Below are 54,780 nucleotides of genomic sequence, written 5' to 3'. Positions count from 1 at the left end.
GTACCCCAATACACAACACCCCAACTCCAGAGAGGGGTTTGCTTTCCTTTTTCTAGGTAACAGCAACCACTGGGCAAAAATATCTATTATCTGTCTTTTATCTATCTAATATCTATTTATCTATTATCCATGTATCATCTTTTATCTATCTATTATCTATTTATTATCTATCATCTCTCTGTCTATTATCTATCAATATATTATCAATCTATTATCTATTTATCACCTATCTTTTATCTATCTACTAGCTGAAGAGCCCGGCGCTGCCCGGGCATAGTAACTAACTGTGGATAGTTATAACAAATTATAATTATCCTCCATCCCATAGTCCCGTGCCCATATACCCATCATACATATTCTCCATCCCATAGTCCCTTGCCCATATACCCATCATACATATTCTCCATCCCATAGTCCCGTGCCCATATATCCATCATACATATCCTCCATCCCATAGTCCCGTGCCCATATACCCATCATACATATTCTCCATCCCATAGTCCCTTGCCCATATACCCATCATACACATCCTCCATCCCATAGTCCAATGCCCATATACCCATCATACATATCCTCCATCCCATAGTCCCGTGCCCATATACCCATCACACATCCTCCATTCCATAGTCCCGTGCCCATATACCCATCATACATATCCTCCATCCCATAGTCCCGTGCCTATATACCCATCACACATCCTCCATCCCATAGTCCCGTGCCCATATACCCATCACACATCCTCCATCCCATAGTCCAGTGCCCATATACCCATCATACATATTCGCCATCCCATAGTCCCGTGCCCATATACCCATCACACATCCTCCATCCCATAGTCCCATGCCCATATACCCATCATACAAATCCTCCATCCCATAGTTGAGTGCCCATATACCCATCACACATGCTCCATCCCATAGTCCCGTGCCCATATACCCATCATACATATCGTCCATCCCATAGTCCCGTGCCCATATACCCAACATACCTATCCTCCATCCCATAGTCGAGTGCCCATATACCCATCACACATCCTCCATCCCATAGTCCCATGCCTATATACCCATCATACATATCCTCCATCCCATAGTCCCGTGCCCATATACCCATCACACATATCCTCCATCCCATAGTCCCGTGCCCATATACCCATCACACATATCCTCCATCCCATAGTCCCGTGCCCATATACCCATCATACATATCCTCCATCCCATAGTCCCGTGCCCATATACCCATCATACATATCCTCCATCCCATAGTCGAGTGCCCATATACCCATCACACATCCTCCATCCCATAGTCCCATGCCCATATACCCATCATACATATCCTCCATCCCATAGTCCCGTGCCCATATACCCATCATACATATCCTCCATCCCATAGTCCCGTGCCCATATACCCATCATACATATCCTCCATCCCATAGTCCCGTGCCCATATACCCATCACACATATCCTCCATCCCATAGTCCCGTGCCCATATACCCATCACACATATCCTCCATCCCATAGTCCCGTGCCCATATACCCATCACACATATCCTCCATCCCATAGTCCCGTGCCCATATACCCATCATACATATCCTCCATCCCATAGTCCCGTGCCCATATACCCATCACACATATCCTCCATCCCATAGTCCCGTGCCCATATACCCATCACACATATCCTCCATCCCATAGTCCCGTGCCCATATACCCGTCATACATATCCTCCATCCCATAGTCCCGTGCCCATATACCCATCATACATATCCTCCATCCCATAGTCCCGTGCCCATATACCCATCATACATATCCTCCATCCCATAGTCCAGTGCCCATATACCCATCACACATCCTCTATCCCATAGTCCCTTGCCCATATACCCATCACACATCCTCTATCCCATAGTCCCGTGCCCATATACCCATCACACAGCCTCTATCCCATAGTCCCGTGCCCATATACCCATCATACATCCTCTATCCCATAGTCCCGTGCCCATATACCCATCATACATCCTCTATCCCACAGTCCCGTGCCCATATACCCATCATACATATCCTCCATCCCATAGTCCCGTGCCCATATACCCATCATACATATCCTCCATCCCATAGTCCCGTGCCCATATACCCATCATACATATCCTCCATCCCATAGTCCAGTGCCCATATACCCATCACACATCCTCTATCCCATAGTCCCGTGCCCATATACCCATCACACATCCTCTATCCCATAGTCCCGTGCCCATATACCCATCATACATCCTCTATCCCATAGTCCCGTGCCCATATACCCATCATACATCCTCCATCCCATAGTCCCGTGCCCATATACCCATCATACATATCCTCCATCCCATAGTCCCGTGCCCATATATCCATCACACATCCTCCATCCCATAGTCCCGTGCCCATATATCCATCACACATCCTCCATCCCATAGTCAACCATTGTGACATCATTATGAGGGGCGGGGTTTGATACACACACACTTTTTCCCCATTATGTAGAAAGGGGCAAAATTGTTTGGTGAATTGGAACGCGCGGGGTTAAAATTTCGCCTCACAACATAGCCTGTGACGCTCTCGGGGTCCAGACGTGTGACTGTGCCAAATTTTGTTGCTGTAGCTGCGACGGTGCGGATGCCTATCCCGGACACACACACACACACACACACACACACACACACACACACACACACACACACACACACACACACACACACTTGAGCTTTATATAATAGATTATCTTTTATCTGTCTGTCATCTATCATATATCTTATGTATCTATTAATCTATCATCAATCTATCTTTCTAGCCATCATTATCTATCTCAGTATCTTTTATATGTTATGTTAATCTTACAGTGGCGTAATAAGTCAATAAAGGAGAAGCCATAGTATTTGTGCTGGAAAGTCTTGAGATACATGAGGTGGGTGCTGGGCTCCTGTCGGTGCTTCTGGTAGTAGGCGGTGAGAAGAGGCAGGTAGTGCTAATGCTTTCATCTTCAGAGGAGGAAAGTACTTTGTTATGTACAATTCCAGCTTATCCGCATTTTAAAGCAGCTCAGAGGCGACCATCACGGAAAGTGCAAAAGGTGCGAGCTGCAATATGGAGTTTGGTGGAAAAACTTTCCCCCTGACAAAGCGTTACCTCTAAGAAAGGTAGAGTTGCAATCAAAATTATTGTCGGCCGAACACTCCTGGGAAGGTTCATCACTGTTCCATGTTATCACCATTTGTGGCTAATGGCTCTTACTGTGGTTCACTGGAGTTCCAAAGCTTTAGAGATAACTTTATAACCTGGTCCCGACTGATAGATCTCAATTACTTTGTTTCTCATTTATTCTAGAATTTCTTTACATTGCTGCATGATGTCTAGCATTTTAGGAACTTTGGTCTACTTCACTTTTTCAGGCAGGTCCTATTTAAGTGATTTCTTGATTGAGCACAGGTGTGGCTGTAATCAGGTCTTAGTGTGGATAGGGAAATTGAACTCGGCTTTCCAAAGATGTGAAAAACCACAGTTAATTTATGTTTTAAGTGGGGAACAATCAATTTTTCATGCAGGGCCCTGTAGGTTTGGATTTCTTTTTCCCTTAATAATAAAAAACCTTCATTTATAAACTGCATTTTGTGATTACTTGTGTTATCTTTGTCTAATATTTACATTTCTTTGGTGATCTGAAATATTTAAGTGCGACAAACATGGGATAGAATAGGAAATCAGGATGGGGCAAATCTTTTTCACACAACTGTATATAAAAGTGAGAATTTTTTTGGGGGGCTAAATTACGTGAGGTTAATCTAGCAGCAAGGACGGACATTATTATGTGGTCATTTGATACTGTATCTCTTTAAATGCCAATAAAGGTCCGGGAACGTCCCACAAGATGGAGGGATGGATGGAAGGATTGATGGATGGTGTTACGATAAAATATTTTATACCTTGATTATTATTTAGACAATTCAATATAACTATATATCTTTGATAATTCTGCATTTTAATATTAGCTTTATTAGTGTTATTTCTAAAAGCAATAACACAGGGCGTTGTATTTGACATACAGGTGTCTAAAGCCCCCGTTACACAACGATCCGACATGATGGGATCACTGGGACATCGTTAGGCTGATCGCTGGTGAGCTGTCACATAGACATCCCCAGCGATCAGGACCAGCGACGCTGGTTTCTAATGTAAACGTCGGGTATCCAGGAGCCGCGGCTCTTGGATACCCGCTGTTTACCTTGGAAACCGGCGTACACGCTGGTTTCCAAGGTAAACATTGGGTATCTAAGAGCCACACGGCTCCTGGATACATAGAATCGTAGAGTTGGAAGGGACCTCCTGGGCCATCTGGTCCAACCCCCTGATCAAAGCAGGATTCGCTAAATCATCCCAGACAGATGTCTGTCCAGCCTCTGTTGGAAGACTTCTATTGAAGGAGAACTCACCACCTCTCGTGGCAGCCTGTTCCACTCATTGATCACTCTGTCAAAAAGTTTTTTCTAATATCTAATCTGTGTCTCCTCCCATTCAGTTTCATCCCATTGCTTCTAGTCTTTCCTTGTGCAAATGAGAATAAAGTTGATCCTTCTACAATGTGACAGCCCTTTAGATATTTGTAGACAGCTATTAAGTCTCCTCTCAGTCTTCTCTTTTGCAAACTAAACATTCCCAAATCCTGCAACCTTTCCTCATAAGACAGGGTTTGCAGACCGGTCACCATTCTGGTTGATCTTTTCTGAACTTGCTCCAGTTTGTTGATGTCTTTTTTAAAATGTGGCCCCCAAAATTGGACACAATATTCCAGATGAGGTCTGACCAAAGAGGAGTAGAGGGAAATAATGACTTCACGTGATCTAGACTGTATACTTCTGTTAATACATCCTAGAATTGCATTTGTCTTTTTTGCTGCTGCATTACACTGTTGACTCATATTCTGTCTGTGATCTATTAGTATCTTTTTCACATGTGCTGTCACTTAGCCCTATTCCTCCCATTCTGTATATGCTTTTTTCATTTTTATTGCCCAGATGTAGTATTTTGCATTCTTCCCTGTTAAAAACCCGACGTTTACATTAGAAACCAGCGTCGCTGATCGCTGGTCTCTCGCTGCCACACGCAGCGATGCGTCCTGGCCAGCGGGAGACCAGCGATTGAAAAACGGCTCTGGCCGATGCTGCACGATCAGCGATAACCGGCAGGGGGGGCCGGTTGCTGATCCCCGTCACACACAGCGATCTCGCTGTTTCACAAAAATCAGCGATCGCGCTAGCGAGATCACTGTGTGACGGGGCCTTTAGTGTTAAGCTTTTTGTTTTTGAAAGTCTAGTCAATTGCATAGAGCTGGTCAAGGACTTCTGTGGAATTTGTAATAAACTTCACCAGGAGTCATAATTTATGACTTTGTTATTTACAATAAAAATACTGTCTTTCCCCAATTGAAATAGCTTCTCTCTTAGGGTCACATAGCGACGCACCAGCGATCCTGACAACGATACAACCTGGTAAGGATCTCTGGTGAGTTGTCACACAGCAGCTATTCTGAACGATTCCAGCCTGTGTCCCAGAGTTCTGCGTGGCCCAGGACATTCGAGCACGACCAGCGATATCCAGCAGGGGGGGGGGTTCTGGGTTGTCGCTGCTATGTGAGGCGGGGCCTTTAGGCACTGTAAAGCCATTCCTATTTTTCTTATCTCTGTGGTTAAAATAAAAACTTGTGATTGGGCATCTAAGATCAAACGAGCCCGTATACTAACTGGCACCGGTTGTGTGCTCGTCTCCGATCGATCGACTTCCTGATTTGATCGAAACTGGCAAACGTGTGAAACCTTTTGAGTTTTTCCTAAAACTTTCCATACAGGTTTCCACATCAATGGATAGTGGGATGGATCGTGAGATGGATGGATGGATATATTGATGGATAATGAGATGGATAGAGAGATGGACGGATGGAGAGTGAGATGGCTGGCTGGATAGAGAGATGGATGGCTAGATAGATAGTGAGATGGCTGAATAAATGGACGGATAGAGAGATGGATGGAGAGATGGCTGGGTGGATAGAGAGATGGATGGCTGGATATATTGATGGATAATGAGATGGATAGAGATGGATGGAGAGTGAGATGGCTGGGTGGATAGAGATTGATGGAGACATGGATGAATAGTGAGATGGATGGTGAGATGGCTGGCTGGATAGAGATATGGATGGATGAATAGATGGTGAGATGGATGGATAGAGAGATGGATGGATAGATGGATGGCTGGTGAGATGGCTGCATAAAGATGGATGGAGAAATAGATGGATGGATAGATGGATGGCTGCATAGAGATGGATGGATAGAGATGGCTGGCTGGATTTAGATATGGATGGAGACATGGATGAATAGTGAGATGGATGGTGAGATGGCTGGGTGGATAGAGATGGATGGATAGAGATGGCTGGCTGGATAGAGATATGGATGGACGGATAGATGGTGAGATGGATGGATAGAGAGATGGATGGCTGATGAGATGGCTGCATAAAGATGGATGGAGAAATAGATGGATGGATAGATGGATGGCTGCATAGAGATGGATGGATAGAGATGGCTGGCTGGATTTAGATATGGATGGAGACATGGATGAATAGTGAGATGGATGGTGAGATGGCTGAGTGGATAGAGAGATGGATGGATAGATGGATGGCTGGTGAGATGGCTGCATAGAGATGGATGGAGAAATAGATGAATAGATGGATGGATATGAAAGCAGCATATGCAGCACACCCACTTATTACGCTCAAATAGGAATCCACTCCAAGATATCTAGTATAAGAGATTTGGCTCTCCAGATAATGATGCAAAAATAATTTTTTTCATGTAACAACTCTGTTGCAAAAAAATTGACGTTTGGTCCACAAACAGCCTTCTACAGAGCAGAGTTGTTAATACAAGAAATAAATTATCTGGAGACATTTCTTATACTATGGATGGAGCGATGATCGGATGGATGGCGATTGAGAGGAGATAGATATATAGATATTAGACAGAGGGCGGTTGCTCTACATGACTTTTGGCCGCTGTGTTTGTGCCTCTTGCGGCCCCAGACCTCACTCCCAATTGTCTCACAATACCCACCGCCCCAGGAGTCCATTCATATGAGGTGACATTGTGTTATCAGCGCCAGGGTGTGAATAATGCAGCTGTGATAATGCCGCCGCTCAGTTCCTGTGTCTTCTCGTGTTGTCTTTACAGAACAGGAAAAGAGGAGACTTTTTTGAATTGGAATAATCATGGTGTTTGTTCTGGAGAAAGGAACATCCTGAGAGTGAAGTGTGACTGATTACCATAGAGCTCCTACTCCTCTGCACGACCTTACACCCGATATTCTGCCTGAAGCAACCCCTAGAGGAAGCTCCTGGTATTACACATATGTAATAATACCGTTCTATCATACCTGCGATGCTCTGCACATCCTGACACCGTTCTATCACAGCTGCGACGCTCTCTCCAGTTATTGGAAGACTATAACTCCCAGCAGGCAGTAACTGCGGCTGTTAGGGTGTAGCTGTGAAAGAAACCAGCGACAGCACTGCGTACGACAGGAATCACAAAGAAACAACTTGGGTTGTAGAGAAGTGGAGGCCTCGGGGACGTTACATTCATTTATTTTTTTAGAAGGCTTCCAATTGAGAAACTATAAACCAGGAAAGGTCTTCAGGCAACGACCATCATGGTTTATAAATAACGAGTGCAGCTCTGGAGTATAATACAGGATGTAACTCAGGATTAGTAATGTATGTACACAGTGACTGCACCAGCAGAATAGTGAGTGCAGCTCTGGAGTATAATACAGGATGTAACTCAGGATCAGTAATGTAATGTATGTACACAGTGACTGCACCAGCAGAATAGTGAGTGCAGCTCTGGAGTATAATACAGGATGTAACTCAGGATCAGTAATGTAATGTATGTACACAGTGACTGCACCAGCAGAATAGTGAGTGCAGCTCTGGGGTATAATACAGGATGTAACTCAGGATCAGTGCTGTAATGTATGTACACAGTGACTGCACCAGCAGAATAGTGAGTGCAGCTCTGGAGTATAATACAGGATGTAATTCAGGATCAGTAATGTATGTACACAGTGACTGCACCAGCAGAATAGTGAGTGCAGCTTAGGAGTATAATACAGGAGGTAACTCTGGATCAGTAATGTATGTACACAGTGACTGCACCAGCAGAATAGTGAGTGCAGCTCTGGAGTATAATACAGGATGTAACTCAGGATCAGTAATGTGATGTATGTACACAGTGACTGCACCAGCAGAATAGTGAGTGCAGCTCTTGAGTATAATACAGGATGTAACTCAGGATCAGTAATGTATGTACACAGTGACTGCACCAGCAGAATAGTGAGTGCAGCTCTGGAGTATAATACAGGATGTAACTAAGGATCAGTAATGTAATGTATGTACACAGTGACTGCACCAGCAGAATAGTGAGTGCAGCTCTGGAGTATAATACAGGATGTAACTCAGGATCAGTAATGTAATGTATGTACACAGTGACTGCACCAGCAGAATAGTGAGTGCAGCTCTGGGGTATAATACAGGATGTAACTCAGGATCAGTGCTGTAATGTATGTACACAGTGACTGCACCAGCAGAATAGTGAGTGCAGCTCTGGAGTATAATACAGGATGTAATTCAGGATCAGTAATGTATGTACACAGTGACTGCACCAGCAGAATAGTGAGTGCAGCTCTGGAGTATAATACAGGATGTAATTCAGGATCAGTGCTGTAATGTATGTACACAGTGACTGCACCAGCAGAATAGTGAGTGCAGCTTAGGAGTATAATACAGGAGGTAACTCTGGATCAGTAATGTATGTACACAGTGACTGCACCAGCAGAATAGTGAGTGCAGCTCTGGAGTATAATACAGGATGTAACTCAGGATCAGTAATGTGATGTATGTACACAGTGACTGCACCAGCAGAATAGTGAGTGCAGCTCTGGAGTATAATACAGGATGTAACTCAGGATCAGTAATGTAATGTATGTACACAGTGACTGCACCAGCAGAATAGTGAGTGCAGCTCTGGAGTATAATACAGGATGTAACTCAGGATCAGTAATGTAATGTATGTACACAGTGACTGCACCAGCAGAATAGTGAGTGCTGCTCTGGAGTATAATACAGGATGTAACTCAGGATCAGTAATGTAATGTATGTACACAGTGACTGCACCAGCAGAATAGTGAGTGCTGCTCTGGAGTATAATACAGGATGTAACTCAGGATCAGTAATGTAATGTATGTATACTGATTGCACCAGCAGAATAGTGAGTGCAGCTCTGGGGTATAATACAGGAGGTAACTCAGGATCAGTAATGTAATGTATGTACACTAGGGTGATGACAATTTTAAAAATTTTGCAAAACGAAAATGAAACCCCTTACATTGGAGGAACAATTGCATTCAAATGACATTACTATCATCAAATTTGTAAAATATTCAAAAAAGTTTCCCCTCTTTTTCAAAAGATTTTTCGTCTTTTAATTTTAATCTTTAAAGAAAATATCTTTCTAAGTTGTAACAAAAAGTGGTATTTTATTCACATCTAGAACATTCTGGAATATTTTAAAATGTTTTGGAACTTAGTATTATCTTTTCATTTTCAGCGCAAAGCTTCAAGTTTTACGATCAAGAAGTGCAGGACAGGTCATTCAGAAAATGTTTTCTAGAAATTCCAGCAACAGTGTAAAAGCAAACAGGTCTATCTGGACGAGGAATCTGCCCTCCTATTGTCAACATAAAAGATAATAATGCAAAATTGCATGTCCTTTTTTGGCGGAAAAATACCATTTTTGCCTTATTTCATTTGAATGAAAGGGGGAACTTTTTTTAAAAAACAAAAAAAAAAGCAATACTTATTCTTAAATAACCCATAAAAGTTCCTCCATTGCACATGGTTTCATAAAAAATTTCTTTTTGTCATTACACTAATGTACACAGTGACTGCACCTGCAGAATAGTGAGTGCAGCTCTGGGGTATAATACAGGATGTAACTCAGGATCAGTAATGTATGCACACAGTGACTGCTCCAGCAGAATAGTGAGTGCAGCTCTGGGGTATAATATAGGATGTAACTCAGGATCAGTAATGTATGTACACAGTGATTGCTCCAGCAGAATAGTGAGTGCAGCTCTGGGGTATAATATAGGATGTAACTCACGATCAGTAATGTATGTACACAGTGACTGCACCAGCAGAATAGTGAGTGCAGCTCTGGGGTATAATATAGGATGTAACTCAGGATCAGTAATGTATGTACACACTGATTGCTCCAGCAGAATAGTGAGTGCAGCTCTGGGGTATAATATAGGATGTAACTCACGATCAGTAATGTATGTACACAGTGACTGCACCAGCAGAATAGTGAGTGCAGCTCTGGGGTATAATACAGGATGTAACTCAGGATCAGTGTTGTAATGTTTGTACACAGTGACTGCACCAGCTGAATAGCCACTGCTGCTTTGGAGTATAATACAGGATGTAACTCAGGATCAGTAATGTAATGTATGTATACTGATTGCACCAGCAGAATAGTGAGTGCAGCTCTGGGGTATAATACAGGAGGTAACTCAGGATCAGTAATGTAATGTATGTACACAGTGACTGCACCAGCAGAATAGTGAGTGCTGCTCTGGAGTATAATACAGGATGTAACTCAGGATCAGTAATGTAATGTATGTACACTAGGGTGATGACAATTTTAAAAATTTTGCAAAACGAAAATGAAACCCCTTACATTGGAGGAACAATTGCATTCAAATGACATTAGTATCATCAAATTTGTAAAATATTCAAAAAAGTTTCCCCTCTTTTTCAAAAGATTTTTCGTCTTTTAATTTTAATCTTTAAAGAAAATATCTTTCTAAGTTGTAACAAAAAGTGGTATTTTATTCACATCTAGAACATTCTGGAATATTTTAAAATGTTTTGGAACTTAGTATTATCTTTTCATTTTCAGTGCAAAGCTTCAAGTTTTACGATCAAGAAGTGCAGGACAGGTCATTCAGAAAATGTCTTCTAGAAATTCCAGCAACAGTGTAAAAGCAAACAGGTCTATCTGGACGAGGAATCTGCCCTCCTATTGTCAACATAAAAGATAATAATGCAAAATTGCATGTCCTTTTTTGTCGGAAAAATACCATTTTTGCCTTATTTCATTTGAATGAAAGGGGGAACTTTTTTAAAAAAACAAAAAAAAAAGCAATACTTATTCTTAAATAACCCATAAAAGTTCCTCCATTGCACATGGTTTCATAAAAAATTTTTTTTTTGTCATTACACTAATGTACACAGTGACTGCACCAGCAGAATAGTGAGTGCAGCTCTAGGGTATAATACAGGATGTAACTCAGGATCAGTAATGTATGCACACAGTGACTGCTCCAGCAGAATAGTGAGTGCAGCTCTAGGGTATAATACAGGATGTAACTCAGGATCAGTAATGTATGCACACAGTGACTGCTCCAGCAGAATAGTGAGTGCAGCTCTAGGGTATAATATAGGATGTAACCCAGGAGCAGTAATGTATGTACACAGTGATTGCACCAGCAGAATAGTGAGTGCAGCTCTGGAGTATAATACAGGATGTAACCCAGGAGCAGTAATGTATGTACACAGTGACTGCACAAGCAGAATAGCGAGTGCAGCTCTGGGGTATAATACAGGATGTAACTCAGGATCAGTAATGTATGTACACAGTGACTGCACCAGCAGACTAGTGAGTGCAGCTCTGGAGTATAATACAGGATGTAACTCAGGATCAGTAATGTAATGTATGTACACAGTGACTGCACCAGCAGAATAGTGAGTGCAGCTCTGGAGTATAATACAGCGTACAATGGCCAGTGTGTCTTGTGTCTCTCCAACCATACAACGCTTTGTTTTATTAAAATAATCTTTCATTATACGACCACACATTCACATTACATATCCATCCTCAGGAAATAAAGCATACACGGTACACCAGAAATCTTAGAATATTATTTTTTTTCTTTTTAAACTATACAAGCGCCGGAGAGTGCAGACCCTGCGGCGCCTCTGCTCTGTACAATACCATAAAATACTTCATTATTTGTGGGCTCTAAAATATTGGGGAACACTTTACCTACATCTAGTTCTTTAAACAAATGTGAAATGTTTTGTTGTTCTCCCCGATACACGAGTCTCTACAATATAAACATCTTGGGGGGGGGGGGGGGCTGCAACGTTCCGGATCTCTGATTTATGCCAAGTCACACCTGGCAATGTGGGGCGCCTCCGACAGACCCCATCTGGGTGGGTGATGGCTGCCGCCACACGGTTGGGGTCAGAGATATTAGACAGTCTGTAACATGGAGAAGACCTTCATGTAACTTTGGAGGAACTCTGCACAAGTTATTCAGCATTTCTTAAAGGGGTCCACAACTTTTTTTTCTAGGTTATGCCTAGTGAGGACGTGTTAGACCAAAAAACTTAAGTTGAAAGGGGCGTGCGTCATCACCCTTAAGGGTCACTGGGTGCATCGCTGTAGGAGCCTCAAGCATAACAAGTTATAACAGCCAAAACTCCGATGATTTAGGGGAAATGGAAACCTCGAGGAGGAATACACACATCCCCTCAGCCATTGTCGTGAGTTCGTTGTACGATTAAAGGGACTTGCGGTTAAGAAATGACCAAATATCTCTGGCAAAGCACCTCTGCCCTGAAGAATCACGCTGGTTTCCCATTAATAAAGCTGAACGTGGAGCCCATCTTGGATGATCATATCGGAGTCAGAGCTCCAAACTTTCTGCTCCCTTCAGCCACGGTCGGTGATATTCAGCCTGCAGCCACCACCAGGGGGAGCTCACCACACGTCATCAGTAAAGTATAGAGCTCCCCCTGGTGGTGGCCACCAGATGGTCATTCTTTAATGCAATGTCTGTGTGAAGGGAAGCGGGTGTGGAGCTTTGACCCCGGCTCAGATCAGGACTGAGTAAAGATCCAACTTAGAGGGAAACACTTCAATAAAAACATATACAAATGTTAATAAAAGATAAAATTTTGCCATTTCAAGATCCCTACTTGCTGTCAGTGAATGGGAACATTCGTGCAGCAGATGTATTGAAGCTTCTAGACTTGGACCATTGCGGTTTGTAGTCAGCCATAAAGTATTAGGTCTGTACAGATTGGTTTTGTTTTTCTGTATTGAAACCTCCAGAGCAGCAAGCAGAGATCTTGAAAATCGAACTTTTAACTGAAGCCGGATTAAAGACTCTCTGTCGACGCTCTCGTAGTTGTACCGGCCATGAAATGTTGTTTCTGGAGCAGCTTTTGTTATGGCTGTATGTCCCTCTGTTATTCCTCCTGGAAAGGAATGAATGGACAAAGCTCCGCCTTTATAGACATGTGAAATGGTAACGCACAGTTGTCAAATTACTCCGACATTTCCAGGAGGAACAACGGAGGGACAAATTTTTATAAAATGAGCAAAGCAAGTATTTATTAAAACTGATATCGAGAGCCAATAGGTCGCCTTTACTTACATAAAAAAAAAAACAAAAAAACTCCTGTAGGTGAATTAAATACAGGAGTCCAAAAATAATTTCATGAAAAAAACCCAAAACAAAATTCTTCTTGCATGTCCCCAAACATTTTGGGGGGGGGGGTATCCTTCACAGACAGGCCGTTGGAAATCCCTCTTGAAAATCCACCGGCTTTTCTGCAATGTCCAGGACGGAGGAGGGTCGTCGGCGGGGATCACTGGGCGTCTTCAACTCCGCAAACTGGTATTTTTCTTTTTTATTGTGGCTTGGCAACGCCAACGTCGTGCGGTCAGCGATAGGATGAAGGAAATAAAGTAGGTGAGGTCCGTAATGCTGGTTCAACTTTTTTTTTGTGATTTTCTCTTTTTTTTTTCTTTTAATACAAACAAGAGTCTATTATCTGCAAATTATAGACAAGTCCGGCTGGAAGGAAAAAAACAAACGATAAAACCGGTGGGCGGATTATCAGTCCCTGTTTGTGTTATTGGCGGAGAAGGCGTGCAGGTTTCCCATCTGACTCAGTCCGCTCTGAATGTGCGCCACGTGGATCTCGACGTTGTTCTGACAACAGCTGCAAGGAGAGACAAACACATGGGGTATAAGCCTCGGGAATGACTCCGTTCACTGACAGCAAGCATGGATCTTACATAGGGCGAGCCTGACAATAGTGACGCACAACCCTGTCTTCTTGAAATCGCATCCGATAGGAGACTCTTACGGCTCAATTTCCCACGGTCGTAGCGGAGTTCTTACCGCCACATTCGGTCCCTTCCCAGTGCCCACCCCCATCACAGCAGCGTCCCACAGTGTCCCCCAATATCAGCAGAACCCACACCCTTTTGTGTTTCTGTAGGCCCTAAGGTGGCAAGATTTTAATATTGTCCATCTGCCATTATTTTGGGGGGGGTCCCTGTTTCCATTGAGGGGACATAGGTTGGTGACGGGATGGTTAATAAAATCAATATCAGAGGGAGGTGTGATAAATCCTAAAACAGTCCTTCATGCACAGACCGGGTTTGACGGGGCAGGTGTCGCACTGGTAGATGGTGTCCTTCCTTATCCCCCGCTTGGAGCACACTCTGCACCTTTTTTGGGACCTTCCCTTCTTTCCAGTCTGGGGAACTTCGCTAGGAAAATGTTGCCCCGGTACGACACGGGTTGTCTCGCTGGTAGAAGATGTGCTTGTGCCCTGCGATTCCTTGTTCCCAAATATTGGGGAGGTGTGATAAATCCTAAAACAATCCCTCATGCACAGCCCGGGTTTTACGGGGCAGGTGTTGCACTGGTAGCTGGTGTCCTTCCTGATCCCGTTTTTGGAGCAGACTCTGCACCTTTTCTGGCTCCTTCCCACTTTTCCAGTTTGGGGAACTTTACTGGGAAAATGTTGCCCTGGCACGATACGGGTGGCCTCCGTTCCAGAAGACATGCTTGGGGTCTCCTCTTCGGGGTCCCCGAGTAGTAGGTGCCTTATCACTGCCTCTTGAAATTCCAGAAAGGTTCCCTGGTGGCCGGCGGATCGGGAAAGCACATAAGCATTATACAGCGCTATCTGTACGATGTGCACCGCCAGCTTCTTGTACCACAACTTCATCTGCCACGTGGCGCTGTATGGCTCCAGCACTTCATCTGACAGATCGACCCCTCCCATGTACTTACTACATTCCTGGACACAGACTGGCACGTGGGTCTCGGCACCATGTACTGAGACTGCAGTGGTGCTGTTCCCGTGTATTGTGGTGAACACATGGACCTCTCTCTTGTCCTTATACCTGACGCACACTACGTTGTCGCTGCACATTGCCTGGCTTTCTCCACTTCCAAGTCTTTGCCCTCGAAGTCCATCAGGGAGGCCACTCTGATTTGCCCTTACAATGCCACACGCCGCAGTACCTCTGGAAGCCAGATACTTCAATAGGGGCACACTGGTGTAAAAATGATCCAGGTAGAGGTGGTAGCCGTGGTCCAAATGTGGTTGCACTAAATCCCACACTATTTTACCGCCGATTCCCAAAAAGGGTGGGCATCCTGGGGCTCCAACTCTGGAGCCTTTCCTTTCGTAAATCCTAAAGTTGCAGACATACCCTGACGTACTCTCGCACAGCTTGTGCATCTTGACGCCATACCTTGCCCTCTCTCGTGGTAGAGTCTGGCAGGAGTGAAGCCCCCGTTTAAAATTTACCAGGGACTCACCGACCGATATGCGCTTCTCAGGGGTGTACGCCTCGGTAAACTTGGCACTGAAGTGCTCAATGAGAGGCCGAACTTTAAACAAGTAGTCATAACTGGGGTCTTCTCTAGGTGGGCACTTCGTGTTGTCGTTATAATGTAGGAACCGGAGTATTGCTTCAAAACGTGCCCTAGACATGGCGGCGTGGAATATGAAGGTGTGGTACAAGAAGTCCGCGCTCCAATTGTCCCTGATGGACAGCTTCTTCCATAGCCCCATTTTCAATAAAAGGCCCCAGAATCTCATCATCTCGGCTGCAGTTACAGGGGTCCACCTGTGCAGCTGGGCATAAACAGATGTGGGGTTGTGAGTGATAAACTGCTGGGCGTACAAGTTTGTCTGGGTCACCATTAACTCAATGAAACTGTCAGTGAAATAGATCTTGAAAAAGTCAATCTTTCTGAGCCGGGCCGTGCCAAACTTGATCCCCGAGCTGCCTGTAAACTCTGGGATCAGAGGCTCGTAACTGTCAGGAGGGGTGGTCCACGTGGGGTCTCTAGACTCAGGGTCTGCCTGTGTGGTTGTCCTGGGGCGCCTTCTGGAGGGTTCCTCCTCGCCGGATGAGGAGGATGACAGGATGAACGGTGCATCATCCTCGTTCGCTGACTCAGTGTCGGAGGCAAGAAACGCATACGCCTCGTCTGCAGAAAATGACCTGTGGGACATTTTCATTATATGTATGTTGTGCTTCAACACGTTGAAAATTTGTACAAAAAAAAAGTACGAAAAATTTGAAAAAGTTAGTTTGGTACACACACAAAAAAAAGAAGCACAATTACACTTTGTGTGAACTTCTCTAAGGCTAAAGAACCAAGTAAAAGTGGCACTGAAGGACGATCACAAGTAAAAAAAAAAAACAAAAAAAAACGTGACACAAAGGAACAGAAGGCGGGGTAACAAGGGATATTAATACAGGCACAAAAAAAATTTTTCACCAGACATTTACTCCAACACAAGACTCAGCGTGGGTGATGAAAGAGAAAACGGGCGTCTGACATCAGTTTGAGCTGTGAGTAGTGACTGACTAATTGGAATGATCGTCAAGCAAATAGTCTGTGTAATGGACCGTGGATAAACTGATCTCTAGACCAGCGGCCATGACAGCGCCAATACAAAATGCAGGGGGCAGACTATTTCACTGGTTTATGTTAACCATCTCCCTGCTGTGACATAATAGTACATCGCAGGACGAGAAGGGGTTAAGAAAGTGGTAAAAGCCCAAACGAGTGTTTCTCCCATCACTTCCTTGCCATCAGGGCACAGTGCGGCAGAAAACCCCAAATCTGAGTGGGTGGGGAACGAGCAACAGGTTTGCAGGTGCCGGAAAATAGAGTGGGCATCATTTCATGCAATGTAGGACCATACAGGTGAGGACCACCTTCTCAGCGTTAGAAAGTGTCCCACTGGTTGGAGAACACTAATGAAAAAAAGCAATTAGTGGTATCATGGAAAGTTTTTTTTTGTGCCAAAAATAAACAATGGACAAAAAAAGTGGGATGTGGAGGGGGGGGGGGGGCGGGGAATGTGGCTTCCACGTCATCCCACCACTTACCTGATATTAGAAGGGTTTATTGAATTCTTGATGTCATTAATCGAATCTGTTAAAGACTTGAACTCAAAAGAGTTCAGGTCTCCTCCTTCTGCGAGGCACTGCAAGAGAAACGAGGACACACGGGTCACAGGGTGCGCTAGAGACCAAGTGCGGCCATCAAGATGCGAGGAGGCTTCCTCGCGGGCCTCGTACTTTTATCTGCAGGAGGATGGCCGTGAGCCTGGATATCAGCTCCGTCAGGCTCTCGCTCTGCACACACGGCTGCCCGCTTGACGTATTTGCTTGACGGACCATCTCCTGAGCCTCCTCCTCGCAGCGCCGTCTCATGTCGGTCGGCTGGTTCGCTGGCTGAAGTCCCTGATCTTGAGCAACCTGTGCAAAAAGAATAAAAAAATATGTATATATATATCTGCAGAGAGAACATCACAGCTTGTCACCACAATAAAAGACAGAAGCTCAGATGTTTTAGATCACAGACGGAGTAATTGATAACCATTTATGATGCAGCATGGACCTTGTGGGAGCAGAGGTAAAGACAGCTACATAAACGCCAAACATTTAAAGTTTTTTTTTTAAATGATGAAAAAAAAAAAAAAATCAGAACCTAATATTAAGAAAAAAAAATTAGTCTTGACGTCTAGTCTAGTTTTTTTTTTTTTTCCCATAGATGGACTTTATATGTGGCGAGTGGATGATTTTATTGGCACCATTTTAGGCCACACATGATGTTTGGACTGCTTTCTGTAGCATTTTTTAGGGCTTCTTGGGTTCGGTGAGGGCTTATTTTTTGCGTGCAGAGCTGACATTTTTATCGATACCATTTTGGTGCAGATACGATCTTTTGATTGCCTGTTATTGCATTTTATTGCAATGTTGCATCGACAAAAAAAACGTAATTCTGGTGTTTCTATCTTTTTCCCTGCTACACCGTTTACCAATTGGATTCTTTTTATATTGATGGATCGGGCGATTCTGATTGCGGTGATACCAAATATCTGTTTTTTTTTATTGTTTTATTTTGAATGGGGCGAAAGGGGTGTGATTTGAACTTTTAAATTTTTTTATTTTTGTAATATTTTTTTAAATATTTTTTTTTACACTTTTTACTTGCTTCAATAGTCTCCATGGGAGACTTGAAGCTGCAGCTGTCCGATCGCCTCTGCTATATAGAGCAGGGGCTGCAGCGCTGCTCCATGTAGCAGATATGCTCACTTGCTATGAGTGCCGACCACCAGGCATCGCTTATAGCGATCCAGCAATGACAACCACAGGGGTCTTCTGCTGACCCCGGATTGTCATGCCAACCCATGGTCATGTGACTCGGGCACTGATGAGAGGAGGTAATGATGCGCTTCCTGTGCGTGCATGTTAAATGCCAATGTCAAGAGTTTGACAGCGGCATTTAACATGTGAATCGCGATTCCACCCACCGCTGTTACAGGCACATGTCAGCTGATCAAATCAGCTGTCATATCCCGGAAAAGGTGCCGGTTCATCGCCGGAGCCCGCAATAAACAGGGGGAGGCGTCCAATGACGGACTAAGTCCTTCATTGGAAGTTAAGGGGTTAAGTGGTTCAAAAGCGGCAATTGACGATTGCTCCAAATCTATTACAGGCGGGTCCTGGCTGTGTAACACAACCTTCACTTGTCCTGCAGCTCCAGAGCCGGCTATCTACGCGACTGATTTATTTTTCTGCCTGAAAATTGCAGGATAAGGCCAGAGGACCACAGTGTAAATAACGTACTTTTTGATACCAAAACAACTTGACCAGAATGGGGAAAAACGGCAGTAAAAATGTGAATGAGACTTAGAAAATTCATTTGCTTAGCGGTTACTGAAATTTTTTTTTCTTCATAGGAAAACAAAAACTTTGCTCCTTGTAAATAAGCTCTGTGGCTACGATCAGATGAATGCAGCAAATCACAAGATAAAAGCATCTCGGGGTGTTAAAAAAAAAATAAAAGGGCCACAGCAAAGGTCAGAATCTGGTCACTGCTTCTTCAGATGCTAAATTCATTAACTTTTTTTTTTAAATACATTGTCTGAACTGTGAAGAGACCGCTTTACAAATCAAACACTAACTAAATTGCAACTGAATTTACAAACACAACAGTGCAACAAGTCAGGAGATAGAAAATCACAAAAGAAATAAGAATAGTAAATAACGCACCTAAAGCAAAGTGTGAAAATTTCCCCCTACTTTTTAACTGGACCTGAACTGTGTATCAATAAATGATTACTAGCTTGGCCTGTGCGAAATTTTCACACACTGGTCGTCGGGGGCGCAGGCAATTTCAGAAAAAACAGGATTTTTTGGATTGCTTACCGTAAAATCTGTTTCTCGGAGCCTTCATTGGGGGACACAGAGACCATGGGTGTATGCTTTGCTGCCACTAGGAGGCTGACACTATGCACAAAAAAATGTTAGCTCCTCCTCCGCAGTATACACCCCACCGACCGGCACCAATTTCCTCAGTTAGTGAGAAAGCAGTAGGAGAAGTAACAAAACAGAATGAAAACAGAACAGACAACTCAACTGTAACCAACCGACAAACATAAGAACAGGAGCTGTAAAACATGGGAGGGTGCTGTGTCCCCCAATGAAGGCTCCGAGAAACAGATTTTACGGTAAGCAATCCAAAAAATCCTGTTTTCTCGTTCGCCTTATTGGGGGACACAGAGACCATGGGACGTCCCAAAGCAGTCCCTGGGGTGGGAAACAAACTTCCATCAGGCCAGCGGACTCACCACCGCGGCCTGCAGAATCCGTCTACCTAGGCTGGCGTCCGCCGAAGCGTAGGTGTGGACTCTGTAGAATTTCACAAACGTGTGAACCGATGACCATGTTGCAGCTTTGCAAAGCTGCAGCGCGGAAGCTCTGTGGCGCACCGCCCAGGAGGCACCCACTGCCCGAGTAGAGTGGGCCCTGATCCCCGGAGGGGCTCCGCGACGCTTAACTCGGTAGGCTTCCAAAATTGCCGATCTGATCCAGCGAGCAATAGTGGCCTTTGACGCCGAGTGACCTTTCCGCGCCCCATCAGGGATAATGAAAAGAGACTCTGTCTTTCGCAAGGAAGTCGTCCTAGACAGATAAGACTCTTATCGCCCTAACCAGGTCCAGCTTGTTCAAGGACCGCTCTCGGGGATGAGTTGGATACGGACAAAAGGATGGTAGCATGATATCCTCGTTGAGGTGAAACGAGGACAGGAAAGAGGGCGGAGGCCGCAGAACTACCTTATCCTGGTGGAGCACCAGAAAAGGGGAGCAGCACGAAAGAGCTGCCAATTCCGACACGCGCCGGACGGAGGTGATGGCCACCAGAAAGGCTACCTTCCAAGAAAGGAGAGAAAGGGAAATATCCCTGAGGGGTTCAAAGGGAGGACCTTGCAGAACCTCAAGAACCAGATTAAGATCCCATGGATCCATGGGCGCCCGGTACGGCGGAACCGTGTGAGCCACGCCCTGAAGAAAGGTCTTAACCTGAGGACGGGAAGCCAATGTTTTCTGAAATAGAATGGACAGCGCCGAAACTTGACCCTTCAGGGAACTGAGGGCAAGGCCCGCATCCAATCCTGCCTGAAGAAACGCTAGGACTGAAGGGAGCGAAAAGGACATGGGCGCGATGTCATTGGTCTCACACCAAGTGAAATAGGCCTTCCAAGTACGGTAGTAGATCTTGGAAGATGATGGCTTTCTGGCTCGGATCATGGTCTGAACTACCTGGTCGGAAAATCCTGCCCGTTTCAGAACCTCGGTGTCAACAGCCACGCCGTTAAATTGAGCGGCCGAGAATTGGGGTGGCAAATCGGTCCCTGAGACAGCAGATCTGTCCTGTCTGGAAGCTTCCAGGGGGCGTCCGCGAGAAGGCTGACAATGTCCGCGAACCAAGACCTTCTGGGCCAATTCGGGGCGATGAGAATGACTGGAATTCCTTCTGCCTTGATCTTTTTCAACAGGTTGGGAAGAAGAGGCAGAGGAGGGAACAGGTAGGGAAGGTCGAACTGGGACCAAGGAACGGCCAGGGTGTCGGCGCCCACTGCCAGAGGGTCCCGAGACCTGGACACGAATTGTGGGACTTTCCTGTTGAGGCGAGACGCCATGAGGTCTACATCCGGGGTTCCCCACCGAAGGCAGAGCAGATGAAACACCTCCGGATGGAGGGACCACTCTCCCGCCGCGAGACCCTTGCGGCTGAGAAAATCGTTGGCCCAGTTGTCTACGCCGGGAATGTGCACCGCGGAAATTGTCAGAACGGAAATCTCCGCCCAACGAAGAATCTTGGACCCCTCCGCCAGGGCTGAGACACTCCGTGTTCCCCCTTGGCGGTAGACATATGCCACCGCTGTGGCGATGTCTGTCTGAATCCGTACCGGCAGTCCCTTGAGGAGCCTTTCCCAGTGAACGAGAGCAAGATGGATAACTCGAATCTCCAGAATGTTGATCGGTACTGATTCCCGATCCGACCATCGACCCTGAACAGTGTGGTTGCGGAACACTGCACCCCAACCGAGGAGACTGGCATCTGTGGTTACTATCTGCCAGCGAATGGGAAGGAAGAATCGACCCGATAGAATGAGAGGTGACGACAACCACCAGTTGAGGAACCACTTGATCCGGTAAGAAGGAGGAACAGGGCGATCCAGGGACCGAGGCGACCTGTTCCACTTCGACAGAATGGCCTGCTGGAGAGGTCTGGCGTGAAATTGGGCAAAGGGAACTGCCTCTATCGCCGCCACCATCTTTCCCAGGACCCTCCTGGCTGTACGGAGGGACGGGAATCGTGAGATCTGCAGCGATCGTACTTCCTGCTGCAGAGAGAGAATCTTCTCTTGTGGGAGAAAGACCCTTGACCGACGAGTGTCGAACAGAAGGCCTAGAAAGACCAGGCGTTGGGTAGGAACCAGACAGGACTTTTTCCTGTTGACGATCCACCCGAAATCGGAAAGAGTGTCCAGGACGATTGACAAACTTTGGTGAGCCTGTTGAAATGAGGGAGCCATGATCAGAATATCGTCTAGGTACGGGAAAAGAACGAGACCTCTGACTCTCAACAAAGCCATCAACGCAGCCACGATCTTCGTGAAGAGTCTGGGAGCGGTGGCAAGACCGAAGGGCAGTGCGACGAGCTGGTAGTGGTGCTGTCTGAGGAGAGAGGCGATAGCCGTAGAGAACCCCGGGATCAAGGCTGGATCCTTTGGAGGCCGGGATTCGAAGAAACGATCCCGTGGGAGAGAGACGAACTGTATCTTGTATCCTGAGGATACGACCTCCCTGACCCAAGCGTCCTCTATGGAGGCCAGCCAAACGTCCCTGAAGGAAGGAAGTCGGCCTCCCAATTGGAAAGGCCCCTCGCGTGTCCGACGATAGTCATGCTGAAGTATCTGCCCTGGGAAGAGTGGGATCGCCAGGAAGGAGTGGGTCTGAAGGAAACTTTCTTTCTCTCCTGGCGAGCCTGCGGTCTCTGTTGGCTGGAGGAGTTGTCCGCCGTATTGAAACGGTGGAAAATCCGAAAGGGTCGAAACTGACGCCTTAGTGGAGGTCTGCGAGGATTGGACTGAGGGAGAAGTGAACTCGTGCCTCCGGTGGCGTCCTTAATAATCTGGTCCAATTGGGACCCAAAGAGGCGCACCCCCTGAAAAGGCAGGTTAGTGAGGGACTTTTTAGAAGACGAGTCCGCTTGCCAGGCCTTTAGCCAAACTGTACGTCGAATTGCAACTACGTTGCTTGACGCCTGAACTGCACAGGATGCGGCATCCAGGGAAGCGGAAAGAAGATAGTCCCCAGCATGGGAGATTTGATTGGCGAGATCGGCCAAACGCTCCGGTTGCGCCTTATCTAAGACGCCTTGACGAAGGTCGTCTGCCCATGTGGCTATGGCCTTTGCTCCCCAGGATGAAGCAAAGATTGGGCACACAGCCGCTGAAGCCGCTTCAAAGACAGACTTCGCCAGGGATTCTATAATCCTGTCATTAGAATCCTTTAGGGACGCCACGCCTGAAAGCAGGAGAACCGTGTTATTGGAAAGCCTGGACACGGGCGGATCCACCGAGGGAGAGGCCGACCAGTTGTCCGTGAGCTCCTTAGCAAATGGGTAGAGTACACCTAGACGTTTTCCTCTTTGAAAGCGTCTGGTCGGATCCTCTCTTTCCTTGGTAAAAATCTTCCCAAACTCGGAATGGAAAGGAAAAACCCTGGAGGGAGTTTCTGCCCGTCTGAACGAAACCTCCTGATCTGAGGATTTCGCAGGGGAGTCAGCAATATCGAAAGTATGATGGATCGCTGCAATGAGGTTCTGCACTGTGACCTTCATGTTTGCATCCTGGTCTGAATCCAGCTCTAAAATCCCCTCAGATGACCTGTCCGAAAGCGCTTCACCTGACTCGGGAGAGGAGGCCCGAGAGGGAGGCTGCTGAGAAAGGCTATGCGGTGAGATGGGACGAGGAGAGGAATCCGGCTGGGCATCTTGCCTGGGTCTTTTGCGACTAACGCTGGCTGACTCAGATGGAACAATTTGGGACCTGCTTGGCCCTGCTGAAGAGTCCAGGGGCAACTTATCAAGAACGGCCACCAGGGACTGAGACACCTTGGTGAGGTCTGCCACTGATTGAGATAGCGAGGAGGCCCAGCCAGGCATGGGGTGTTCACTCTCACCTGGAGCCGTAGATGGCTCCTGGACGGCGTCAGGCTGAATTGGGTTGCTACAATCCAGGCAGAGGGGAGTGGACTGGCCTGTTGGAAGTTTGTGATTGCACGAAGAACATGCAAAGAACTTGCCTAAAGTGCAGGGGGGGGGGGGGCAGTAGAGCGGGTACGATCAGACTTCGAGGTAGACATAGTGAAAAGCTGAGGTAATGCCGGAAGGTTGGGGGACAGAGGGCGGAGAAGGGTCAGTCTGCAGTGCAGAGCTACTCACGGTCCGGTGTCCCCAGAAGCGATGCTCTGCGACCTGTCAGTGGATGCAGGTCAGAGAGAAATCCGGCCGATAGACCTCCTGAACGAAAAAACCAGCTGGCAGAAGATGATCCGGTGACGAGCTGGTGTCCGGCTAACAGGCTGGTAAAATGGCACCTGCCTGAGAAAGAGCGCGCGTCCAGGAGAGGAGGGAGGGAGGGCGGAGCACATCGCAGGGTTAAAATTCACTGCCCTCTAGCCAATAGCAGGCTGGGCAGGTGAAGGACAGGCGGTGGGAGGGCCTGGGAAGAGCGGGAGAGAAGCCCGCTTAGAAGAAAGTGGCGGGGGGCGTGGCCGCGACGCAGCGGTAGGCCCGAACTGAAGCCGGGGCCTAAATTAGTTGCGGCGGCCGCCTGTCAGCAGGGGGTCGGCGCGGAGGTCGGAAGAAGGGGACGCCGCAGCCGCAAGCCGCTCTCAAGGGGAGGAAAGGAAAAAGGCCCTGTGCTCCCTGTCTCCAGAAAGGGGGGGGAATGCGGGGCCAGCAAAAAAGAGCATGGTGTGCCTATAGATGTTGGGCGACTGCGAGCGCCCGCATCCCTGTGCCATTGAAGAGGCCCCCTGTCTGTCGGGAATGAGCAGCCAGGTAATAAAAATTAAAAAAAAAAAAAATCTATACTCACCCATCCCCGATCCGTTACCTGGGTCTGAAGAAGTCCTGCGTCTCATCCAACCGACAGGCTCTGGTAGGCGAGTGGGAGGGAGACTGGCGACAAGGACCCCTGGAGTCGCTGGCACGTCTTGGTGTCGGCGTCCGTCTGGCTGGTCCTGCCGCGGAGAACTGCAAGGATACGGGGTGGCAGTACACGCCGTACTCGCAGACTCCATGTGGGAGTACAGATGTGACTTTTCACTCTGTATCCCTCCGTAGAACCTGTAAAGGAACGACGCACGACGAGGTAGATATGGGTTTAATGGAAGACCCGTGTCCACCTCCTACTGACACTAAGCTAAACTGAGGAAATTGGTGCCGGTCGGTGGGGTGTATACTGCGGAGGAGGAGCTAACATTTTTTTGTGCATAGTGTCAGCCTCCTAGTGGCAGCAAAGCATACACCCATGGTCTCTGTGTCCCCCAATAAGGCGAACGAGAAAGCAAGCTGGTCAAATGTAAATGTATTTCATGAGATGATGAACACAGACAGGAATTTATATATGTAGATTAGTAATACAATAAATTGGTTTGATAAGTAGAGGCCAAAAAATGTTTTCCGGTTGAGGCGCCACCTACAGGTCATTGTGTCTTCCTGCAGGTTTATGAAAATGAATGTTTAAACTGTATTTAGCGATAAAATCGTGGATGTGTGGTTTGTTTGGCTGATTTCTTGCTGAAGGGAGCAAGTTTACCCTTCAAATGGTATATCATGTGTGTGTGGCAAAATAATCAGTGAATGTTTACAAATTGTTTCCATATGACTCAGCATTTGTGTGTGGGACGAAGTAATCACTGAAAAAGCAGTGCATATATACAAATGTGTTGGTAGTGTGCTTTGGGGTACAGTGGTGCCACCTGCAGGTTTATGAAAATTAATGTTTAAACTGTATTTTGTGATCAAATCGTGGATGTGTGGTTTGTTTGGTTATTTTCTTGCTTAAGGGGGCAAGTTTGAAATGTTGTATCATTTGTGTGTGTGGGTGCAGTATGAACGGAGATACAAAGGAATCACCGAAAACAGTGTTTAGAAATAATAGGATAGATTTATATTCGTTATTTCTCTATGAACTAATTTTTAAATGTTTTCTAAATTGCACATGGAAACTGTTCCTAAACCCCAGCAAAGATAAGGGGTTTGTCACCTCGTAGCAATGCTGCTGGACTTTATGAAGAACTTTATTAAGATCCTTGTTGAGCTGCTCCAGTTCTAGCACAATGGTGGCGTATCGCCTCTGGAACTCGATGCCGATCGGTGCAGAGTAGGATTTCTATGAAAGAAAAAGTAAAAAAAAAAAAAAAAAAAAATGATGCACGAGTTACAGAAGCTGTAATGTTGGAGTCATCACTCATCCACACTATCAGAGAGCTGGGAAAGAAAAAAGCCAACCTTATATTAGTACTTTCTCAATGGTAATTCCTAAAGGGCCTCGTTACTAATAGACGGTCAGTGACCGTTCGGCTAATTGTACTATGGCCTTTACAGTGGCACAGATCTTTTTCTGCCGAGATCGGTGGTCTGCTCTATGATTCGGCCAGAATGACTTTTCAGTAGATCTTACAGCAACTTCCGGTATATCTGCAGTCAGTCGACACATGTAAAGTTGTTATTTTTGGTGTTTAAAAAAAAACAAACAACAAAACCAACAAACACAAAAAGTGCGACATCCATATAGGACTTCCGGTATAAGGCCTCCATATACAAGTAGGTTAAAAAAAAGTAAGAAGTATGAATCTCACCAGCTTTTCAGCTTCTGTATTCATGTCTTTCAGCTTTTTGATTTGTTCTTTTTTGATCATCAGAATCTTCGATAATCGGGTCTGAATAAAAGAAAAATTTAGGAATTCTGTAACGGAAAAAATATATTCATGAGAGGAAAAGCATTATCAAAAGTGATGGCGTATCCCAAAGAGAAGCCAGCAGCTCTGGGAAAGGGCTGCAGCACTGGGAATATTGCTTTCACCACTGTGGACACTAGTTTACATTTTTTACGGGACATAACCCCGCTGATTTTCTCACGTCCTTTCCACTTACCACTTGAATGAGGAATTCAACAGGGAATCCGCCTATAGTGTCATTGTCTGAGCCGGAAGATTTTGTTTTCCAAGATGATTGTGTCAACAGGGGATCCATTTCCTTTAACAAGTAATAACAAAAGTACAGAAAAGTTTTTTTCATAATAAAATCTGGAAGTGAAAATAGATTGTACAAAAGAACCCTCCCCAAAATAAAATACTCATCCCCGACCCACCAGCGCAACTTTATGGGTTGTGACTGGTATTGAAACTCTGTTGCATCAAAAGGGACGCCAGAGGCGGCACTGGCCGTAACCAGAAGCAATGCAACCTTAAAATGCAGGTTAGGGTTCTCACCAGGATGGGGGACTGCACATGAGGCGGGTGATGTAACCGTGGAGGAGTCATGTACATTCGGGAAGGCCGCTGTTTTTGACCGAAAGCAGCAATAGGCATAGTCTCATGGGGCTCGTTACTCTGTAAATCAAAGCAAAATCCAACATCAGCGGTGGTTACAGGCGCCACATGTGATGCATGTACTTACTAGTGATGGTAAAAGAGTAGAAGCCCATCTGCAGCTCCAGGGCGCTGTGGTGTTCTGGCCGCTGCCGATGCTGGTAACAGCTGAACAGTGCAGTTATTGGACACCCACCAATCTCATATTGATTTGATGGTGGAAAATCTCTTTAAGCAAAATTCTGATAGTTCAGAAACCAAGTGTTGAAAATCTCACTAGCCCAGGATTTGCCTGAAAGGGCCGTGACTTGGATCAGAACCTTCATATATATTGGACAATCTGTGTTATAAACCCAAGTCAGACACGTTCGGCTGAGCGAACACTGCGTCTGTGCACTTCACCTACATTATACATTGGGAACTTTTTTGCAATGTTCCCATAGCCCTACATTCACCAAATGAAAGCCAAATATGTAAAGCGTTCATAAACCACTTTATGTTTTTTTGCTGCATAGGAAAGTCCTAAAAACTGCACTTTCCAGTGATCAGACATTTATCTCCTATCCTGTAGTGTGGCAATAAAAACCAGTCTTGCCAAAACCCCTGTAAGGCAAGTCCTGTATGAGGAAGATCAATGGCCGCTCAAACCAAAACAAGGCATCTCAAGGAGCCATTACACTTACCAGGACCTCATAATCTGGGATAGTATGGGTGCCGAGGCCACTTCTATCAAATGTCACCCTGTAGGTAGAATTTTGAGTATCTACAGCGTCTATCTGGCCAGTAAACAAGCCGTCATGGATGCCACGCAGCCGGGCTGTGGAGAAGAGGAGACGTTTACTAGTGGTTACATGTTCATGTATAACTATGTTATCGGCTGCATGCAGAGTTTTGATATCTATTCTACGGCTTTACTGCTATACAGCCGGCGCCAGACACACACCCCCTCCACACAGCCGGCGCCAGACACACACCCCCTCCACACAGCCGGCGCCCCCCACCATACAGTGGTGCTACCGACAAGCCCCCCACCAAACTGTGGGCGCCCGACACACACCCCTCCATATAGTCGGCGCCAGACACGCCCCGTCAGATTACCCTCATGCACACAGCTCACAGACAGAGGTAGCTATACGGAGTGAGCAAAGCAATGCACATACTGTCCATGCAGAGCCAGCCCCAATTTCTGAGCGGTCACACAAGGGCGATGCCCATAATGATTATCTTTACCTGTAACTTTTGTTCCTATAACCAAGGAAAGTGGGATTTCATCTGGGAGGTCTTTGAACTGTGAAACATCTGCAACCTTCCTCTGCTGCAACAGCCGGATCTTCTGTCGCTTTTGCTCTAGAGCCGATCTCTCCTCTTCAAAGAACGAAGAAGAACATCTACAGGTACAGAATATAGATATCACCGACCGAAGCAATCACAGACCGCAAGACATCGCAAGACATAATGAAAAGAATCACCATGATGGGTATCCTCATACAGGAATAATCCCAATAAAATCGTCAACTACATGACTACTATAATACTGCCCCGTATGTACAAGAATATAACTACTATAATACTGCCCCCTATGTACAAGAATATAACTACTATAATACTGCCCCCTATGTACAAGAATATAACTACTATAATACGGCTCCTATGTACAAGAATATAACTACTATAATACTGCTCCTATGTACAAGAATATAACTACTATAATACTGCTCCTATGTACAAGAATATAACTACTATAATACTGCCCCCTATGTACAAGAATATAACTACTATAATACTGCTCCCTATGTACAAGAATATAACTACTATAATACTGCTCCCTATGTACAAGAATATAACTACTATAATACTGCTCCCTATGTACAAGAATATAACTACTATAATACTGCCCCTATGTACAAGAATATAACTACTATAATACTGTCCCCTATGTACAAGAATATAACTACTATAATACTGTCCCCTATGTACAAGAATATAACTACTATAATACTGCCCCTATGTACAGGAATATAACTGCTATAATACGGCTCCTATCTACAAGAATATAACTACTATTATACTGCTCCTATGTAAAAGAATATAACTACTATAATTCTGTCCCCTATGTACAAGAATATAACTACTATAATACTGTCCCCTATGTACAAGAATATAACTACTATAATACTGTCCCCTATGTACAAGAATATAACTACTATAATACTGTCCCCTATGTTCAAGTATATAACTACTATTATACTGCTCCTATCTACAAGAATATAACTACTATTATACTGCTCCTATGTACAAGAATATAACTACTATAATACTGCCCCTATGTACAAGAATATAACTACTATAATACTGCCCCTATGTACAAGAATATAACTACTATAATACTGCCCCCTATGTACAAGAATATACTATAATACTGCCCCCTATGTACAAGAATATAACTACTATAATACGGCCCCCTATGTACAAGAATATAACTACTATAATACGGCCCCCTATGTACAAGAATATAACTACTATAATACTGTCCCCTATGTTCAAGTATATAACTACTATTATACTGCTCCTATCTACAAGAATATAACTACTATTATACTGCTCCTATGTACAAGAATATAACTACTATAATACTGCCCCCTATGTTCAAGAATATAACTACTATAATACTGCCCCCTATGTACAAGAATATAACTACTATAATACTGTCCCCTATGTACAAGAATATAACTACTATAATACTGTCCCCTATGTTCAAGTATATAACTATTATACTGCTCCTATCTACAAGAATATAACTACTATTATACTGCTCCTATGTACAAGAATATAACTACTATAATACTGCCCCTATGTACAAGAATATAACTACTATAATACTGCCCCCTATGTACAAGAATATACTATAATACTGCCCCCTATGTACAAGAATATAACTACTATAATACGGCCCCCTATGTACAAGAATATAACTACTATAATACGGCCCCCTATGTACAAGAATATAACTACTATAATACTGTCCCCTATGTACAAGAATATAACTACTATAATACTGTCCCCTATGTACAAGAATATAACTACTATAATACTGTCCCCTATGTTCAAGAATATAACTACTATTATACTGCCCCTATGTACAAGAATATAACTACTATAATACTGCCCCTATGTACAAGAATATAACTACTATAGTACTACCCCTATGTACAAGAATATAACTACTATAATACTGCTCCCTATGTATAAGAATATGGGTATGTGCACACGCTGTGGATTCACCTGTGGATTTTTTCACGCAGATTTGCAGGTAAAACCGCAGGTAAAGTGACCTGTGGTTTTCCTGCGGATTTGCTAGCGGTTTTCCCCTGTGGAATGACACCTGAACAATGGAACAGGCAGCAAACCGCTGCGGAATCCGCAGAAAGAATTGACATGCTGCGGATTTAAAACCGCAGCAAATCCGCACGGAAAAATCCGCAGCATGTGCACTGCGGATTTGAAATCTCATTGGCTAACATTGTACTGTACACTGTCTGCGGAACTGCTGCGGATCCGCAGCGTGTGCACAGACCTTATAACTACTATAATACTGCCCCAATGTACAAGAATATACAGTACCTTGCGAAAGTATTCGGCCCCCTGGAACTTTTCAACCTTTTCCCACATATGCTTCAAACACAAAGATACCAAATGTAAATTTTTGGTGAAGAATCAACAAGTGGGACACAATTGTGAAGTTGAACGAAATTTATTGGTTATTATACGTTTTTGTGGAAATTCAAAAACTGAAAAGTGGGGCGTGCAATATTATTTGGCCCCTTTAACTTAATACTTTGTTGCGCCACCTTTTCCTGTGATTACAGCTGCAGTCGCTTGGGGTATGTCTATCAGTTTTGTACATCGAGAGACTGAAATTCTCGCCCATTCTTCCTTGGCAAACAGCTCGAGCTCAGTGAGGTTGGATGGAGATCGTTTGTGAACAGCAGTTTTCAGCTCTTTCCACAGATTCTCGATTGGATTCAGGTCTGGACTTTGACTTGGCCATTCCAACACCTGGATACATTTATTTGTGAACCATTCCACTGAAGATTTTGCTTTATGTTTGGGATCATTGTTTTGTTGGAAGACAAATCTCCGTCCCAATCTCAGGCCTTTTGCAGACTCCAACAGGTTTTCTTCAAGAATGGTCCTGTATTTGTCTCCATCCATCTTCCCATCAATTTTAACCATCTTCCTTGTCCCTGCTGAAGAAAAGCAGGCCCAAACCATGATGCTGCCACCACCATGTTTGACAGTGGGGATGGTGTGTTCAGAGTGATGAGCTGTGTCGCCTTTACGCCAAACATATCGTTTGGCATTGTTGCCAAAAAGTTGGATTTTGGTTTAGTCTGACCAGAGCACCTTCATCCACATGTTTGGTGTGTCTTCCAGATGGCTTGTTGCAAACTTTAAACTACACTTTTTATGGATATCTTTGAGAAATGGCTTTCTTCTTGCCACTCTTCCATAAAGGCCAGATTTGTGCAGTGTACGACTGATTGTTGTCCTATGGACAGACTGTCCCACCTCAGCTGTAGTTCTCTGCAGTTCATGCAGAGTGATCGTGGGCCTCTTGGCTGTATCTCTAATCAGTCTTCTCCTTGTCGGAGATGAAAGTTTAGAGGGACGGCCGGGTCTTGGTAGATTTGCAGTGGTATGATACTCCTTCCATTTCAATATGATCGCTTGCACAGTGCTCCTTGGGATGTTTAACGTTTTGGAAATCATTTTGTATCCAAATCCGGCTTTAAGCTTCTCCACAACAGTATCACGGACCTGCCTGTTGTGTTCCTTGGTCTTCATGATGCTCTCTGTGCTTCAAACAGAACCCTGAGACTATCACAGAGCAGGTGCATTTATACGGAGACTTGGTTATACACAAGTGGATTATATTGATCATCATTAGTCATTTAGGACAACATTGGATCATTCAGAGATCCACAATGAACTTCTGGAGTGAGTTTGCTGCACTGAAGTAAAGGGGCCGAATAATATTGCACGCCCCACTTATCAGTTTTTGAATTTCCACAAAAATTTAAAATAACCAATAAATTTCATTCAACTTCACAATTGTGTCCCACTTGTTGTTGATTCGTCACCAAAAATTTACATTTGGTATCTTTATGTTTGAAGCATGATATGTGGGAAAAGGTTGAAAAGTTCCTGGGGGCCGAAAACTTAGCAAGGCACTGTAACTACTATAACACTCAATCACAATGGCTACAGTTTGGCTCCTTGTATAAACCAGATACAGTTAAAGTGAAGCCCATGATCAGATCTCGTCCTGATGACCATGTTCACCCTTATGGATTACTGACATTTTCCAGCACAATTTCACTCAACAGATAGATGGTCAGTGATGATTAGTGAATTACCTTCGAGGTTTCCCCATCAGTCGTCTAATTTTCCCCCATTCCACTCTGGTTAGTTTTCTTGTCTTAAGATTTGGAAAAGATTCTTTTAGACAAACACAGAAATCATTATCACCTTCAAAAAGAGGCCTGAAGTTAAAACAAAAAGGGAGAAAAGAAAAATAAATCAGACCAATATTTTTCATTCCGTCCCGAAGTAAAGCGACAATAATCAAGCTATGGACACAAACTAAGCCTGCGAGATGAATGTAGTGGCTGCGAGTGATAAAAAGACATTGGAGAAAAGCGTCACGTTTTTGCTGTTACTCACTTGTCGATATTAGAATAAAACCACTCATATATACACCATTTATGCGCCTTGGGAAGTTTTAATAGATTGCGGAGCCTGTAGCCTATTTTCTGTGATGCTTTTTTCACTGGTGTGGTTGTGATGGCTGTAAACTTCTGTAGCAAAAAAAGTCGCATTCAGTAAAATAAATACAAAAAAATACCATTGCTAAAAGGTACAGTCAGATGGTACTGAGGTAATGTGGTGGCACTATGGTCAAACCTTCATAGAGGTCCGCCTCCTTGACAGACAGCTTCTATATTGTGACTTCCCGCAAAAGGCCCGTCAGTCAAGCAGGAGGCGGGGAATAGAGCTGGAGTGACAAAGGCTTCAGATCTACCATAGTCTGTCAGCCAATTTCTCCGTAATTGAGGAACAGACTGGCCATGTAAAGGCATTGCTGGTCTTGTCTTTTAGAGAGCTAGACGCGTATAAAAGTAATTTAAGGGGTGAATTCCTGCTGACCCATTCTCTTTAAAAATGCATCGTGTGCACATTCTCTGAGTGCATTCCCACTGTTTTCACAAATTCCCCAACTCTATAATGAAAACTTGTGGTTTTTGAACAGTTTCTGGTCTAAGAACTCAGTGTGAATACACTAAGGCTGTGTGCACACGAAGCAGATTTGCAGCGGATCCGCAGCGGATTTTACCGCGCAGAAACGTTGCATATCCGCATTGTGATGTACAGTAGCCTTAAAATCAATGAAAAAAAAAAAAAAACAGCTGTGCAGACGCTGCGGATTTTTCCGCGCGGATTTCCTGCGGTACAAAATCCGCAGCATGTTACTTCTTTTGTGCGGTTTTCCATCTCCCCTGTTACCAAATCCGCAGGGGGAAAACCGCACAAAAACTGCAATAAAACCGCAGGAAAAATGGAAGAAATCCAAAGGAAAAATGCAGGTCATTTGACCTGCGGATTTCTTCCATTCTGCGCGGAAAAATCCGCAGGGCTAAAAAGTCCGTCTGCACTCAGCCTAAAGGTGGAGGAGTCTTTCAAACTTTTTTTTTTACTGACTTTTCAGACTACTTTTGAATAAATTACTTAAAAATATTTATTTGCGCTAGTAATACCCAGCGGTGAACAGGGGGATTGCTACCGGCCGGAGCATCCCCCGCTAGTACTTTGGACATCACTAAAGGTGACCCTCTTGCAACATTTACCCAGATCCTTTCGTGATTATTATTTTTTCTATCCACGCCGCTTCACTATTGGATTATAAGGAAGTCCAGCAGGGGAGCACAATAGGTATGTGCGCTATTTGAATTGAGACTAATTTTTATCATCTGCCAATTTCAGGTGCATTTATGTGTGCCTAATTTTACACACTGCTATGTGGGGGAGCGGTTTGGTTTTTTATCAGTTTATTAGTTTATCTGCTTCCTCCTTAATTTATTGTTCATTTTGCGTTATTTAGTTGCACTATTGATGTGGTTTTTGAGATTATAAAGGGAATTTATTTACACATATATATATATTTTTATATTGTATGTTTGTTTTTGAAGAGAGACAATATTGTGGGTATTACTAGCGCAAATAAATATTTTTAAGTAATTTTTTAATATCATCCAGATAAAAGGTGGCATTATCTGTTAATTTGCAGCTGTCATACCCTCATGCAGCGCCACTGGTTTTTATAAGAATTTTTTTTACTTTTGAATAAAAACTGCTTAAAATACCCTGCGTGCACATATTTTTTCCACGCATACAAGAAAAAAAGCTATCTTTTTTTGTTTTTCTCTCTTTACCCCAAGTTATTTTTTTGTATGGGGAAAAATATTACTATAATAGAAATAAAAAAAAAGTAAAAATAATTAAAATCACAGATAGATTTTTCGCAAATAATGGGTAAGGGTTCTGTGAAAAAAAAACAAAAAACTAAAAATGGATGTCTAAATGAGGTCTTGAAAGCAGAGGGTGCAATCACTAATGAAACTCAATGGCAAAAATCATTTTTAACCCTAAATAGGGGTTTAGGTGTAAAAAAATGCCCCCATGTGGTGTCCATATCCTTTTTTAAAGCTGTGACCACAATGTGCAATCTTTAGCGGAACTAAGTAGTCAAGATCCTGGCAAAGAGGTGAAGGAAATTGGAGCCGCTGAAGGGAAAATATATCACATAAAGGACAGCCAGTTAAATGACCGTCCTTGTAAAATAAGAGGGTCTTGTAAAGGAAGAGAGGTGTCCTCATTACATATGGGGTCTTCAAATTACATCCCCTTTAAGGAATCCCTATTTAGGACCTTCGGCAGACAGAATGCAAACCGTGCTGGAGATAAGGACTCAATGGGTGAATGCGGGTTACCTGCGGCGTCAGCGTTGTTTTCTGGTTCCTTTTTGGCGATCTGGTGTTTATCTGCCGATCTTCCTCGTCACTTATGAGTCTGCTCCTTTTAGAGCTCCGGGGTGTCTAGAGAAATGACATCATATTAGGCATGACAGCAGGAGAAAGGAGAAGTTTAGGGGGGTACTGAGAGCAGGGATCCCTTCCAAAGGGGTCTTTTCAGGCAGTCTCGCCCTTCAAGCCTAGCATCGCACCAATGTAAACTCTAATGCTCACTATTAAAGGGTTAATCTGACTACTGACAACGATATTCCGACTCGATGTTACAGGCAACAAGATTTTATTTTTCATAAATGAGATCCAAACTTTTTCCTCTACTCACATCCGCTACTCACCAGCTGCTCAGTGACCGGGCTGTTACCACCTTTCCAGCTCAGGGTTTTTTGAGGCGAGAACTTTTCATTCCACGTAGTCGATAAACTTCCTTCTGTATATAAACCAAGAAGAGTTTTTTTTTGTACCATTACTACGCAGATTATATTCACACTTGACAGATTTATAATATTTGCAGAATCTGGAAAATCCACAGTGAATCACGAGAGTAAAACTTTAGAGGGGACTCCGCAGTGAACCAGAGTCACGTGCCCTAAATACTCAGGATCAGCCGAGGTTTCAAAGGTTGGACCCCAAGGAACCCAGAGTGCGGGCATCTCCTAGCCATCAGGGCTGTGGAGTCGGTAAGCCACAGTTGCGACTCCGACTCCTGGATTTTATCAGGCTCTGACTCCGGCTCCTTCATAAATGGCCAATTCATAACAACAAATTTACTGTTGTAAAATATTAAACATCGTGCTTATTCAGTTTCTCACCATCATATAAGTAATCAGACCACTTAGAGCAAAAACTACATTTATTAGAATACAATTAGAATATAGCAAATAACTTTTATAAACTTTTATAAACTGTAAGTAAATATGCAATAAACACTTTTATGCAGTTAATAAGAAGAAATCTATAAATTTGTCCTCAGAAAAAGTATTGCCTCTGTCAGATCCTCCTTCATGGATGCCCTCAAATCTGATCTAATTATTTTGAGAGCAGAGAACAACCTCTCTACACTAACTTGTGTTGGTGGCAAAGCAGTAACCACTCGGGCAACATCTCTGACAATGTCAGGATACAGAGGAATCACTTGTTGCACTGTTATTTTTGATGAACGGTCAAATTTCTCAATTTCTTTTAGTGCACATGAAAAATTCTGCTGAAATGTACTGGCTGTGTTCCTTGATGGGGATGACTCTTCTATGCGGGAACGCTTTGCACGGTCCTTGTGATCCAAATATTTTTCTAAATTAAATTCTTCATCAGTTGATGATGAGGGTGAAGATGTGGCAGGACGACCAAATTCTTCTTGTTCCTCCTGACTGTCCTGCAACCCTTTCATCCTTACTGCTATTTCAAACAGAGCTTCTTTTCCTTTACTTAGCCGTTGATCATCTAGAAGAATCCGATGCATTGGGTCTACATAAACAGCTGCCAAAAGAATGTTATTTTGTAATAGTAGCTCCTCTCTCCGTTTCATTGATGTAGCAATGCCACTTGCAATTAACCCTCCTCTTTGGGACAGGCGAAACATCAGGTTCTTCCACTCCTTTAAGAAAATACCTGGAGTTAAGTCCTCTGCTTGTAATTTTTTAGTCACTGTAAATGGGTGCTCTAGCAATTTTTCCAGCTCAGTCACCTGATTCCACTGACTTTCATTTAGCGTCAGTTGAGGGTTAGCCATGTCTACAAGAAAGGTTTTCAGTTCAACCAAGCGCTGAATCATTAAGTACTGCCCCATCGTGTTGCTTGATCAATAATTGCCCCTTTTCCAGCACGTCTCTTCAAAATTGAGTCAACTTTAGGGGTTCTGGCAACAGTAGCCAATTTTCTCACCTTGCCAATCAGTGCAGCAGCATGTCCTTCTTGCAGACTGTCTCTTATAGCCAGCTGTAGCGTATGCACAACACAGCGCATGTGATGAATGAAAGAACATATTGACACAGTTTCAACAAGATCTAAACTATCATGTTGCTGTTCATCTGAAGCAACTTCAGTTTGCTCCTCAGTTTCAATACTGTGTTCCTCTATTTCAAACATTTCTGTGTCTGTGGACCCAGAATGTTCTTCTAGCTGCTGGTCACCATCATTACTCTCTTTCATTAGCTTAATAGTACTTATCATATTTGAAGCATTGTTAGTTACGACAGAAAGAACTTGCTCTTTTTTAAGTTCATAGTCTTGCAGAACCTTTTCCACCAAGACCTGGAGAAACTCACTGGTGTGATGAGCTTTGGTGTCTTTTACTGCCAATGTCTTGGTAACTATTTCATTTTTGTCACAAACAAAATCGGACATTGATGGCAAAATAGTTCACTCTGTGACGTGTGCAGGCATCCATTTTAAGAAACAGAAAGCGTCCCTTGAGAGTTTTTTTAAGTTCTTCCTTTTGTTTAAAAGCTTCTTCGATTACTAATTTTCTAATACTCTCTCTCTCCAGAGAAACACCAAGCTTGCGGGCCATTTCCCCATTCAGACACATAAAAGCTGGTCGTGAAAATAATGAAATAGGCACACTATCCTTTACAACAAGCTCTATGATCTGTTTTTTAAATGTATCTACTGTCATTGTCACAATAACTTTGTCACTGACAAAATATCTTGCAACTGATGGCTGCAAAGTTCTCTGCTCCTTTGTTTGGCTGGAAGAGCTGGGCACTGGTTCATTGGTTTGGATGCAGTCTTTCTCATCCACTGCTTTCAGTACTTCTGGATGAAAGCGCTGTAAATGTCTCTTTAGATTAGAAGCTCTGGTAGGAGCATTTTTATCTTTGCCTGAATATGCACTCATCTTGGCTTCACAGCATTTGTTTTCGTCTGGATCATTTGTCATACACTGACAGACATAGTGTTTTCTATCTTGAGTGATGGTGAAATGTTCAAATACAGCTGATTTAATGTGATGCTTCTTTGACATTCTCAGGTTTTTAATTCTGCATTCACAATCCAAATGACAATTGTTTTTCCTAAAAACAATTGTACAAAATTATTGCCAGGTCGTACAACTGATATAGTGGTCAGTAATACTGTTATTATTCCTCATGTACTCACAGTTAACTGATGCAAAGTTTGTTGAAAGGATAATACTTCTTACAGTCTTCCTCTTCTGAGTAGCAGGCAGCTGTGAGATGCTTGGAAGACGCACACCTAGTATGATCTAGTCTAGAGGAGGAGCTTTACTACTAAGAATTTGCAACACATTTTCACTTTGTTTCATACATTGTAAGTAGGGGGGTTGGGGCAGCATGAGGTTAACCAAGTATAAGATTAGATAAGGGCAGTGGAGAACATTGACACACAAGAAGTAAGAAATGTCTCTATCTCCAGCAGAACTGCTTATCACTGTTGTTCATAGTTTGATAGAACATATATATTTGAGTAACATTTATAAAATTCATATGAAAGTTCAATTATGAAATATTAATACATTTTTTTTAAAGCTGGAGTCGGAGGCGGTACATTTCTACCGACTCCAACCAAAACTAACTCCGACTCCACAGCCCTGCTAGCTATGTGCCATAGATTCATAAGATGGTAAAACCCCTTTAATGATAGGAAAATGTAATTTAATGTTTGTTAAAGGGACTATCCAGGCATGCGCTGACATCGATGGTTGAGAGACAACTACCTGCTGGCCGGCCGACGCTCAGTATCTTGCAAACATCCCATTAACCAGAACAGAAGCGGTGGCAAAGTGCAGACCCCTGGAGCCTATAGAGGGATACGACACGCATCCCGACGAGCGTGCAGTGGGCCGGAGACCAGGACTACAAAACCTCTAGCTATTGTAAATTCTTTTGTGCCAAGACATTTTTTTTTTGCAGCCATTTGTGGAAGAGACTGCAGTTATAGCCTTTACTTTAAGCAGCATATAATGAATGATTGTAAAAAAAAATATATTACATTAATGGGGTCTTATCCGCTCACAGAATGAGCAACAATACAAAGTGCTTGCAAAAAACGAGCAAATCTTATTAAAAATTCTCTCCATTCTCAAAAACGGAGGGAATTGTAATTCTAGCGGGTAAAGCTTGTTGTCTAGGGTGTCTGCCACCACTGCAGTCTATCAGCGATGGATGGTCTCTTGGCCCACGAGTCAGCGTCCACACCTCCCCCCACAGTCAGCATCTGCACCCCCCTACTCTGCGCCCCCACACCAGTCAGCGTCTGCACCCCCCTAGTCTGCGCCCCCACACCAGCCAGCGTCCACTATTCCCCCACCAGTGTCTGTGCCCCCCACCAGCCAGCGTCTACACCACCTACAGTCCTCGGCCCGCCGCCAGCCAGTGTGCCCGTTACCCACCAGTCAGTGTCCACACCACCCTACAGTTCATGCCTCCCTCAACCCCCCCGCCAGCCAGCGTCCGAGCCTCCCCCACCTTCAGGCAACTGGCTCAGCACCCCCCCCCCCCTTGACGTCCGAGTAACCCCTCCTTGACGTCCAACCCCCCCCCCCGCCAACCGGCGTGACACACCCCTCTCCGCCAACAGGCATCTGAGCCCCCCCCAACACTGCCTGCCAGAATCAGAGCTCCCCAACACCACCGCCAGCCAGCATCCAACCCCCCCACACGCCTCTCATGTTCCAGTGGCAGAGGTCTTGGTTTGTAGTATCAGAGAACGCATAGTTCAGGCCTTAAGTTCAGCCAGCCATTGGCCTGAACTGTCAATCTTCAGGAGCGCACCGGCCCCTGGCAAATTAGTAAGCCGGGAGGAAGAGGAAGCGCACTTTTGAGAACTGGAACTTGAGACAACTTCATGAAATATCTGCAGGTCTACGAGCTCCCCGAGTGCAAAACATATTGGGGTAAGGAGAATCTTACCTTTCAGACTGACGAGCGCCTTCGCTGAAGAATCTAAGGAGACAAACAAACAATACATGAAGCAATGAGCGGACCCCCGGAGCACACAGAGGATGGGGTGGGAATCATACACGGGGTATAACCCTTCGAACATCACTTCACTATGGCAGATAATGTCAGAAACCCAACAGCTGTAGGAGCTCGGGGATGCGATTATGGCCGGTATATCTGTGCACATAAGGTTGATTTTGGTTGGGGGGGCACTGATTAGGCATAATATCAAATTTTGACCTTCCTTATGGTATTTTAGCTGGAAGGCCGCTGATGACTTCTCCGTACCACGTCCAAGTTTGCCAGCCAACGGCGGATTTTGGAGAACCTTATGAGCCGCATCCATCAAGCCAAGCTCATCTGAATGGAGTAAAATTCTTAGAAATGTCGCAAAAATATTATGACTGTGTTTTTACTCCAGTCCATCGCTCTGCTGGAACCGCTACATGACTGACTAACCCGTTTACCCCCCCAGGGTGGTTTGCATGTTGATGACCAGGCTAAGTTTTACAATTCTGACCACTGTCATTTTATGAGGTTTAACTCTGGAACGCTTCTGAGACTGTTTTTTCGTGACATATTGCACTTTACGATAGTGGTAAAATTTATTTGATATGACTTGCGTTGATTTGTGAAAAAAAAAAAAAAATTAATGAATATTTGGCGAAAATTTTGCAAATTTCAAACTTTGACTTTTTATGCCTTTAAATCACACGAGATAAGTCACAAAATAGTTAATAACATTTTCCACACGTCTACTTAACACCAGCACAATTTCTGAAACATTTTTTTTTGCTAGAAAGTTATAAGGGTTAAAAATTGATTCGCGACTTCTCATTTTTACAAAACCATTTTTTTTTTTTTTTTTTAGGGACCACTTAACATTTGAAGTTACTTTCAGGGACCTATATATGATTGAAAATACCCAAAATGGACACCATTATAAAAACTGCTCAAAACCACAAGTAGTTTATTAACCCTTCAGGCGCTTCACAGGAATTAATGGAACGTGAAAGGAAAAAAAAAATAAATAAAATTCACTAAAATTTTATTTTAGCCAAATATGTTTTAATTTCACAAAGGTAACAAGAGAAAATGGACCTCAAAATTTGTTGTGCAATTTCTCCCGAGTACGCCGTTACCTCATATGTGGGAGAAAACTACTGTTTGGGCGCACAGCAGGGCTCGAAAGGGAAGGAGTTACGTTTTGCAATGCAGACTTTGATGGAATGGTCTGCGGGTGTCATGTTGTGTTTCCAGAACCCCTGATGAGCCCAAATAGTGCAATTGTTCCCCAAGTGACCCCATTTAACTGATCTGCTGTTTCCTGGTATATATATGTTCTACACTACATGACTAGCATATGCCGTCAGTTGTGTAGCGTCCGTCAGGTTGCCATATGAGTGAAACCCCTAAACCCTTCATCCCATTTTAATGTGGATACCCTCAAATGAAAGCTGAAAGTCTGAACTTCAACTGCATCTGAACTGTTTTGTTTAAAATTCATTGTGGTAATGTCTAGAACCAAAATTAGAAAGATGTTGTCTCTGTCCAAATATATATGGACCTAACTGTCTGCCTGGATTTCTCAGCATTGAAGACACTAAGAAATGGATAACATTAAAAACTGTAGATGTAGTGGTCGGCCAAGGAAACTTAGTGCAGCAGATGAAAGACATCATGATTACCGCTGGTTAAAATCAGATGGTCAGCAGTGTCATCAACTCAGTACTGGCAGTAACCAGTGGGACCAGCTACACCCATTGTTTGATAAAGTATGGCCAGAAGTGGTCATCATGGAAGAATTGCGGCCAGGAACTCCAGAACTTCAACATGGAGACAAGTCCAAGTGACTCATCTGTGCACGAAAATATAGGAACTGGGGTGCAGTAAAATGGCAGCAGGAGCTGATGACGCACTGAGGAGTCACAATGTGAAATATTTGGGTGTAACAGATGAAAGTTTGTTCCTGAAGTGCAGGAGAGCGGCACAACAATGAGGATCTGCAGGACCAGTGATGCTCTGTGGAGGGACCTACAAGTTCGTGGCTGCATTTCAGCAAATGGAGTTGAAGATTTTTTCCAGAGTCCTCAATGCTGATAAGCACAGGCCGATACTTATCCATCATGTAATACCAGACTATTGGCTCCAAATTTATTCTGCAGCCGGACAACGACCCCCAACATCCAGCCAATGTCGTTACAAACAAGAAATCCTGGGGGTAATGATCGGCCTCACAGAGCCCTGATCTCATCATCCCGTCTGTCATGGATCACATGAAGAGACAGAAGGATCTGCACAAGACTCATACATAGAAGATCTGGGGTCAGGTCTCCAAGATGTTTGGAATAATCTACTGCCAAGATTCTTCAAAAACTGTGTGCAAGTAACAGGGAAGTGATGAAGGTGACGGGTGGTGATGGGGTTTACATTTTCCTTTTGTTGCTTCACTTCACAACTTGTTAACAGATTTAAAAAAAAAAAAAAAAGTTTTAAGCTTGTGAACTATGCAGCATTTTCCCCCACACATTCCCAAAACATTTGCACTGCGCTGTATATACCGGCAAAACCGCACAGAAAACCACTTTACTCAATTATTAAGCACAAGACTTCCCGCTCCGGAGAAGCCTCGTCATAAGCACCGTTCACACCCATCCTAGCAGTTGGTGATGGGTGTTGGCTTTTACAGGGATGAGCACTTGTATTTGGGTCTGAATTCTGGGACGGCCGTTTTGGGTACTGCAAGGCAATCGCCAAGATAAAATACCCTCCCCCGTGAATAATTGTCATAGACGATGTATACTATGGATGAAGGAATGAATAGAGCGGAGGTATGAGACACCATGAAAGATAACAGCAGAAAGGAGAAGAGGAAGAGGCAAATCAGTCTGGACCAGCGCTTCCTCCTGGTGCTGAAAGGACAGCGACCGAAAAATGCAAGAACTGACCCAAAGACGAGCGTATGGACCGGGCTAGATCTGCAGCTAAAATGATAAGTCCCCAGACCTGGCTAAATCTGCAGCCCCCGATATCCATGTGCCGGCCCCAAGGCTCTGTGCAGCCTCTACACACCCAAACAAAAGCAGCTACAGACAGCAGCAAGCGCTGACAATGACAGCCCCTCTGACCCTGCCTGGGAGGGATATTTTGGGTTCAGCAGATGGAAGCGGAGGCCTATTCATACCAGGGGAGGGTGAACAGCTGAGCAAGGAGGAGGAGGCAGTGGTGGGATAAACTTCTCGGCCCCCTGTGGCAGCACTGACAGCTACAAAGGCTGCGGGGCCCGCACACCACAACCCCCAATGTCCAAAACTTGTGCCGACTGTGCACAACGCAGCGATTCCTGCACCTATTTCTGAGCACACTGCTGTGGAATATGCTGGCACCATACAGAAATCATGTCAGCAGTGTCGGGTGCTAAGCCAGCAGCTACACTATTACCCAATGCTCCCTTTGCTACAATAAAGGACGCTGCATAAATCAGCAGCACACAGTGCGAAGCAGCTACACTTCTATAATATATACCCCCCAATACAGCGGGCCTCTAGAACAATCCTTCCCCAGATGTCCCCTCTGATTTACAGTGCAGCATATCCTTGGGACGCTTATCCTGTACTGTAGAAGGTGACGTTCCGGTTTGCAGGATGCAATGTGTGAACCCCAGACTACAACACACACCGATGTTGGAAAGAAAAGTTGGGTGACCTAAATGACAGATGATAAATGATCTTTAGTATCAGCCCCCCGAGAACATCCCTACATGATAAAAGCTGGAGGGCTCTGCAATTCTTATTCCTTAATAAATGTGTATATAGCTCCTATGCAGGCCAATGCGTCACCATGGTTACAGACCATAAACAAGTTCTAAGTGCAGTCAGATCCAACAGGCATCTTAATTTTCAAATGTTGGGGGGTGAAGTTTAATAATCCCTTGATCTTGGGAGGGAGAGCCTCCTCATTTATCATCTCTTCAGCGACATAAGTGCGGTATCAATTTACAGGGGACTGAGAGGGGACCGTTTTGATAAAATCCTTGTTTTATTAGCAGATTACTTTTAGAGGACTAGTAAACCTGCTGCCACATTGTCCTCCACATCTATGAGTTCTGTGTGACCTCGCCCATGCACAGTGTACAGAGAAGTGACAATATATTATGTGGACCGGGTTATGGAGAGCTCAGCATTCAGAGAACTAGTAGAGAAAACAAGGATTTTATCAAAACATTTTTATGAAGGAGCTTAATGGAAAACTTCCCAACAGGTGTTTGATCCATGAATCGGGCAATAAATGTCGGGTTCTATTAGAATTGGTATTAAACCTTCCTCCTCATTATGAGGCCAAGATGACCCCTAACAATTGGTGACCAGGACCTCGCCATGGTGAGGATTCAGGGAGGATGTGACGGAAGAGACCACTGAGCTCAGAGTCACAGAGACATCAGCAGGTGACAGATAGAGACTGAAGAGTCAGAGAAAGGCAGAGAAGTGGACGTCCTCTGCCACATCCCACACCGAGGACCCTTCATTGTGAACAATGCCCTTCAGGACCGGATGATGAATGCCCCTCAACCCCAGGCACATCTAGGGGAGGTGAGAGGCGACAAAGTGTCACGTCAGACCATTCAAAACTATTTACATGAGTGTGATCTGCGTGCTAGTCACCCTGCAAGGTACCGGACCCCACCACCATGGGCCAGGAGCATCTACCCTGAATGAGGGACCAGAGGCCTCAGCGCTGTTCACTGATGAAAGTGGATTCACGCTGAGCAGAAATGATGGCCGCCAGTGATGATAGTGACGTCAAGGAGAGCGCTGTGTATCAGCCACTTGTCACCAGACGAGCCGGTGGTGGTGTGGGCAGGTGGGTGTAGTCAGTACAGAACTGCCTGCACTTTGTGACGAGTCCCCACTACAGGAATAACATCATTACTCCAGTCATTGTGCTTCTGCATGGACAACACCGGCCTCATGTCATCTTCATGGACGACCATGCTCCAGCTCATCGAGGTCACATCATTGGGGAGCGGCTGCTGGAGACTGGGGGGACCTCACAAGGAGCGGCTGCACTTTCTCCAGAACTGAATCCGAGAGAAACCTATGGGATCAGCCGAGTCTCCGTGTAGAGGCTCGTAACGCTGTACCCCAGAACCTCAATGACCTGAGGGCCGCCCTCCAGTAAGTGTGGGGCGCCAAGTCTCAGCAGACAGTAACTCCACTTGTGACCAGCAGAAGGCGTCAGCTGTAGTTGATGCTCAAGACCCCAGGACAAGTTACTGAGACACTGACATTTTGGGGGTACACACAGCACTGTTTCAATAAATTGTTTGAGATGAGGAAATCACCATCGCTGCTTCTACAGAAATGCCCGACTGTCATGAGAAAATATCACTTAGTATGAACTTAAGCTTTCCATAAATTTCACACAAAAGCCAAGGAGTAACATTTCTCCTTGTGGAGAGTGACATACCGGTTCTGACATGTCAATGTAAGGAGATGCTTATTCGTCATGCAATGCTCCTCTGGCAAATTGCCTCTTCAAAGAGAAAGACTACTTGAACTCTATAGCGCCACCTGTTGGAAGCAGCGATCCTACACGTTACTATCGACCCTTTAACGAGTCTTGCAACATGACTTAGGATGAAAGCCAAATCAGAATCTCAATTTGCACACAGTGTTTTGGTGTACTGCCCCTCGTCAGTGCAAAGTATGAGATCCGATTTGGCTAGGTGAGAGGCTCTGGACTGAGGTCTAAGGGGTAACGGTTTCTCCACGTGGAGACTGACATCTCGGCTCTGGCAGCAAAACCAGATCTCATACTTTGCACTGATGAGGGGCAGTACCCTGAAAAACAGTCTGCAAATTGAGATTCTGATTTGACTTTTATCCTAAGTCATATTGCAAGACTCGTTAAAGGGTTGATTGTGACTGGTAGGATTGCTACTTCCAACAGGTGGAGCTATAGAGTTCAAGTCCTCTTCCTCTCTGAAGAGGTAATTTGCATATTAAATTACCCAAAAGCCAAAATATCTCTACCTTTTTGTGAGTAATGTGTATGGTTTTGTTTGAAAACATTCAGCATAACCTGGGATTTAATTATCTGCTCTTTGTGGGATTTAGGGTCCAGTTGTCAGTGACTGACAGCTCTCTCGATGTGCACAGTAATACATAGAGCTGTCAGTCACTGGTTGGTATAAACAAGAAAAAAAATAAAGTAAAAGATTTTCTAACTGAAGTCTAAAAAAAATAAAATAAGTGAAAATAGAGAAAAATACAAATGTCTGAATGGGTCACTTTGCAAAACGTGAAAAAAAAAAAAAAAAGTTGTACAGAGCCCACAATGATGGCAATAACTACAGTTCATACTGCAAAAAAACAAAACAAAAAACAATTCCCTAGAAAATACTTTTGCTCTTGGGAGGCACAGAGGGGTCCCTGAGGCCAGGGGGGATGAACACCCCCAGAGCCAGACCAGGTCCTTACATATGAGTCCCCATCACTCTGTAGGACAGTGGGGGGGCCCACACACCCCTAGAGCCAGACCAGGTCATTACATATGAGCCCCCATCACCCTGTATGACAGCGGGGCCGCACATCCCCAGAGCCAGACCAGGTCCTTACATATGAGCCCCCATCAGTCTGTGGGACAGCGGGGGGCCGCACACCTCCAGAGCTGGACCAGGTCCTTACATATGAGCCCCCATCACTCTGTAGGACAGCGGGGGGCCGCACACCTCCAGAGCTGGACCAGGTCCTTACATATGAGCCCCCATCACCCTGTATGACAGCGGGGGGCCGCACACCCCCAGAGCCAGACCAGGTCCTTACATGAGCCCCCATCACTCTGTGGGACAGCGGGGGGCTGCACATCCCCAGAGCCGGACCAGGTCCTTACATATGAGCCCCCATCGCTCTGTGGGACAGCGGGGGGCCGCACACCCCCAGAGCCGGACCAGGTCCTTACATATGAGCCCCCATCGCTCTGTGGGACAGTGGGGGGCTGCACACCCCCAGAGCCGGACCAGGTCCTTACATATGAGCCCCCGTCGCTCTGTGGGACAGCGGGGGGCCGCACACCCCCAGAGCCGGACCAGGTCCTTACATATGAGCCCCCATCACCCTGTATGACAGTGGGGGGCCACACACCCCCAGAGCCGGACCAGGTCCTTACATATGAGCCCCCATTACCCTGTATGACAGCGGGGGGCCGCACACCCCCAGAGCCAGACCAGGTCCTTACATATGAGCCCCCATCGCTCTGTGGGACAGCGGGGGGCCGCACACCCCCAGAGCCGGACCAGGTCCTTACATATGAGCCCCCATCACCCTGTATGACAGCGGGGGGCCGCACACCCCCAGAGCCAGACCAGGTCCTTACATATGAGCCCCCATCACTCTGTGGGACAGCGGGGGGCCGCACACCCCCAGAGCCAGACCAGGTCCTTACATATGAGCCCCCATCACTCTGTGGGACAGCGGGGGGCCGCACACCCCCAGAGCCGGACCAGGTCCTTACATATGAGCCCCCATCGCTCTGTGGGACAGCGGGGGGCCGCACACCCCCAGAGCCGGACCAGGTCCTTACATATGAGCCCCCATCACCCTGTATGACAGTGGGGGGCCACACACCTCCAGAGCCAGACCAGGTCCTTACATATGAGCCCCCATTACCCTGTATGACAGCGGGGGGCCGCACACCCCCAGAGCCAGAACTGGTCCTTACATATGAGCCCCCATCGCTCTGTGGGACAGCGGGGGGCCGCACACCCCCAGAGCCGGACCAGGTCCTTACATATGAGCCCCCATCACTCTGTGGGACAGCGGGGGGCCGCACACCCCCAGAGCCAGACCAGGTCCTTACATATGAGCCCCCATCACTCTGTGGGACAGCGGGGGGCCGCACACCCCCAGAGCCAGACCAGGTCCTTACATATGAGCCCCCATCACTCTGTGGGACAGCGGGGGGCCGCACACCCCCAGAGCCGGACCAGGTCCTTACATATGAGCCCCCATCGCTCTGTGGGACAGCGGGGGGCCGTACACCCACAGAGCCAGACCAGGTCCTTACATATGAGCCCCCATCACCCTGTATGACAGTGGGGGGCCACACACCCCCAGAGCCGGACCAGGTCCTTACATATGAGCCCCCATTACCCTGTATGACAGCGGGGGGCCGCACACCCCCAGAGCCAGACCAGGTCCTTACATATGAGCCCCCATCGCTCTGTGGGACAGCGGGGGGCCGCACACCCCCAGAGCCGGACCAGGTCCTTACATATGAGCCCCCATCACTCTGTGGGACAGCGGGGGGCCGCACACCCCCAGAGCCAGACCAGGTCCTTACATATGAGTCCCCATCACTCTGTGGGACAGCGGGGGGCCGCACACCCCCAGAGCCAGACCAGGTCCTTACATATGAGCCCCCATCACTCTGTGGGACAGCGGGGGGCCGCACACCCCCAGAGCCGGACCAGGTCCTTACATATGAGCCCCCATCACTCTGTATGACAGTGGGGGGGCCACACACCCCCAGAGCCAGACCAGGTCCTTACATATGAGCCCCCATCACTCTGTGGGACAGCGGGGGGCCGCACACCCCCAGAGCCAGACCAGGTCCTTACATATGAGCCCCCATCACTCTGTGGGACAGCGGGGGGCCGCACACCCCCAGAGCCAGACCAGGTCCTTACATATGAGCCCCCATCACTCTGTGGGACAGCGGGGGGCCGCACACCCCCAGAGCCGGACCAGGTCCTTACATATGAGCCCCCATCACTCTGTATGACAGTGGGGGGGCCACACACCCCCAGAGCCAGACCAGGTCCTTACATATGAGCCCCCATCACTCTGTGGGACAGCGGGGGGCCGCACACCCCCAGAGCCAGACCAGGTCCTTACATATGAGCCCCCATCACTCTGTGGGACAGCGGGGGGCCGCACACCCCCAGAGCCAGACCAGGTCCTTACATATGAGCCCCCATCACTCTGTGGGACAGCGGGGGGCAGGCAGGCCGGGGGACGCCCCCCATCATACACTGAGGCTTTGAGGGCCAGGACCCCAGGCTGCTCCCCCCCTCCTCCTCCTATTGTTCCTGGCTGCAGCACCCCCTGCTGCTGGGAGTTGTAGTCCCTCAGGTGACAGAGCCGTCCGCTCCGCAGGGGCCCGTGCCTCTCAGTGACAGGAGCCGGGTCTTTCCCCTCCCGGGCGGTGGCGGCTGTAGCTCCGGCTTCTCCCTCCGTCCTGTCACTCTTACCCTCCGCGTCCGCCAGGTCCGGGCCCTGCACGTCACCGCCGTCCTCCCCCTCAGCTCCAGTGGCCGCCGCGGTCCGGGCCGCCTTCATCCGCTTCATGTTGCCGAGTCACGGGCAGGACGAGCCTCCGTTGGGTTTGAACTCCCCTCTCTGCGCCGCCATTCGCGATCCCGCTCGCGTTGCTGGGCGAGAACGTGACGTCACCACTAAACACACGACGCGGCGGACGTGCGCGTCCATGAGCGGCCGCGGGGGTGCGCAGGCAGGGGCGGAGACACGCATGCGCGGAGGGTGGCAGAACCCGGAGCCGCTGCGGTGGTGGTGACAGGGCAGACGCCATCGGCCGGTGTTAGCTCCGGTCTGCTTCATACAGGAACCGCGGGAGGAGACGGAGATTCACTGTAACTGGCTATGTCAGCAATGGGAAGTGTCGAGGGCAGTTACTGTGAGGCGCCAAGCGGGGACCGTGGATCGTTACATCACCGGCTTGATATTGGCCCCGCCCCCCGGACTCCTGCACCATCCATCATTATCGCAGATCAGTGCGGCCTACAGGGATCGGATTGATTCTCCAGCAAATCCCACAGCCAATCGATCAGATGGAGATCTGGAGTCGTTCCCTTGATCTCAGGCCGTGCTCTGCTTGTAGTGCAGCCCCCGCCATGACCGGGTCACATTGCCCCCACACGTACTGTCCATAGCATGGAGACCGTCACACAAGCAGAACGCCACCTGCCGGACCAGGGCTGAGGCTCACTCACCCATTGCAGGGGGCTTTCAGCAGTGGACAGGGGTCAGCACTACCCAGTGAGCAGCCATGGCCTGACTGCTTGTAGGTGCTGTGTTGTCACGGGTTTACCGTGACAACAGGAGCCATAAGTCCGCAGCGTGTGATTCCTCCTACTCCGGCACTTACTAGAAGCACTTCACCTTCATATTAAACAGTGTTGGATTCTTTTAGCAGTGCAGGGGTTAATCTGCTCAGCTGAGAGCTCCTGGAGGATTTCCTTCAGTAAGGCTCTCGGCTGTGCACCGATACCACTCCCCTCTCCTATATAGGGGCCCTGGCTAGCACTCATTGTCAGAGTGGCTTATGCTGCATGGATGGAGGTTGGTGGTTATAGAAGGCGTTTGGTGGATTTATCTGTGGCTGTTGCTTGGTTTTGAGTGCGTGATAATGCCCCTTTCTTCTCCTACTTTGGTTTGGCCCCATCCTCCACTCCCTGGTGTTTTCCTCTGTTATATATATGCGTATATTTGGTATTTTTCATTATCCCTGTTCGTATTACCTTGTTAGTCAGGTTGGTGTATTACTGTCACTACCACTCCCCTCTGCCTTGAGGGGGGGAAAGGAGCGGATTCAGGAATTTAGGCAAGGTACGTGGCCCTGGCGTCTTCACCATCAGAAGTAATACAGCGAACTAGGGTGTCGTTAGAGACAGGGAAGGACAGAGTCGTGACAAATGTCCTGACCCCTATTGTAGTCAGCAGAACCATTCATCAATAATTTGGAGTGTTCTGTGGAAGCGCCTGAGACATTCACTACCCACTCACATCACTGAGCACCCACCACCCTTTCGATAGTTCACCGTTTCTCCTTGGATATCTTTGGGAGGGTACTGCACACTGGGAGCACCCAGCAACAAGACCTGGACCCCACACCGGGGGGCGCCCGGGAACAAGACCTGGATCCTGCCGGGCATCTGCCACACAGCGGGAGCGCCTGCCAACAAGACCTGGATCCCGCCAGGGGCGCCCAGCAGCAAGACGCGGACCCCGCCAGGAGCGCCCGGCAGCAAGACCTGTATCTGCCACACACTGGGGGCACCTGGCAGCAAGATCTGGACCAGATGCACAGCAGGAGAGCTCAGCAACAAGACCGGGACCATCAGGCGAGAAGACAAGCCCTGCATTGAAATTCTCCCAAGGTCAGGGTCCGCTTATATCACACTTTCCGCATTGTAATGTAAGACTGCATTTCCCCTGCATGGATTAGAGATGGACCTGCAGCCAGCAGACGATTGACAGGGCTGCCTCCATGTTAGAAGCTGCTGCCTGGATAAGAAAACCACTATAGATGAACTACTGGTGTAAACCCCATCGCCCAGCCTCGACCGCTGCTCCGCACAGGGGACCGCTGGTAGGGTATATGGACGGGAGGAAGGGGCCACTGGATTTATATCATTACTAGCTGAAGAACCCGGCGCTGCCGGGGCATAGTAACTAACTGCGGTTATAACAAATTATGATAGATATATATCCATCTATCCGACTGTAGCGCCCCACCCACTCCGCATAGCCACATTCACTATAATATCCCACATCGTCCCGTCAGCCAGAACCACCGGACTACTACCCCTAACATCCCACATCATCCCGTCAGCCAGAACCACCGGACTACTACCCCTAATATCCCGCATCATCCCGTCAGCCAGAGCCACCAGACTACTACCACTAATATCCCACATCATCCCGTCAGCCAGAGCCACCGGACTACTATCACTAATATCCCGCATCATCCCGTCAGCCAGAGCCACCGGACTAATACCACTAATATCCCACATCATCCCGTCAGCCAGAGCCACCGGACTACTACCCCTAATATCCCGCATCATCCCGTCAGCCAGAGCCACCGGACTACTCCCCCTAATATCCCGCATCATCCCATCAGCCAGAGCCACCGGACTACTACCCCTAATATCCCACATCATCCCGTCAGCCAGAACCACCGGACTACTACCCCTAATATCCCGCATCAGCCCGTCAGCCAGAGCCACCGGACTACTATCACTAATATCCCACATCATCCCGTCAGCCAGAGCCACCGGACTACTACCCCTAATATCCCACATCATCCCGTCAGCCAGAGCCACCGGACTACTACCCCTAATATCCCGCATCGTCCCGTCAGCCAGAGCCACCGGACTACTACCCCTAATATCCCACATCATCCCGTCAGCCAGAGCCACCGGACTACTATCACTAATATCCCACATCATCCCGTCAGCCAGAGCCACCGGACTACTACCCCTAATATCCCACATCATCCCGTCAGCCAGAGCCACCGGACTACTACCCCTAATATCCCGCATCGTCCCGTCAGCCAGAGCCACCGGACTACTACCCCTAATATCCCACATCATCCCGTCAGCCAGAGCCACCGGACTACTACCCCTAATATCCCACATCATCCCGTCAGCCAGAGCCACCGGACTACTACCCCTAATATCCCGCATCATCCCGTCAGCCAGAGCCACCGGACTACTATCACTAATATCCCACATCATCCCGTCAGCCAGAGCCACCGGACTACTACCCCTAATATCCCACATCATCCCGTCAGCCAGAGCCACCGGACTACTACCCCTAATATCCCGCATCGTCCCGTCAGCCAGAGCCACCGGACTACTACCCCTAATATCCCACATCATCCCGTCAGCCAGAGCCACCGGACTACTATCACTAATATCCCACATCATCCCGTCAGCCAGAGCCACCGGACTACTACCCCTAATATCCCACATCATCCCGTCAGCCAGAGCCACCGGACTACTACCCCTAATATCCCGCATCGTCCCGTCAGCCAGAGCCACCGGACTACTATCACTAATATCCCACATCATCCCGTCAGCCAGAGCCACCGGACTACTACCCCTAATATCCCACATCATCCCGTCAGCCAGAGCCACCGGACTACTACCCCTAATATCCCACATCATCCCGTCAGCCAGAGCCACCGGACTAATACCACTAATATCCCACATCATCCCGTCAGCCAGAGCCACCGGACTACTACCCCTAATATCCCGCATCGTCCCGTCAGCCAGAGCCACCGGACTACTACCCCTAATATCCCGCATCGTCCCGTCAGCCAGAGCCACCGGACTACTACCCCTAATATCCCGCATCGTCCCGTCAGCCAGAGCCACCGGACTACTACCCCTAATATCCCACATCATCCCATCAGCCAGAGCCACCGGACTACTACCCCTAATATCCCACATCATCCCATCAGCCTGGAGTCAGAACCAGAGCGCTGAGTGGAACGGTCCTAACTTCCATACCGGGGATCCCTTTAAGAGAGGCCTGGGGTGAGAATCAGAGTGCTGAGGGATTTACCCCAACTTTCATACCGGCGATCCCTTTGAGAGCCTGGGGTCAATACCAGAGCATTTGAAGGCAACTGCCCTGACTTCCATACCGGGGATCCCTTTAAGAAAGCCTGGGATCAGAACCAGAGCGCTGGATGAATTTGCCCTGACTTGCATACCAATGATCCCTTTAATAGAACCCTGGGGTCAGAATCAGAGCGCTGACGGATTTGCCCTAACTTCCGTACAGGAGATCCCTTTGAGAGCCTGCGGTCAGTACCAGAGGATTTGAAGGCAATTGCCCTGACTTCCATACCGGGGATCCCCTTAAGAAAGGCCTGGGGTCAGTACCAAAACGCTGAGTGGATTTGCCCTGACTTGCATACCAATGATCCCTTTAAGAGACCCTGGGGTCAGAACCACAGAGCTGAGTGGAACGGTCCTAACTTCCATACCGGAGATCCCTTTAAGAGAGGCATGGGGTCAAAACCAAAGCGCTGGATGGATTTGCCCTGACTTCCATACTGGAGATCCCTTTAAGAGGGAAGCTGTGCCTGTGTATATGGGCACGGGAGGGGGGGGATCATTTCTGTCATGTGCTCTCTGCTCCTTTCAGGAGGGCAGACAATGGCTGGGAGCTTATGTTCCCAGGGATGCTAGATTTCTCCCACCATGTCAGTGTCTGCTGAGGTGTTGTCAAGTGGGAAAGCTTGCTCATAGCAACTGTGATGAAGGAGTTAACTGCTCCTACCCCCCAGGGCCTGTAAGCATATTGAAGAAAGCAGGATTTAGAGCTCCAATGCTGAATAGCAAGGCCTTTTAGTATGATAATAAGGCCCAAAACAGAACTTCAAAGCTTAGGTAAGGAGCCACGCCAGCATGGGGCAGGAAGATGCCTGAGGGCTTCAATTGGAAGGTAACTGCAAGCTAGACACAGAAATACACATCCATTGTCTCTCCTGCTCCATCCTAGGATCATGGATTATGAGCACATCTTTCGAGTTATGGACTCATGAAAAATATCCGAGTGACCCTGAGG

The 54,780-nt window shown here is 46.5% G+C and overlaps 1 protein-coding gene across 3 annotated transcripts; it reads right to left on the bottom strand.

The window, feature by feature from the left end:
* Nucleotides 1–12,033: 12,033 nt before the first annotated feature.
* On the bottom strand, nt 12,034–49,920 carry LIN9 (lin-9 DREAM MuvB core complex component). 3 transcript variants are annotated; one of them, XM_073556384.1, is made up of 15 exons: nt 49,653–49,884; nt 40,373–40,405; nt 35,843–35,934; nt 35,469–35,573; nt 33,145–33,278; nt 32,838–32,963; nt 28,651–28,808; nt 28,104–28,237; nt 27,322–27,441; nt 26,984–27,085; nt 26,689–26,769; nt 26,094–26,219; nt 17,539–17,718; nt 17,347–17,444; nt 12,034–14,138 (listed from the first exon to the last, which is right to left on the bottom strand). In XM_073556384.1, exons 1-15 carry the CDS (start codon nt 49,747–49,749, stop codon nt 14,033–14,035), a joined length of 1,692 nt encoding a protein of 563 aa, XP_073412485.1. In that variant the 5' UTR covers nt 49,750–49,884; the 3' UTR covers nt 12,034–14,032. The 3 variants fall into 3 exon arrangements, with proteins under 3 accessions (XP_073412485.1, XP_073412484.1, XP_073412483.1); XM_073556382.1 differs by lacking the exon at nt 12,034–14,138 and adding an exon at nt 14,153–16,449 and having other exon boundaries at nt 49,653–49,918; XM_073556383.1 differs by lacking the exons at nt 12,034–14,138; nt 40,373–40,405 and adding an exon at nt 14,152–16,449 and having other exon boundaries at nt 49,653–49,920.
* Between the last annotated feature and the right edge of the window lie 4,860 nt (nt 49,921–54,780).

Source organism: Dendrobates tinctorius, unplaced genomic scaffold (genome assembly GCF_039654945.1).
Source record: "Dendrobates tinctorius isolate UK_male_01 unplaced genomic scaffold, ASM3965494v1 ptg000232l, whole genome shotgun sequence".
Taxonomy (NCBI): Eukaryota; Metazoa; Chordata; class Amphibia; order Anura; family Dendrobatidae; genus Dendrobates; species Dendrobates tinctorius.
The sequence above is the reverse complement of the archived record's forward strand: the minus strand, read 5'-3'. Positions and strand labels throughout refer to the sequence as shown.

What these genes read in the sequence shown, in the direction of transcription:
- LIN9 (XM_073556382.1), bottom strand. Translation starts at nt 49,749, where the DNA reads ATGAAGCGGATGAAGGCGGCCCGGACCGCGGCGGCCACTGGAGCTGAG. An exon ending in GGACCTGGCGGACGCGGAGG is followed by an intron (nt 40,406 to 49,652) that starts GTAAGAGTGACA and finishes TTGTCTCCTTAG; the next exon opens with ATTCTTCAGCGAAGGCGCTC. An exon ending in TTGAATTCCTCATTCAAGTG is followed by an intron (nt 26,770 to 26,983) that starts GTAAGTGGAAAG and finishes TCTTTTATTCAG; the next exon opens with ACCCGATTATCGAAGATTCT.